Source organism: Rhincodon typus, chromosome 25 (genome assembly GCF_021869965.1).
Source record: "Rhincodon typus isolate 14 chromosome 25, sRhiTyp1.1, whole genome shotgun sequence".
Classification (NCBI taxonomy): domain Eukaryota; kingdom Metazoa; phylum Chordata; class Chondrichthyes; order Orectolobiformes; family Rhincodontidae; genus Rhincodon; species Rhincodon typus.
In genome coordinates, this window is record NC_063356.1 from 392,213 (window position 1) to 453,262 (window position 61,050).

Here is a 61,050-nt window from a genome sequence, read left to right on the forward strand (position 1 = left end):
GTGAGGCGGTGATGGTGAGGGGGTGACGGTGAGGCAGTGATGGTGAGGGGGGGACGGTGAGGCGGTGACGGTGAGGGGGGGACGGTGAGGGGAGGACAGTGAGGAAGTGATAGTAAGGGGGGGACAATGAGGCAGTGACAGTGAGAGGGGGGCGGTGAGGCAGTGACGGTGAGTGGGGGGAAGGTGAGGCAGTGACAGTGAGAGTGGGGACGGTGTGGCAGTGACGGTGAGAACGGGGACGGTGAGGCAGTGACGGTGAGAGGGGGGAGGTGAGACAGTGACAGTGAGAGGGGGGAGGTGAGACAGTGACGGTGAGACGGGGGAGGTGAGACAGTGACGGTGACAGCAGGGCCGATGAGGCAGCGATGATCTCCTGGATGTCCCAGCAATTGGAGCGGAGCCTGCACCTTTGTGGAGATGGGACTTGGGACTCTGGGAAATGCATCTTTCTTTTTTTCTTGCTTACCTTTTGGCTCTTAAAATCTTTTAATTCTGGTTTTGTAATCAAGTGGGCCCCAGTGAATGGTAACTTTGTGCACTTTTCACTATACTTATAAATTCCTCTCTTAGCACATGTGACAAATAAATAAATATACATCAGAGGTTTCTTGGCAAAATAGAAGCCATTGTAATTACAGGAACAGTGGCAACTTGTGTACAAATACAGTTAAGAGACAGAAAGCAAAGATTAGTGGTTTTCAGACTAAAGGGACGTACAGAGATGGATTTCTTAGGAGTCAGTAATTGGATCACTCTCTTTTAATGTCTATTAATGACCTAAACTCTGACACCAGGCCTGATTTCAAAGTTTGCAGATGTCACAAAACTTGGAATTGTCACAAACAATAAGATTTCAGAAGGACAGAGTGAAATGAGCAATCTCGTGACAGATAAAACTTATTCAGAGAAGTATGACATGACACATTTCGCTAGGACAAGTGAGGAAAAGTGCTACAAACTAAAAACTACAACTTTGAAAGGGATGCAGCAACAGAAAGACCTAGGGTCTCAATATAAAATCTCTGAAGGAAGGAGGAAAAGGTGGAGCGTGCTGCCTGAAAGGACAGTGGAAACAGATTCAATTGAACTTTCAAAGAAGAATTAGAAAAGAAAATTTGAAAAGGAGGATTGTTATTTAAACTCTGGGGTCTTTGGAGTCGGTTACCTCATTTCCAGTTTTACTTTGCAGTGGTGTGAATATAGCACACAAACCTACATCAATCCTATGCTAACTGCTAACAAGAACCAAAGACCCCTTACACACAATGGACAGAACCAATGTTATATACAAGATTCCATGCAAGGACTGCGACAAACATTACATTGGACAGACGGGAAGAAAGCTGGCTACAAGAATACATGAACACCAACTAACAACAAAAAGACATGACCAATACTCACTCATCTCCAAACACACAGACAGGGAGAACCACCAGAAACAAGCACAGGAATTTCTAGTGGCCTCGTTCTCCACCAAGAAGCCCATCAATAAACACATAGAATTAGACCCAATATTTACACCACTGTGAAGAAAATCCGGAAATGAGGTAATCAACTCCAACGGACACCAGAGTTTAAATAACAGGCAGGAAAATACAACAACGCTTCTTCGGAGGCTGCACTGATAATGTTACCCAGCATGGTAATGAAACATCTGTGAACTAATGAACCAACCAAAGCAGGTACAGACATCTTGCATCAAATGGTCTCTTTCTGAGCTGCATCATGCTTTGATTCTGAATGCTTGAAACAAGATCCATTTGAGACACAAAACATGAAACATTAAAGTTAACTGGAAAAGGAGTATTTCTTTATTTCCATCCAAGTATAACAGCACAGCTTCATGCTCAACAACACATAGACATGACATTAAGGTACAATGTCATTGGTTATTGCCAGAGACACAGAGCACAGAACATTACAACACATAGAAAGGGCACAGAAACGTGACCTATGAAACTTACCCACTTTACAGTCTCCACTGATGAAATATTAAAACATTAAGAACACTCTAGAAATACACAGCAGATCAATCAGCATCGAAAAGACAGGTTACTGTTTCAGCTTCAGGCTGTAGTTTTTAGTTATTCTCTATGTTCTGACAAACCGTCTATCTCCACCATTTTTCACATTTATCTCCGATTAACTGCATTTACAACTTTTCTCATTCTTACTGGAATCCTAGTTTCACTGCGAACAGGAGGTTGACTTATTTCATTGCTAAGAAACTTGGAACACACAAAATATTGTTTACTTCAAGAACTTTTGAAATGTTAGCTCTGTTGCTTAGTTACATCTCAAACTAAAATACAACAGTCTACATAATGACTTACTTATGGAAGTAAAATTCACACATCTTTCCTCAAATACAATATTAGACAGTAGTAGACAAATATAAAATGTGCAACAAGTAATGATAAAATAAAGATCATTTATCTATTGCTGGAATTTCAAAGATATTTGCACATTATGATCTATATGTTAATAAATTCAACAGTACATATCTAGAAACTTCTTTATATATATAATAAATATACTTACTTTTTTCCATAATACATATCTTACAGAACCACCATGCAGTCATGCTTTTACCGGATTATGTAGATATATTATAACCAGTTTAATAGTTATGAGTATTCAATGGTTCTCAGCTTCTGATCGTCACCCAGATTGGTGTGATCTGGAACTTGCTGTTTCACTTGAGGATAGTACTTTGGATAAAATAAGGAAGTTCGCCCTTTGCTCTCTGACCTCTGCTATTTACCATTAAGAAAGGGTGATCATTTCTGCTTGAGTGTAGTTAACTGTGTGGACATCTTTGCAGTTCTCTGTGTCAAAAATAAAACAGCACAAAATACAACAAAAATACAACAGAGAGAAATTCCCAGCTAATATTAGCATTGTGCATCGCTGAACATGACAAGGGATTATAATAAATTTGAAGTGAAACTGTGTGAGTGACTGTGCAATTGAAAGCAAGTGTTTGAAAATATTTGAGTCTGCATGAGAAATTGTGTGTGAGAAAGCAGATGTGAGTGAGAGTATTTGTTAGTGAGAGTCTGTGAGTCAGTGTGAGAGTGAGTGAATATGTGAAAATGTCTTGGAGTAACTGAATGTGTGCATCCAAGTGAGAGTGTGTGTGAGTCAATATGTACAAAAATAAATTTGAGTGTTAGAGTGCGTGTCAGACTGTGTGGGACTCTGTGTGTGTATGTGAGTGGATGAGTGAGTGTGCGTGAGAGTGTGTGTACAAGTGTATGTCGATATGAGTATGTGTGAGTATGATTGCTATCTGATGAGTGTTTGTGAGGGCCTGTGAGAGTATGTGAGTGAGTGTGACAGATTGAGGGTGAGTGTAAGATATTTAATGAAATCAATGGGAGTCTTAGCAGAGATAATGTTTCGATTCTAATAAGGGTCACTGGGCATAAAATGTTAAGAACAAAGAAAATTACAGCACAGGAACAGGCCCTTAGGCCCTCCCAGCCTGCGCCGATCCAGATCCTCTATCTAAACCTATCGCCTATTTTCCAAGGATCTGTATCCCTCTGCTCCCTGCGCACTCATGTATCTGTCTAGATACATCTTAAATTACGCTATCGTGCCCGCGTCTACCACCTCTGCTGGCAACGTGTTCCAGTCATCCACCACCCTCTGCGTAAAGAACTTTCCACGCAAATCTCCCTTAAACTTTTCCCCTCTCACCTTGAAATTGTGACCCCTAGTAATTGAGTCCCCCACTCTGGGAAAAAGCTTCTTGCTATCCACCCTGTCTATACCTCATATGATTTTGTAGACCTCAATCAGGTCCCCCCTCAACCTCTGTCTTTCAAACATAAATAATCCTAATCTACTCAACCTCTCTTCATAGCTAGCGCCCTCCATTCCAGGCAATATCCTGGTGAATCTCCTTAGCACCCTCTCCAAAGCATCCACATCCTTTTGGTAATGTGGTGACCAGAACTGTACGCAGTATTCCAAATGTGGTCGAACCAAAGTTCTATACAACTGTAACATGACCTGCCAACTCTTGTACTCAATACCCTGTCCGATGAATGAAAGCATGCCGTATGCCTTCTTGACCACTCTATCGACCTGCATTGCCACCTTCAGGGTACAATGGACCTGAACACCCAGGTGTCTCTGTGTATCAATTTTCCCCAGGGCTTTTCTATTTACCATATAGTTCGTTCTTGAATTGGATCTTCCAAAATGCATCACCTCGCATTTGCCTGGATTGAACTCCGTCTGCCATTTCTCCGCCCAACTCTCCAATCTATCTATATTCTGCTGCATTCTCCGACAGTCCCCTTCACTACCTGCTACTCCACCAATCTTAGTGTCATCTGCAAACTTGCTAATCAGACCATCCACACCTTCCTCCAGATCATTTATGTATATCACAAACAACAATGGTCCCAACACAGATCCCTGTGGAACACCAATGGTCACCGTTCTCCATTTTGAGAAACTTCCTTCCACTACAACTCTCTGTCTCCTGTTGCCTAGCCAGTTCTCTATCCATCGAGCTAGTACACCCTGGACCCCATGCGACTTCACTTTCTCCATCAGCCTACCATGGGGAACCTTATCAAACACCTTACTGAAGTCCATGTATATGACATCTACAGCCCTTCCCTCATCTATCAACTTTGTCACTTCCTCAAAGAATTCTACCAAGTTGGTAAGACATGACCTTCCCTGCACAAAACCATGTTCCCTATCACTAATAAGACCATTTTCTTCCAAATGTAAATAGATCCTATTCCTCAGTATCTTTCCCAGCAGCTTCCCCACCACTGACGTCAGGCTCACCGGTCTATAATTACCTGGATTATCCTTGCTACCCTTCTTAAACAAGGGGACAACATTAGCAATTCTCCAGTCCTCTGGGACCTCACCCGTGCTCAAGGATGCTGCAAAGATATCTGTTAAGGCCCCAGCTATTTCCTCTCTCGCTTCCCTCAGTAACCTGGGAGAGATCCCATCCGGACCTGGGGACTTGTCCATCCTAATGTCTTTTAGAATACCCAACACTTCCCCCCTCCTTATGCCGACTTGACCTAGAGCAATCAAACATCTATCCCTAATCTCAACATCCGTCATGTCCCTCTCCTCAGTGAATACCGACACAAAGTACTCGTTAAGAATCTCACTCATTTTCTCTGACTCCTCACACAACTTCCCTCTGCTTTCTCTCCACAGTTGTTGCCAGACTTGCTGAGTTTCTCCAGCAATTTCTGATTTTATTTTTGTCTCTGATTTCCAGGATCTGCAGTCCTCTTTTTTTGATGGAAGTGCTGCCCATTTGCTGGAGAGCTGCTGGAAGTCCCATGTTGCCTCTGTCGAAGGGGCTTATTCCATTAAATGCCAAGCCGGCACTCAGCTGGGTAGCAGCTGGTCTTCCAGGACATGTAATTCCCACTCCCCCACTCCACCAGGAAAATCCTGGCCAATCAAAATCCTGAGGCTGAGCATTGTTCAGCAGCACCAGTGGGTGTGGTGGCTGCTACTGGTAATGTACCTACCTGAAGCCCAGGGGCACTGAGGGCCCTGGATCACACATGAGTGATGGCAAGAGAGATTTGGGCCACCCCATGTCCCCATGCGGGGTCCTTTGATTGGGACTCAGTGCCTTTTATTTAGGCAACACCTCAGAATCCTAGAAGCAAGCTCAACAGGGTTTGTGTTTATGCACAGTGAGCTCCCTGACAACCAGCGGTGAATACTGGCTGCTTGTTGGAAACAAAAACAGAAATTACTGGAGATACTCGGCAGGTCTGGCAGCATCTGTGGAGAGAAAGAAGAGTTAACATTTCATGTCCAATGACCCTTCTTCAGAACAATTCCAAACAGAAATGTTATCTCTGCTAAGACTCCCATCAGTTTTGTTAAACACCTCACACTCACACAGACACTAAATCTGTCACTCACATGCCGTCAAAGACACACACACATACTAACACTCACACTCACACACAACCACATGCTCTCATTCATGCTTGTGGTCAATAATTGTCCATGTTAAGGCCTCAATTGGGAGTGGACTGCAAATGCTGCCCATAGGCCTCCCAACCATAAACTTAATCAGGCCAAAAGTGTGAAGGTACCTAACTAAGTACCCATTCCCCCACCATCTAACTAACCTCCAAGAAAGGCATTAAATTCCACTGAGAGTGGGACCCACATTTTACATGTGTAAGTTAAGAGGACAATGAACTGCCACCCTTTCCTCTGGCTGTTAACTCACCTGCTGTCAGTAAGAAACAGGCTGTCCCTTTCTTGTTTTTGTCCCTCATACTGGGGCCTCTGAGCACCTGGCTCTCATTGGCTGTCAACGGTTGGTTCAATGCAGCACTTTCCTCATCAGATAGGGCCATGTTTGCTTCACCATTTTGTTTTGAGTCTTGGAACAGAGAGAATTTCTGCTCAGTATCTCGTAAACGTCACTGCAACATCATTTTATCTTTGCCCCAGACAAAAAAAAACAAACAGTTTAGAGAAAAAAGGTAATGAAATGAGGAGACAAGAGACAGCCAGGACACACATGCACTGCCACATGTGTATCATGATACATGCGTTGTGAAGTCAGAACATGAACAAGGACCAATTCAGCAGTTTTCAGACAGCATTTCATTACAATGTCTTCAGCTTAGAATCCTAGTGGCATAGAATTCTCCAGCACACCAGGAGATTGCTGTGACCACTACCTTTGTTCCATTATTTGAAAGCATTCTCCAATTATTTCCACTCTTTCTTTCCCATTGTCCTGAAAATTTTTCCCTTCTCAATATTTATCCAACTTGCCTTGAAACGTTATTCTGGAATCTGCTTCTGCTGTCCTTTCAGGCAGCTGTTTGCAGAGCACAGCACTGCCCTAATAATATAAATGTTTTCCTCATGTTTGTTGCTCCTTTTGCTAATCACTTTAAAACTGTATCCCACTAGTTAATAACTCTACTGCCTGGGTAACAATTTCTTCTTGTTTATTCCCATACAACTCTTTGTAATCGTCACACCTCTTTCAAATCTCTCCATAACTTTGTTTGCTGTAATGAGAACAATCCAGCTTCTGTAAATTCCCTACATAAATTGAAATTCCTCATCCCGCAAACCATTCTGGCAACTTTTTTTCTGCTGGTTCCATTGAATTTATTTCTTATTTTCCTACTTTTACTGTTTCCAATCTTTCTGTTAATCCACTCTGTTTCTTCTCTTTATTGCTCTTTCTACCTTTAGTTCTCCTGATGTCCTGCTCTGGTGTTCTCTGTTTCCTTCTGCATGCTTTTCTTTTACTTCTCTCTCTATTTCATCAATTAAAGGCATCAGTTTCAGACATTGTCCTTGCTATGCTGTTATCAGTTTTCATTTCCAGCATTCTACAGCATCAAATCAATAGAGTGATGTCAAAGGACTCCAGCAATTTGTGGGCCAGCAAGAGGCTGTGCACACAGTATTGAACCCTCACAACACCTCAACTGGAGAGAGTAAAACTCCCAATGGAAGGACACAGTGATAAGACAGCAATGGTGCTCACACACAAGCTCTGAAATACAACAGGATTAAACTCCTACCTGAGTTCTTTCTCTCTTGTATCTCCTCAGCAGCAACTTGATTGCTGTCACTCTGTGTGCTGTTGCATGAGGAGTTCAGGTCTGAACTGTAAAGGCCTGTAGTCTTGGCATGCGTTCCACAGGGGAAATGCTTCCTGCGTTTCTTGGGGAGTTTTTGTTTGGCCATTGCCAGGGAGTAATACATTCCAAAGTTATTGACGATGACTGGCACTGGCATCGCAATGGTAAGCACACCAGCCAGGGCACATAATGCTCCCACCAGCATACCCGACCATGTCTGGGGGTACATGTCACCATAGCCAAGAGTAGTCATGGTGACTACTGCCCACCAGAAGCCAATGGGGATATTTTTGAAGTGAGTGGAATTCACAGTGTTAGGGTTTTCACCAAGTCTCTCTGCATAGTAGATCATTGTGGCGAAGATGAGGATTCCCAAGGCAAGGAAGATGATGAGCAAGAGGAACTCATTGGTGCTGGCTCTCAAGGTGTGTCCCAACACCCTCAATCCCACAAAATGCCGGGTAAGCTTGAAGATCCGTAGAATCCGTACAAACCTGACGACTCGGAGGAAGCCCAGAACATCCCTTGCTGCCTTGGAGGTCAACCCACGAAGTGCCAGCTCCAGGTAGAAGGGCAGGATGGCCACAAAGTCAATGAGGTTCAGCATATTCTTAACAAACAGCAGCTTATTGGGGCAGAAGGAAATGCGGACCATAAACTCCAAAGTGAACCACACGACACATACTCCTTCTACGTACATGAGGGCGGGCTCTGTCTCTATCTCATACACGTTCACTGTCTGAGTGCTGTTCCCCACAACTGTATGTTCTGTCAAGTTAATGATCTTGTTGAAAGCCTCATGTGTCTCGAGGCAAAAGGTGGTGATTGACAAGAGGATGAAAAAGAGGGACACAAAAGCGATAAACTGCAAGAGAAAAAGAATGTAGGTCATAGATCAGTGTTAGAATTAGAGCTTCACAACTACAATAATGAATAGAAAACAATAGAAATGCAGGAGGGAGTTACAGGCTGCCAACTAGGAGACTTCAATGTAAAGAACAGAACCTGTGATGGGGGAAGGTCTCTAAGGGCTCTGGGAGCATTGGAGCTTAATAATTTCAAGTCTTCCCTCAAACCCCTGTCTTGTAATTGTTTGATGCTGAACATATCAGTTACAAAAACAAATTGCATTAGAACCCATTGGAACATTGATCAGCCAATCAAGCTCTTTCAGGTTCATATCAGGGGTTTTGTCCCCTTCTGGGAGGTAAATGGGTAAATAGCAATGACTGAGCATCCACAATTAGTTCAGTCCAGTCACATCATTGCTTTTCTCAACTGCTCTTCTAATTTAGCAATTAGAAACCTTCTTGAGGACAAAGATTGTTAGCTGAGATTTTTCAATCTGCAGTTGTTTAAACTCCTCTGGGTATTGACTAGAAACTGAACTGGACTCACCATATAAATACAATGGTGACAAGAGCAGGTAAGAGGCTAAGAATACTGTGGTGAGTGACTCACTTCCTGACTCCCCAAAACCTATTCCATTATCTTCAAGGAGTGTGATGGAATACTCCCACTTGCCTGGATGAGTGCAGTTCCAATAACACTCAATAAGATTGACACCATCCAGGACAAAGCAGCCAACTCGATTGGCACCACATCCACAAGCACCCACTCCCTCCACCACTGATGTTCAGTAACAGCAGGGTGTACTATCTGCAAGATGCACTGCAGAAATTCACCAATGGTCCTTAGACAGCACCTTCCAAACCCACGACCACTTCAATCTGGAAGGACAAAGGCAACGGATACACGGGAACATCACTGTCTTAGAGTTCTTCTCTGAGACACCCACCATCCTGACTTGGAAATATTTCACTGTTCTTTCATATTTGCTGGGTCAAAATCCTGAAATTCCCTCCCTAAGGGTATTTTGGGTCCACCTGCAGCAAATGGGCTGCAATGGTTCAAGAAGGCAGCTCACTGCCATCTTCTCAAGGGCAGCTAGGGACGGGCAGTAAATGCTATTCCATTCAATGATACCCACATCCAACAACAAAATTTTAAAAAAAATTCTTCTGGTTACAGGAGAATAAGAACACCTCAAGAATCCAAGCATCATGCACTATTGACAAGCAGTGAATACCAAATGGGGCAGTGGTGTGGCAGTAATGCCACTGGACCAGTCATCCAGATGCTTTTACAGACATGGGTTCACGGAATTTAATAAATAGACAGTTGAGTTTCATTTCAAGCAATAAATCTGAATGAAATATTAGCCTAATGGTGACTGTATAACCACTATTATTTACCATAAAAATCCATTGATTCACTTGTGTTCTTCAGGGAAGGCAATCTCCCATCCTTACCCAGCCTGGCTTATATGATTAATTGTGAAATGATCAAGGAAGTCACTCAATTGTATCTAACTGCTACAAAATCTAAAAAAACAAATGAAACCAGATGGACCATTTGTTAACCATAGGTGGATGCTTGCTTTGCTGGGATTTTGTGCAATAATGGAATACAATTTTGTTGTAAATTAGATTAGGTTTTTTTATATTTAAGTCACTGCCTGTCTATCATCATACATTTTAATGTAGCTTGTCAATCTACAGGTAATTTTCTTCTCATATCTTCATGGGTTCCTTTGTTTCTGATTGATGACCCTAGTTTCTGACTGAACTACATCACTTTCAAACTTAACGTAAAATTCTATCATTTGGTCATTCTTTCCTAAATTATTAATTAACTCTTTCTCATTGCAGAAACTCAGTCTATAAGCATCTATTCCTTACTTGATTCCTCAATGTACTGATCCAGGAAACTATCACATACATTTGAGGAATTAGTGTTTCACAAAATCGGACAAATTGGGTTTACCCAGTTTCTATTGAAATCCCCTATGTTTACTGCATTATCCTCACTATGTACACCTCTAACTTCCTGATTTATATTGTCATTTACATTATCACTACTGTTTGGTGGCCTATAGTCAACTCCCATCAATGTTCCTACCCCTTTCTCTTTCTTACTTCCATCCATATATCTTGAACCTTAGAACTAAGGTGATCTCATACTACATGCATTTGCAAGGAATTTATTACTCAGTGATTTTCTGTTTTTCTGGCACTGAGTTAGTTGTGTGCTCTATTGTTCACAGGTCTAAAGCTTTTCTCTTTCTTTTGCAGCTTTCTTCTCCCTTACCCCTCACCAGCTGCCCCTCCCATTCCCACCCTGAACCACTCCCTCTCCCTGCCCACAACCTGCAGTTCTAATCCTGTCCTCTACAGCCTTCCTCTCTCCTGGCCTGTTCAGCTCTCCCGTCTTGATGATTCCTCTTCCCTACCAACCGTGCAGCCTCTCCTTCTCTATCCATAACTATTTCAGCGTTTTTGTTTTAAACCACCTTGCAGGCCTTCCAGATTTCCTGACGGAATTTAACAAAAGTCTTGTTGAAGGTGACTGTACTAAATAAGAGGCCATGCTGTAGGAGGCAGTATCTTATTATGGAAAGATGATTGGTTAGTTTACAGTAAACAGAGAGTTGGCTTAAATGTGTCTTTTTTAGGTTCTCAAGGTGCAACAAGTTGATTGTGTTATAACTACTGTGATATAAGGTGCATGCTTAATATATATTTTAAGTTATTTTACTTTAGAGTTTAGATTTTGAAATAGTGGCATGTGGGAACAAAAACAGAAGTTGCTGGAAAAGCTCAGCAGGTCTGGCAGCGTCTGTGATGAAAAAAATCAGAGTTAACGTTTCAGGTCCGGTGACCCTTCCTCAGAACTGATGGGAGCTAGGAAAATGTTGGTTTATATTTTTTCTTTGTTCTCCTTTTTCCTTCAGGAAAAACATCCATGTGACCAAGGAACCAGGAGCAAGCAGAGCCCCATGGGGGCAATGCCTATGTGAACAAAAAGGTGAAGGAGGAGGGTAGGGATCAAATCAAAATAGAATGGGGGGGGCAAATAAAACACTCCACACCTCGCAGTGCCCACCTCTCCCAAAAGATATCAAGAGTATTGGTGGACATGGCATGCTCCTTCTCCAGGGACACCCGGGCAGGAATGTAGCCATGGAAGAGGAGCAGGTAGTCAGCTATGAATGACTCCCTCTGTGGCCCACTGCCTGGACCTGTTAATGACCAGCTTGGCCAGGCCCAGGAGCAGACCCCCAGGAGATTCTCCAACCTGCTCGGCTCCCCACTCCGCACTGGGTGCCCAAAGATCAGGAGGGTGGGGCTGAAGTGTAGCCAAAAACCCAAAAGAAAGTTCTGAAGATAACTGAAAAGGGAGTGCAAACACCCACACCCAGTATCTACATGGTCCACAGACTCCACAGCGCCGCAAAACAGATAGTCGGGCTGGGAGTCGGTGAACTACTGCAATCTGTGGTTACACAGGACTGCTGTGTGCAACACCCTACCCTCCCATATCCCCAAGGGAAGGAGGGAGGAATCCTGCATAGAGGGCCCTCCACTGGAGTTCCCCACCACCAACTGGTAAATGGGCATGTCCAGGTGGTGAATGAAGGAGAAGAGGTGGATGGTGTGCAGCAGCAGTCTGTACAGGGACCGTCATTTCACATCTTTAAAAGACACAAAATTAAAATTCTGGAGGCAGCTCAGGTTGTGGGACACAGCTCCTGGGAGACGTATGGGATCCTAGGGCCGATGTGAAATTCCGTCCAGGCAGGGGTACGCACAGATGGGATCCCACCGCACGCCTGAGCATCCTCCAGCTGATGCACAATGTTGGGTCAGAGCACTGCCATTTTCAGGTGTTGGATGGCAGTGACCGTGAGCCAGATGTCTACTGCCACCCTGTGCGCCAATTCCTGTAGCAGCATCCAGCCCAGGCCCCCACCACCCAGCACGTCCCTGATCCTGGTCACCCCCATAGCCATGGCCTTCCCCTCCCTCCCCCAGCCACTCGAACCTGCGATTGTGGATGTGCAGATTCCTGAGCAATGGCTCTCTGATGATAACGTCAGTTTATATGCAGAAGCTAGAGAAGGGGGTGAGGTGGGGAGTAAACAATAGGATAAAGGATAGAGCCCAAAGAGAGAGTGGAACAGTTGGATAGACAAAGGAGTTGATAACGATCTGGCTAGGAGGGTGAATAGCTGTTAACAGTTAGTGACTAACAACAGGGGGTGTGTAATGGCAGGCTGTGTGGTAACAAGGCCTGGTGTGTAGGTTAGGGGGCTGGGACATGGGAGGGTTTAGGCCTTAAAATTATTGAACTCAATATTGATTCTGGAGGGCTGTAGGGTCCCCAAGCGGAAAATTAGGTGTTGTTCCTCCAGCTTGCGTTGGGCTTCACTGGAAAACTGCAGCAAGCCAGAGGCAGAGATGTTGGCTAGCGAGCAGGGTGGTGCATTAAAGTGGCAGGCAACAGGTAGTTCAGGGTCTTTTTGCGAGCAGAACGTAGATGTTCTGTAAAGTGGCCACCCAGTCTATGCTTCGTTTCCCAATGTAGAGGAGACCACATTGTGACCAGCAAATGCAGTAGACTAGATTGTGGGAAAGTGTTGCTTCACCTGGAAGGTATGTTTAGGCCCTTGGATACTGGCGAGACAGGAGGTAAATGGGCAGGTGTTATACCTTGGCCAGTTGCAGGGGAAGGTACTGTAGGGCTGTGCGGGTGTGTTGGGGATGAAGGAAGAATGGACCAGGCTCCAGCCGCCTTCTCTTTACCACAGACCTGCAATCCCTTTACACATCCATCTCACACCATTCCTGAATTACATCTGCATCTGCAGTTCTTTCGGTTTTATTTAGTATTTAACTCACAGCCACATCTGCTCTAGGCATGCCCACCTTGAAGAAGTTCTGCTCCTCTCTCCGAATGGATTTCCGTTCCTATCTTTCTTCTTGTTCACCATCATTAATTTCACTGTCACTCCTGGTGTTTGACCAGGTATTTGCTAGAACTCGTTTCCACAGCCATATCACATTCCTCAGTGACTGCCTTCGGCTCAGACTCACCCCACATGGATTCCAACTGAAGTTTCATCCCTCATGTTTTGAATCCTCCCAGGATCACAGACACCTCTGTGACATTCAACATTCCACAAACAGCTACTCTCACCACATCCTGAGATCCACACTCAGTGCCATGCGGTGTCACATGCACGTTCTCGACCTTTCTCTCCAACAGTATCACAACACACTGGCTCAGGGCTGCACCACTCCGCAGTTCCACTTCATCCTCTGGCTCATTCGTTGTGCTAACAAGAAACATTTTCTTTTCCTTTCAGGCATCAAGGCCCACAAGATGCAACAACTCAGAGATACTCATGGCCCTCTGGAACTTTCCTCTCCTCCCCTTTGCCCTGACTCCATCTCCTCCCCCAACCTCACATCCTGTCGGGTATTCACCATCCCCCCTAATCTTCTGCTGTCTGATGCTGAACGTTCTGTACTCAGCAAAGGTCTCAGTTTCATCCCTCTGCATCTCCATCTTAATTAATTTCGGGGACGATATGACGTCAAACTCTTCTTCCACCGTCTTCACCTCCATGCCCATTGCTTTACACAAGAGTCCTCTCCCTGTCCTACAGAGCCCATTGCCCAGTTCCAACACTCTCCCTCCACCTGGACCCCTCTCTCTGGCCTTTTACCTGCACTCCATCTGTTCATTGAGAAATGTCAATGTGATATTGGTCACCTCAATTTCTCTGCCTCCCCCCCAACCTCACCAAATCTAACCTATCTCCCTCCGAACTAACCACACTCTGGGCACTCAGATCTAACCCTGACTTTGTTATTAAGCCTGCCGATAATGGTGGTGCTGTTGTAGCCTGGCGTACTGACCTCTACATTGCAGAAGCTGAGCGCCAGCTCTCAGCCACCTCCTCCTATCTTCCCCTGGACCATGACCTTCCATGACACATCTGGCCATTGTATCTACTACGGTAATTGATCTCACTTCATCTGGTGATCTCATCCCCCCCGCAGCCCAATGCCTCCAAGCTGATTGTCCCCCACCCCCGTACAGCTCACTTCTACCTCCTTTTAAATTTCCACAAACAGGAACGTCCGGGCAGAGCCATTGTTTCAGCCTGTTCCTGTCCCATAGAACTCATCTCTTCCTACCTTGACTCAGTCTTCTCCCCCCGGTCCAATCCCTGTCCAAGTACATCCATGATTCCTCTGACACTTTACACCAGTTTCGGAATTTCCAGTTTACCGGCTCCAGCCACCTCCTTTTTACCATGGATGTACAAACCCTTTTCATATCCACCCCACTACCACCCTCCCACCCCCACAGGGGGGGTCTCAGGGCTCTCCCCTTCTTCCTGGAGTAAAGACCTGAACCATCCCCACCCGCCACCACCCTCCTCCATTTGGCCAAGCTCATCCTCACCCTCAACAACTTCTCTTTTAACTCCTCTCATTTTCTTCAAATCAGAAGGGTGGCCATGGGTACCTGCATGGGCCCCAGTTATGTCTGTCTCTTCTTGGGTATGTGGAACTCTCCCTGTTCCAGTCCTATTCCGGTCCCCACCCACAACTCTTTCTCCGATATATAAATGATACCATTGGTGCTGCTTCCTTCTCTCATCCGGAATTGGAAAACTTAACCAATTTTCTGTCAAATTTCCACCCTGCCCTCACTTTCAACTGGTCTATCTCTGACTCTTCCCTTCCCTTCCTCGACATCTCTGTTTCCATTTCTGCGGATAGACTGACCATCAATATCCATTACAAACCCACTGACTCCCACAGCTACATGGACTATACATCCTCAAACCCTGCTTCCTGAAAAGCCTCCATCCCATTCTCTCAGTTCCTCTGCCTGTGTCACATAGGTTCCAATCAGGCCAACTTTGACAAGGGAGCCTCTGAAATGTCCACCTTCGTTGTCAACCAAGGATTCCTCAGCTCCATTGTCGACAGGGCCCTCAACTGGGTTCAACCCATCTCCCACACTTCCGCCCTCACCCCTTCTGTTCCCTCCCGCAACAGCGATAGGGTTCCCCATGTCCTCACCTACCATCCCACCAGCATCCACATCCAGAAGATTATCAGATGTCATTTCTGCCACCTCCAGCGAGATGCAATCACCACATATTCCCTTCCTCTCCCTTTTCCACATTTTCCACAGGGACTGTTCCCCCGGGACATCCTGGTCCATTCTTCCTTCACCCCGTACACATCCCCACAGCACCTTCCCCTGCAACCGGCGAAGGTGCAACACCTGCCCATTTACCCCCTCCCTCCCCTGCATCCAAGGGCCTAAATATTCCTTCCAGATAAAGAAAATCTTCACCTGCACCTCCCAGAATCTAGTCTACTGCATTTGCTGCTCACAATGTGGTTCCTCTACATTGGGGAAGCAAAGCCTAGACTGGGTGACCACTTTGCAGAACATCTACGTTCTGCTCGCAAAAAATACTCTGAGCTTCCAGTTGCCTGCCATTTAAACCCACCACCCTGTTCCCCGGCCAACATCTCTGTCTCTGGCTTGCTGCAGTGTTACAGTAAAGCTCAATGCAAGCTGGAAGAACAACACCTCAATTTCCGCTTGGGGACCCTACAGCCATCTGGACTCAATATTGAGTTCAATAATTTTAGGGCCTAAACTCTCCCATGTCCTAGCCCCCTACCCCACACACCAGACGTTGTTATCACATAATGTGTATTGGCAGGCTATCCATTGTTAGTCACTAACAGTCCCCATTAGCAGCTATTCACCCTCCTAGCCAGATCGTTATCAATCTTCACTTAGACCAATCATCTTAGTACAAATCAGCAACTGACTTTCCAAATTGCTTAATACCACAGTATCAGATACAATGAGTTACACATCCCTTTAACTGTAGGGGCCAGGGGCTAACTGTCCCCAGAATTTCATGTTGATATTGTAAAGTGTCACAATTCTGAATGTTCTGCCTGAATAATTGTGAACAGTATTCTACAGGAACAGTCAGAGATTGAGTAGTTGAATATTTTACTGAAGTGACAATGAAGGTTGATGAAGGCAATATCAATAGATGCTGTTGAAATTGATTTTTGGAAAATATTTGATTAACTACAAGATAATAGGTTGATTAACAAAATTGAGGTTATTGGGAGAGCAGGTGTCTAAAATTATTTTATTTTTAAATCAATTTCCCATATTCGCCTTTCATTCTTTGAACAAGTAAAAAAAAAGGCACCCTCCCAAAATTGACTTTTTGTTTTCTCAATTATAATTTGTTTAGAGATGTGAGCTCCTGTTAAAGGAATACATTAATATCCAAATTATGACACCTAAAGAAACACAGCCTTAAAATCACTCAAATACATTATGACTGGAATATAAATGCTTAACTAAACAATAAGATCGAAAAGGTCACACAAAAAAGAAATAAAAAGCCTTTATGGGTGTTTACTGTCCTGGTCTATCCCACACAGTTCCCTTACTGCCCTGACCTGTCCTGGGCATCTGACTATCTCTTCTTTGAATTTTCATATAACTGAGCTTAGAATTTCCCATCTTCAAATAAGCCCTTCAAGGTTTTAACTGAACACTTCTGATCTACAACCTTCAAATTAACTCCTTAAACTGAGATGATTATTTCTTAACAGTTCTAAACTATCTCCCTTCTTTAGAAGCAACTATTTTATGCATATAATTTCAACCTGAAACCAAAGGGCTTTTTCCAAGCTATGGGTGTTTTTCCTCAGCCAGAAAAGTGCCTGTTCAGAACCTTCAAACTGACTCCTGATGTACAACTGCTCCCTTTGTTCATTGTAAGACTTACCCAAAGAAAACAAAACCCCAGTACTCACTAATAAGTTTCTGCCTCCTGCTGCATTTTAAAAGAAATTAGCATGGCTACAAAAATATTTAAAAGTTCATCATCAATCCCCTTCATAGACATGGGCCAAACCCACATGCCACAGGATATGGCACCTACTCATGTCTGCTTCACAGAGTGTTATCTTTGACACTGAGCCCCCTAATGAGATTCCAGCTCAAATATATAGCTTGGGGGTTGGGTATGATCTAGTTGAGTTAGGTTGGGACTAATTGGGTCGTATTCGGGTCAAAATGGGGCAGTCGGGTGGGGGGTGCGCTGGTGGTATGGTGGCTGGATTGTGTGGTGGGGAATGGATTCATAGAACATAGAATATAGAACAGTACAGCACAGTACAGGCCCTTCGGTCCATGATGTTGTGTTGACCTATTATCCTACTAAGATCAATCTACCCTGCATACCCTACATTTTACTATCCTCCATGTGCCTATCCAAGAGTCGCTTACAAGTCTCTAAAGTATCTGACTCCACTACCACTGCCGGCAGTGCATTCCACATGCCCACCACTCTCTGTGTGAAGAACCTACCTCTGACATCTCCCCATACCTTCCTCCAATCAACTTAAAATTATGCTCCCTCGTAATAGTTATTTCCACCCTGGGAAAAGGTCTCTGACTATCTTTCTATGCCTCTCATCATCTTGTAAACCTCTATCAAGTCACCTCTCATCCTTCTTCGCTCCAATGAAAAAAGCCCTCACTCCCTCAACCTTTCCTCATAAGACCCGCCCTCCAGTCCAGGCAGCATCCTGGTAAATCTCCTCTGCATCCTCTCTAAAGCTTCCACATCTTTCCTATAATGTGGTGACTAGAACTGAACACAATATTCCAAGTGTGGTCTAAACAGAGTTTTATAGAGCTGCAGCGTAACCTCACAGCTCTTAAACTCAATTCCCCTGTCAATGAAAGCCAACACACCATATGCCTTCTTTACAAACCTATCAACTTGGGTAGCAACTTTGAGGGATCTATGGACATGGACCTCAAGATCCCTCTGTTCCTCCACATTGCTGAAAATCCTGCATTAACCCTGTATTCTGCATTCAAATTCGATCTTCCAAAATGAATCACTTCACACTTTTCTGGGTTGAATTCCATCTGCCACTTCTTTGCCCAGCTCTGCATCCTGCCAATGTCCCGTTGCAACCTACAACAGCCCTCCATGCTGTCCACAACTCCACCAACCTTCATGTCATCAGCAAACTTACTAGCCCACCCTTCCACTTCTTCATCCAAGTCATTTATAAAGATCACAAAAAGCAGACGTCCCAGATTCAGTTGGGTTGAGCATGTTGCAGGAGAGACATTAGGTTGGACTGGGGTAGTTGGTTCTGTTGGATAAATGGATTTGGAATTCATTAGGTTGGAGGAGGAGAGGAGTGGCCAGGTCAGGTCAGCGATAGTGAGGTTGCGTTGGAGTCCATTGGTCAAGGGGTAACCTAGCCAGCTTGAGGCGGTAGATTGGTTTGGTAACTGTTAGGTCAAACTGGGGGCAGTGGGATTGAATGAGAGGTGTGGTCCAGTTGGGGAAGTTTGAGCTGGGATGGAGTGTTGACTGGTGGCTGTTTGTTGGCTGCTCAGTTCGGTGACCCTGATCCCTCAGTTAGACCAAGTATTGACCAGTGTATCGCTTCCAGAGTAAATATCTGAGTCAGTTCTGCGTATGTAACCCAAATCTCTGCCTTTGAGCTCAGTGTCAGGGACTTCATGGAGATTCAGGAATCACAAATTAGCCCAACAGAAGTTTAAACCTCCAATTACAGTGAACGTGTTTGTGTGAGGACTTGCAGAATTCCAATGTTCAACATGGACCCGAATCCAGGTGTTGACACTCTGGAATTCTGTATATTGGAAGATTTGAGCCAATAGGATATAAAGCACGGTGAAGAGGTAGGTTTTACGGTATCTAAAAGACAGGGAGCACTGTTATTTGAGAGCTCAGGGGATGGTCATTCGTGCTGCTTTGAGAATCTCCCCAGACTCAGGCAAGGAAACATGCTCAGGGCCAAAAGCAGGACCAGTTAAAAACAGGAACATTGCTTAGCCAGGAGTTGATATAGATCATTGATGATGGGTTTATAGGGCAACAGAATTAGTGCAGGTCAGGACACAAAGTCTTAGGTGACCTCAGGGTTATCAGCAGCAGATTACAGGTGAGAATGAATGAGAATTTCAGTCAGAGATTAACTGAATTGAGTTGAGTCTGGCAGTATTATAGTAGATGGAAAGAGAAGGCTTTTGATAGGGAGTCAAGATTCAGATTCTGCCCAAAGAATTAGTTAACACAATCCCCAAACTTCTCTAACTTCTGTCAGTTATTTCACAATACCATTTCAAAGCAAAATACTGCAGATGCTGTCAATCTGAAATAAAAACAGGAAGTAGTGGAGAAACTCAGCAGGTCTGGCAGCATCTATGGAGAGTCAAACAGAGTTAATGTTTTGAGTCTAGTATCACTCTTTTTCAGAACTGATGCATTTATAAAGAAAAGCTATTGGACTCTTAACATTAACACAGGTACAGCTTGACCTGCAGCGTTTCTACAGAACTTTGTTTTTATTTCATACGTCCATTTGATGACCATATGCCATGACATCCTTCTGATAAACTGCAAATAACTGATAATTGGAGTCCTCAGGGACCAATGTAATCTTCTCACACAGAGGAACATGCACTGGGGCCATGGTTTCCGACAATGCTTTATTATACGGGTATCTGTAAGAAAGGATAGGGGAACTGTCCTCAACAACCAACAGATACTGCCCTGCATTGCTTGCTGCTCCTCTCTGTATGTTACCAATGCTTCAAATCATTTTCTTTTGGAATTTTCACCTGCTTTTCCAACTCCTCTTAAAAGTCACAATCCTTCAAACCCAATCTTGCCATTACTCCAACAACTATTTTCTTATCTACCATAACTTTCTCACTGTGGCAGTGTACTACAGGGTGAATGTTGACATTTTTTAGAGAATCATAGAGTCCTACAGCACGGAGACAGGTCCTTCAGCCCAAATGGGTCTGTGCCAACCAAAATGTCCATCTGTGCGAACTCAATTTCTCTGCACTTGGCCCATACCCTTCTAAAACTTTCCTATCCATATATTCGTTCAAATGCCTTTTAAATGTTGTTAAGTACCCACCTCAACCACTTCCGCTGGCAGCCCATTTCATATGCATACCACCCTCTGTGTAAAAACATTGCCCCTCAGGTTCCCATTTATGCTTGCCCCTATTACCTTAAACTGATGCCCTCTTGTCCTCCATTTCCCAACCCTGGGAAAAAGACTGAGTTCATTCACTCTATCCATGCCTCTCATGATCTTATACACATCTATAAGATGCCCCCTCAGTCTTCTCTGCTCTAAAGAAAGAAGTCCTAGCTTGTCCAACCGCTCCCTGTAACTCAGTAATTTGAGTCCAGACTACATCCTTGTAAATATCCTCTGCACTCTCTCCAGTTTAATAACATCTTTCCTATAGCAAGGTGACCAAAACTGAACACAACACTCCAAGTGCGGCCTCACCAATGTCCTGTACAAGTGCAACATAACTTCCCAACTTCTATACTCAATGCCCTGACTGATGAAGGCCAGTGTGCCAAAGGCTTTCTTCACTGCCCTGTCTACCTGTGACTCCACTTTCAGAGAACGGTGCACCTGAACTCCAAGGTCCTTCTGTTCCACCACACTCCTTAAGGCCCTACCATTCACCATGAAACTCCTACCTTGATCTGACTTTCCAAAATGCATCACCTCACACTTATCTATATTAAACTCCATTTGCCATTTCTTGGCCCACTTCCCCAGCTATTCCCCAAGATCCTGCAGCAATTTCTGATAACCTTCCTCATTGTCCTCAGTATATAGCTGTCACACTTTTAAAGCCCTCCCACTTGCCAGAAGTCCCTTTACCTGCAAACAAACTATTCCAATCAACCCCTGAAAGCTCCTGTCTAATTCCATTAAAATTCGCCTTGCCCCAATTTAGAACTTGAACCTGTGGATCAGTTTTGTCCTTCTCCATAACTATTTTAAAATTAATAGAACTATGGTCACTGATCCCAAAGTACTCCCCCACTGTCACCTCAGTCACCTGTCCTGCCCTATTTCCCAAGAGTAGATCAGGTTTTGTCCCTTCCCGAGTAGCACCCTCTATATACTGCTTGAAGAGACTTTCCTGAACATATTTTACAAATTCCACCCCATGTAAGCCCTTAACACTATGGCAGCCCCAGTCTCTTTTAGGAAAATTTAAATCTTGAGTGTAAAAGCCATTAAACATAATTGGCTCAATAAGGTCTAGGTGGTTTTGCTCAGTGAGTAACATTCCTGTCTTTCTGTCTGAGCTTGCAGGTTCGAGGATGACAAGTACAGCTTGAGACAAGGAAACATGAGAGGAAGCTTGAGTGGAGCATAAACGCCAGCACAGACTTCATCCTGGATACTCCAAAGCGAATCCTACACCATACTCAACTCTCTATCAAAGGCCATCATCTGAATTCGTTCTGCATGATCAGAAATCTGATACTTACATTGCCTTGTTGAAAAAAGGACCTATTTGCCTTCTTGAGAGGACAATGAAGATCTGTAGAAATGTAGAAAATGGAAGCAGACGTAAGCCATTTGGCCCTGTGAGCCTGCTCTCCCATTCAATATGATCATGGCTGATCATCCATTCCTGATTTCTCCCCATATCCTTTGATCCTTTCACAACTATATCTAACTCCTTCTTGAGAATATTCAATATGTTGGATCTCAACTGCTTTCTGTGGCAGAGAATTCCACAGGCTCACTACTCTCTGGGTGAAAAGTTTTCTCCTCATTTCAGTTCTAAATGGCCTACTACATATCCTTAAACTGTGACCCCTGGTCTTGGACGCCCCCATCATGGGGAACATCCTTCCTGCATCTATCATGTTTAATCCTGTTAAAATTTTATAGGTTTCTATAAGATCCCTGCTCAGTCTTCTAAACTGCAGTGAATATTGTTTTAACCAATCCAATCTCTCATCATGCACCAGTCCTGCCATCCCAAGAATGATTCATTGCATTTTCTCCATAGTCAGAACATCCTTCTTCAGATAAGGAGATCAAAACTGTACACAATACTCAGACATGGTCTAACCCAGGCTCATACAATTGCAGTAAGACACCCCTGCTCCTGTATTGAAATCCTTTTGCTATGAAAGCCAATATCCCATTTGGTTCTTCATCTCCTGTTGCACCTGCCTGTTTACTTCCAGTGACAGGTACATGATGACTCGTGCACCTCCCCCTTTCCCAATCTATCACCATTCAGATAATAATATGCCTTCCTGTTTTTGTTACCAGATTGGATAAGCTCACATTTCTCTACATTATACTTCGTCTGCCACGTATTTACCCATTCACTCAACTTGTTCAAATCACACTGAAGCATCTCTGCATTCTCCTCACAGATCACCCTCCCACCCCACTTTGTGTCATCTACAAATTTGGAGAAATTACATTTTAGTCCCTCATCTAAATCATTAACATATATATTGTGAGTAGCTGGGCTGTAATTACTGATCCTTGTGGTACCCCACTAGTCACGTCCTGCCATTCAGTAAAAGACCCATTTATTCCTACTCTTTGTTTCCTGTCTGCCAACCAGTTTTCTCTCCATTTCAATACACTACCCCAATCCCATGTGCTTTAATTTTACATATTAATCTCTTATGTGGAGCCTCATTGAAGGCCTTCTGAAAGTCCGAGTAAACCACATTCACTGGTTCCCCCTCATCAACTCTACTAGTTACTCGACCCTCATAAAATTCCAGTAGATTCGTCAAGCATGATTTCTTCTTATAAGTCGATGCTGACTCTGCCTGATTCTGCCACAGTTTTCCAAGCGCTTTTCTATTTAATCTATTATAATGGAATTTAGCATTTCCCTATGACTGATCTCAGGCTAATTTGGTTCTATTTGAAGAACAGGCTTTCCTGACACCATTCATCCCACAACAAACAGCACTTGAGAACTGGCAATTAAGGTCAAATAATTTATCATCTGAATGGCCCTGGGCAGCAGACAGTACATGTTTTAATTTGATCATCAGCACCAGTCCTGGGTCTGAGTCAGGGCAGCTCCATATGTTTATATAAGACTGGTCCCTATCAATGCCATGAACAATGTGGTTCATACAGTAATCTATTTATTAAGTATTGCAATTCTGAGATCAATAATTGAATTAAGCCATTTTAACCGTTTGCTTGAGAATACAAACTTGGAAATGAACAAATCATTAAGTGCATTCAATGCTGAAGAGTTGAACAAAACGTTGGCTCTTTTGTGCAGCTGTGATAGGGTTATGGTTAGGATTAAGGTTAGGGTTCTCTGTGTGTTCAATGAATTGAGACAGGTGAGAGACAATGGAGCAGCTTCTTGCTTGGTCATGCTTTAGTTTACAGGAATTGGCAGATGTCTCCCAGGAGTTGCCACACTGGTTTAAAGATATTCCAGGAGATTTTGTCACTTCACATTCACTGCAATTTCAAATAGTCTTCAGAACATCCCAGAACAGTTTATAGACAATGAAATACTTTCAAATTGCTGTAATGTAGGAAACCTGACAGTTATATTGTGCACAGCAAGATCCCACAGCATGATATGACCAGTGATGTTTGTTAAGGAATAAATATAAGGGAGAACAGTGGGAAGACCTCTCTGTTCTCCTTTGAAAATGAATAGAGAATTGAAGGTAGGGTTTGAGAGAGGGGAAGCTCAAGGGATGGGGCGATAAGGAAAATGGTGGCAAGAAAGAGAAGAGAGAGAGTATGGGAATTCACAAATTAACAGGTGATGGGACATGGAAGAGGCATTGAACTCCATACAAACATTTCTGTTGAGAAGGTGTCACAGGCTGTTTGCCACTGATTGTTTTAGATGGTCTCATTTCCCCTCAGATCATCTCTCCAACATTGTACGGATCCTGATCTGTGGTACCATCATTTCCTCCAAAGTCTGACAATTGGACAAAGCTCCACAGTTATCCAAATAAAACTAATGACAAGAAGGTGCAGATCATCTTCCAGCTAAAACTTCACATGCTTTGAATCTGCTTGGAATGGCAGAAGTTTGTGCTCCCAGGCAATGCCAAAGACTGTCTCTAGTTTCTGCCCTTTGTCAAACCCTTTCACTTACAGGATTCTTTTAGAAGTGTAAACTGGTGTTTCCAGGACTATGCATTAGGCAGGTGACACTGACTGCTTAATTGCTTTTGCAATGTCTTTCATCACCAATTAACTACACATTTCCTTCCTTTTCTGTTCATAATGAACCAAGAGATACTGACTGACAATAAGATATAGTGGATGCTGGAAATCTCAAGCAAAAACAGAAACTGCTGGATCTGTGCAGCTCAGACAGCAATCAACAATCAGTCCTCAGAAGATCTGTGCACGTCACCTTCCCAGACACATTTTTATCTCCTGTTAATCTCACCTCCATCCTTCCACACTCATATTCTTTCAAAGGTTTTAGCAAATTTGGTGTTTCTGTAGAGAATTGGACAATGCAAAAGCACATAAACACTCTACAGGGCAGTAGTGTTTTCTGTCACTCTTCCAAATGCTAATATTCCCCATGAACTAATTATTCTCATTCTGTTCGAGGTCGTAAGGTCACAAGATCTAGGAACATAAGTAAGCCATTCAGCCCATCATCTCTGCTCTACTACTTATTGAGGTTATGGCTAATCTGACAATCCTCAACTCTACTATCCTGCCTTTTCTCCATAATCCTTGATTCCCTTCCTGATCAAAAATCTGTCTCTTTCAGTCTTGAGTACAGTTAACAACACAGTCTTAACAGGCCTCCTGGGTAAAGAATTCCACAGATTCACAAACAACAAATTCCTCTTCATCTCTGCCTTAAATAGGCAACTCCTTATGCCCCCTGGTATTAGGCTGCTCCACAAGGGGAAACAACCTCTCTGCATCTACCCTGGCAAGTCTCCCAAGACATTTTTCAGTAGTATGCATTTCATTCTATGTAGTCCAGTGAGTAAACAGACAAACCAAGGCAAGAATTCACAATGGGTTCACTAGTCAGATACACAGGTAAAAACGGTTATATTTATTGCTTTGTAATGTTTCTGGTCTGTTCGGTTCCTGTTTATATTGCCTCAATGTGCCCACTTGGCCTTGTTTTGACCCTCCACCTTGTGCTCCTTAATCCATCATCTCTGAGACAGACTAAAAGTCTTGACTTTCTTGGAGTAACTGTGTTTTGTAATTCTGTGCTCCAAACGCAAAGCCTCAGCAGCTAGCCCCCCTCCCCACAACCAATAATTAGCAAGTGGTCAAATCAGAGGATCTTGCTAAAGACTATTCACAATGCATCAGGTTTCTACCCACAAATTTCAGTTCATAAAACAAACCATAGGAAATTAAAAATCCATTTACTGCGATACAAACTATCCTTCTAAAATGAACCGTTGTGCTTTATTTTATCCATATTCAGATATTCCTAGGAAGTAAAATATGAGGGCAAACGAAGACAAAAATAAGAGCTGGTGTAGGCCATTCAGCCCAACATGTCTGCTCCACTATTTAATAAGATCACATCTGATCTACAGCTTTAGTCCTGCTTTTGTGTATGATTCCACAATTCCTGACTCCCCCCAGAGGTCATGTGTCTCATTTGGAATCTGTCCAACCGTTTAGGATGTTGCATTGGGAGAGCATCAATAGATGGAAGTCATAGAATGATAGGATACCATAAGGAGTATGTCATCAGTGATGCCCTGATGATGTCAGCACGTTAAGGTCTCAGAGAAGCTGCAGAAGGTTCAGCCCCATTTGTGACCCCTCAAGTATTGAAGCAGTCCATGTCTAAATGTAACAAGACCTGGACAATCAGAGAGAGCAAGAACCGCAGATGCTGAAACCATAGACAATACAGTATGGAGCTGGGGGAACACAGCAGGCCAGGCAGCATCAGAGGAGCAGGAAAGTTGACGTTTCAGGTTGGGACCCTTGTTCAGAGGGGGGGAAGGGGAAGGGAGCTCAGAAATAAATAGAGAGGGGGGGTTGGGGCTGGGGAACGTGGGGCTGGGGAGGCAACGGCCTAGTGGTATTATCACTGGACTATTAATCCAGAGACCCAGATAGTGTTCCGGGGACCTGGGATTGAATCCCGCTACGGCAGATGGTGGAATTTGAATTCAATAAAATATCTGGAATTAAGAATCTAATGAAGACCATGAATCCATTGTTGATTTTTGGAAAAACCCATCTGGTTCACTAATGTCCTTTAGGGAAGGAAACTGCCATCCTTACCTGGTCTAGCCTACATGTGACTCCAGACCCACAGCAATGTGGTTGATTCTCAACTGCCCTCTGGGCAATTAGGGATGGGCAATAAATACTGCCTAGCCAGTGATGCTCTCATCCCGCGAATGAATAAAGAAAAAAAATGGTAGATGGGATGGTGACAGGTGAGTGCAGGCAAGCAGTGGTGGGGATTGGTCAGTGGCATGGATGGGGCAGAAAGGTGGGAGAGAAGATGGACAGGTTGTGTCAGGTCAAGGAGGCGGGGTGAGAGGGAGGGTTGGACATGGGATGAGGCCGGGGGTGGGGAGATTTTAAAACTGGTGAATTCCATGTTTAGGCCATCGGGCTGTAGGCTCCCAAGGCGGAATATGAGGTGCTGCTCCTCCCGTTTCTGTGTGGTGTCATTGTGACAGTGGAAGAGGCCCAGGATGGATATGTTGTCCAGGGAGTGGGAGGGGGAGTTAAAATAGTTTGAAACAGCAAGGTGTTGTCGTTTCTACCGCATACAGAGCACAGATACTCTACGAGATCTCTTGCATTTCCTGCACTTCTGCCCTCACACCCCCTCCCCCAAACAAAAATAAAGACAGAATCCCCTTATCCTCACATATCATTCCACCAACCTCCACATCCAACGTATTATTCTCCACCACTTCTGCCACCTACAATCCAACCCCATGACCAAAGAGACATTTCCCTCCCCACCCCTATCTGCCTTTTGTATGGACCGCTCTGTCCGCGACTCCCTTGTCCACTCCACACTCCCCACTAACCCCACCACCCCCGGTACCTTTCCCTGCAACCGTAGGAATTGCTACACCTGTCCCTACACCTCCCCTCTCACCTCCATTCAAGGCACAAAACAAACCTTCCATATCAGACAGGGGTTCACCTGCACATCCATCAACGTGGTCTACTGTATCCACTGCTCCCGATGTGGCCTCCTCTATATCGATGAGACCAAGCGGAGGCTCGGAGACCATTTTGTAGAGCATCTGCACTCTGCTCGTGACAAACTACAACACCTTCCAGTCACATACCATTTCAACTCCCCCTCCCACTCCCTGGGTGACATGTCCATCCTGGGCTTCCTCCAGTGTCACAATGACACCACCCGCAAACTGGAGGACCAACACCTCATATTCCACCTCAGGACTCTACAGCCCAATGGCCTAAACATGAAATTCACCAGTTTTAAAATCTCCCAACCCCTGGCATCATCCCATGACCAACCCTCTCTCTCATCCCCACCTCCTTGACCTGACACAACCTGTCCATCTTCTCTCCCACCTATCTGCTCCTCCCATCTCACTGACCAAGTCCCACCACTCCCTACCCGCACTCACCTATCACCATCCCACCTACCTTCCCCAGCCCCACCCCTCCTCTCTATTTATTTCTGAGCTCCCTTCCCCCTCCCCATTTCCGAAGAAGGGTCACAACCTGAAACGTCGACTTTCCTGCTCCCCTGATGTTGCCTGGCCTGCTGAGTTCTTCCAGCTCCACACTTTGTTAAAGATGTGGATAATATCCAGGTTTGGGCTGCCAAGTGGAAATAACCATCTCCAATAAGAGACAATCTAACCAGCTCCTTCAGACAGTCACCATTACTATTGCCAATTCCCCCATTATCAACATCTTGGGGTTACTGTTGCAGCAGGGAATAGCCAAACCCCTCTGACAATTAAACTAAAACACAAGCCCCAGTCTGTTACAACAGGAGTAGGGGTTCCCCTCTAATAATTACCCCCTAAACACCCAGAGAAGCTCATCTTTCCCTTCATAATCTATTTAAAAAGTGGTTAAAAGAAAGGAAATCCCTGATCTTGACTTCAGAAGTTACAAGAAACAATTTAATTTATTTAACCCAACAATGAACACATTAACAAAATTACTAACAAACCAACAATTCCCCCCTGGACTACTAACTGCTCCCTAACTGGTCTAAATTATTATGGAATGCTGTTTAAATTAAAAAAAAACAAGTCCCACTAATACAAGCCCAATTAATAAGAAGCAATAAATTCTAACTTAATCTCTCTAATTTCGCATAGACCGTCTTCTGTTATCTCCAGTCTCTTCACAAACACCTTTCTTCTATTAATTCTGGTGTCAGGGAGGTTTTATCCCTGTAATTTCTTCAATGAGGGCTTTGAGCTAAAATACCGTGGTACCTATAATTAATTAGATGGGCTTTCTCTGAGAGCTGAATGGTGCCAACTTATTCAGGTGGCAGAGATAGTAGGAACTGCAGATGCTGGAGAATCCGAGACAACAAGGTGCAGGGCTGGATGAACACAGCAGGCCAAGCAGCATCATAGGAGCAGAGAGGCTGACGTTTCGGGCCTCGACCCTTCATCAGAAAAGGGGGAGGGGAAGGGGGTTTTGAAATAAATAGGGAGAGAGTGGGAGGCGGATAGAAGAGGGATAGAGGAGAGGATAGGTGGAGAGGAAACAAACAGGTCGAAGAGGCGGGGATGGGGCCAGGAAAGGTGAGTGTAGGTAGGGAGTTAGGAAGGGGATAGGTCAGTCCAGGGAGGACGGACAGGTCAAGGGGGCGGGATGAGGTTGGTCGGTAGGAGATGGAGGTGCGGCTTGAGGTGGGAGGAGGGGATAGGTGGGAGGAAGAACAGGTTAGGGAGGCAGGGACGAGCTGGACTGGTTTTGGGATGCGGTAGGGGGAGGGGAGATTTTGAAACTTGTGAAATCCACATTGATACCATTGGGCTGCAGGGTTCCCAAGCGGAATATGAGTTGCTGTTCCTGCAACCTTCGGGTGGCATCGTTGTGGCACTGCAGGAGGCCCAGGATGGACATGTCGTCTGAGGAATGGGAGGGGGAGTTGAAATGGTTCGCGACTGGGAGGTGCAGTTGTTTGTTGCGAACCGAGCGTAAGTGTTCTGCAAAGCGGTCCCCGAGTCTCCGCTTGGTTTCCCCGATGTAGAGGAAGCCACACCGGGTACAGCGGATGCAGTATACCACATTGGCAGATGTGCAGGTGAACATCTGCTTGATGTGGAAAGTCTTCTTGGGGCCTGGGATGGGGGTGAGGGAGGAGGTATGGGGGCAGGTGTCGCACTTCCTGCGGTTGCAGGGAAAAGTGCCGGGTGTGGTGGAGCTGGAGGGGAGTGTGGAGCGGACAAGGGAGTCACGGAGAGAGTTGTCCCTCCGGAAAGCAGATAAAGGTGGGGAGGGAAAGATGTCTTTGGTGGTGGGGTCGGATTGCAGATGGCGGAAGTGTCGGAGGATGATGCGTTGGATCCGGAGGTTGGTGGGGTGGTACGTGAGGACGAGGGGGATTCTTTTTTGGTTTTTATTGCGTGGACGGGGTGTGAGGGATGAGGTGCGGGAGATGTGGGAGACACGGTTGAGGGCGTTCTCGACCACCGAGGAGGGGAAGTTACGGTCCTTGAAAAACGAGGACAACTGAGATGTACGGGAGTGGAATGCCTCATCCTGGGAGCAGATGCGGCGGAGGCGAAGGAATTGGGAATAGGGGATAGCATTTTTGCAGGAAGGTGGGTGGGAGGAGGAGTATTCTAGGTAGCTGTGGGAGTCGGTGGGCTTGAAATGAATATCGGTTTCTAGGTGGTTGCCCGATATGGAGACAGAGAGGTCCAGGAAGGGGAGAGAGGTGTTAGAGATGGTCCAGGTAAACTTAAGGTTGGGGTGGAAGGTGTTAGTGAAGTGTATGAACTGTTCGAGCTCCTCGTGGGAGCACGAGGCGGCGCCGATACAGTCATCAATGTAACGGAGGAAGAGGTGGGGTTTAGGGCCGGTGTAGGTACGGAAGAGGGATTGTTCCACGTAACCTACAAAGAGGCAGGCGTAGCTTGGGCCCATGCGGGTACCCATGGCTACCCCCTTTGTCTGTAGGAAGTGGGAGGAATTGAAAGAGAAGTTGTTGAGTGTGAGGACGAGTTCGGCGAAGCGGATGAGGGTGTCAGTGGAGGGGGACTGGTCGGGCCTGCGGGACAGGAAGAAGCGGAGGGCCTTAAGGCCATCTGCATGGGGAATGCAGGTGTAGAGGGACTGGACGTCCATGGTAAAGATGAGGTGTTGGGGACCGGGGAATTGGAAGTTCTGGAGGAGGTGGAGGGCGTGGGTGGTGTCACGGACATAGGTAGGGAGTTCCTGGATCAAGGGGGAGAAAATGGAGTCGAGATAGTTGGAGATCACAACCTCTCCCCCGCAGAACGTGCAGCCCTCCGCTCCCTCCGCTCCAATCCCAACCTCACCATAAAACCCGCGGACAAGGGAGGTGCAGTTGTAGTATGGCGCACTGACCTCTACATCGCCGAGGCCGGACGCCAACTCTCCGACACCTCCTCCTACCGCCCCCTTGATCAAGACCCCACCCCTGAGCACCAAACCATCATCTCGCAAACCATCCACGACCTCATCACCTCAGGTGACCTCCCACCCACGGCCTCCAACCTCATCGTTCCCCAACCTCGCACTGCCCGCTTCTATCTCCTTCCTAAAATCCACAAACCTGAATGCCCTGGTCGACCCATTGTCTCCGCCTGCTCCTGCCCCACCGAACTGATCTCCAACTATCTCGACTCCATTTTCTCCCCCTTGGTCCAGGAACTCCCTACCTATGTCCGTGACACCACCCACGCCCTCCACCTCCTCCAGAACTTCCAATTCCCCGGTCCCCAACACCTCATCTTTACCATGGACGTCCAGTCCCTCTACACCTGCATTCCCCATGCAGATGGCCTTAAGGCCCTCCGCTTCTTCCTGTCCCGCAGGCCCGACCAGTCCCCCTCCACTGACACCCTCATCCGCTTCGCCGAACTCGTCCTCACACTCAACAACTTCTCTTTCAATTCCTCCCACTTCCTACAGACAAAGGGGGTAGCCATGGGTACCCGCATGGGCCCAAGCTACGCCTGCCTCTTTGTAGGTTACGTGGAACAATCCCTCTTCCGTACCTACACCGGCCCTAAACCCCACCTCTTCCTCCGTTACATTGATGACTGTATCGGCGCCGCCTCGTGCTCCCACGAGGAGCTCGAACAGTTCATACACTTCACTAACACCTTCCACCCCAACCTTAAGTTTACCTGGACCATCTCTAACACCTCTCTCCCCTTCCTGGACCTCTCTGTCTCCATATCGGGCAACCACCTAGAAACCGATATTCATTTCAAGCCCACCGACTCCCACAGCTACCTAGAATACTCCTCCTCCCACCCACCTTCCTGCAAAAATGCTATCCCCTATTCCCAATTCCTTCGCCTCCGCCGCATCTGCTCCCAGGATGAGGCATTCCACTCCCGTACATCTCAGTTGTCCTCGTTTTTCAAGGACCGTAACTTCCCCTCCTCGGTGGTCGAGAACGCCCTCAACCGTGTCTCCCACATCTCCCGCACCTCATCCCTCACACCCCGTCCACGCAATAAAAACCAAAAAAGAATCCCCCTCGTCCTCACGTACCACCCCACCAACCTCCGGATCCAACGCATCATCCTCCGACACTTCCGCCATCTGCAATCCGACCCCACCACCAAAGACATCTTTCCCTCCCCACCTTTATCTGCTTTCCGGAGGGACAACTCTCTCCGTGACTCCCTTGTCCGCTCCACACTCCCCTCCAGCTCCACCACACCCGGCACTTTTCCCTGCAACCGCAGGAAGTGCGACACCTGCCCCCATACCTCCTCCCTCACCCCCATCCCAGGCCCCAAGAAGACTTTCCACATCAAGCAGATGTTCACCTGCACATCTGCCAATGTGGTATACTGCATCCGCTGTACCCGGTGTGGCTTCCTCTACATCGGGGAAACCAAGCGGAGACTCGGGGACCGCTTTGCAGAACACCTACGCTCGGTTCGCAATAAACAACTGCACCTCCCAGTCGCGAACCATTTCAACTCCCCCTCCCATTCCTCAGACGACATGTCCATCCTGGGCCTCCTGCAGTGCCACAACGATGCCACCCGAAGGTTGCAGGAACAGCAACTCATATTCCGCTTGGGAACCCTGCAGCCCAATGGTATCAATGTGGATTTCACAAGTTTCAAAATCTCCCCTCCCCCTACCGCATCCCAAAACCAGTCCAGCTCGTCCCTGCCTCCCTAACCTGTTCTTCCTCCCACCTATCCCCTCCTCCCACCTCAAGCCGCACCTCCATCTCCTACCGACCAACCTCATCCCGCCCCCTTGACCTGTCCGTCCTCCCTGGACTGACCTATCCCCTTCCTAACTCCCTACCTACACTCACCTTTCCTGGCCCCATCCCCGCCTCTTCGACCTGTTTGTTTCCTCTCCACCTATCCTCTCCTCTATCCCTCTTCTATCCGCCTCCCACTCTCTCCCTATTTATTTCAAAACCCCCTTCCCCTCCCCCTTTTCTGATGAAGGGTCGAGGCCCGAAACGTCAGCCTCTCTGCTCCTATGATGCTGCTTGGCCTGCTGTGTTCATCCAGCCCTGCACTTTATTCAGGTGGCAGTTGGCTCTCTCCAATTTTCCAAATGCCCTCATCTTATATACCTGCAATGACATAATCAAATTCTTGTAATGTGATTAGGCTCAGGTTGTCAACACCATCAGATTTAAATTCAATTGGTTTTCTGTCTATCTGATCTTATTACAGGAGTGAGGAAATCACACAAAAGGTTAATAGACTAGATAAGGGTTCATGGAATTTGGGTGATAAAAAGCATGGATGGAGGATTGGTCAACAGACAGTATGAAAGCAAATAGTAGGCAATAATTGCAGATTTTCAGGTTGGAGACTCTTGACTAGTGCAAAAGGATCAGTGTTGGAGTCTTAGCTGTTTACAATCTTTATGAATGACTCAAGGCAAGGCCCAGAGCCGTAAAGCTATGTTCACTGATGATGTAAAAACTGGGTGGAAAGGTAATCTGTGGAGAGGATACAGAGAGGCTGGAAAGAGACATAAACAATTGTATGGGCAATAAGGTGTCTCAGGAAATTTATTTACAAGAGTCAATACATTGTATTGTTTGTTTACTTTTCTCTGAGTTCACACAGAGACTTATCCAATCAAACACAGCATATGGATCAGTTATCAGATGTACACAATGAAACACAGAACTGTTGATGACTACAGGAAGGTTATTTACTTTGGTTAAAAGAGAAGCAGAATGTTTCTTTAAAAGCATGAAACTTGTAAATGTGGATGTTTGAAGGTACTGGATATGTCTGTAGAAGGAGCAGAAACAGTTATCATGCAGGTACAGCAGTTGGGAAGGTAAATGTCATGTTGGCCTTGATGACAAGGAGATTAGATACAGGAAAGAAGAAGTCTTGCTACAGTGTACAGGATTTTGGAGAGAGCACATTTGTAATTCCCTCCCTAATGACATTGTGGGTCAACCTACAGCACATGGGCTGCAGCAGTGCAAGAAGGCAGCTCACCACCACCTTCCCAGAGGCAACTAGGGACAGGAAATAAATGTTGAACAGCCAGTGACACCCATGATCCACAAATGAGTATAAAGACAAAGTGTGATGTTTTGGTTTCCGTGTTTAAGGAAGGACGTATTGGCATTGGAAGTGTAAAGCAAAGGTTCACTAGATTGATCTCTGGGATGAGGGTATTGTCCGATGGTGTGAGGCTGAGTAAAACGTGCATCTACTGTCTGGAATTTAGAAGAATATGCAGAGATGTCATTTAGACAAAAAAAAAATCTCTAAAGGAGCTTGAGAAGGTAGATACTGAAACGTTGTTCTTCCTGGGCAGTGGAAGCTAAAACATAGTGCTACAGTCTCAGGATAAGGGACTGATCATTTCAGGCTGAAATGAGGAGAAATTTCCTGACTAAAGAGCTGTGACTGTTTGAAATTCTCTACTCCCGAGGATTGTGGACATGCCATCATTGGATATATTTAAGACTGGAAGAGGCAGATTTTTAGTCTCTCAGGGAATCAAGGAAAATGTGGAATGAGTGGGAAAGTGGTGTTGAAGCCGGAAAGCATCCCTGATAGTTCTGAATAGTGGAGCAGGTTCAATGGGCTAAATGGTCCAGTCCTGCTCCTGTTTCTGATATATGTATGTCACTATCAAGTCTGTCTGCTCAGGTGTGCAGCATTTTAGCTGACTGCTCTATTTGACTGCTGGAGATTACAGCAGGTACAGTAGGATCAATAACACATAAACATCCCTGTTTCTCTCTCCAAGAAGCTCACAAGCCCCAAGCTGCCGTCTTCATTTTCTGCATCAGTTCCAGATATTTTTGATCAAACTGTTCAGAAATGTTATGACACATCTCTGGAGTAGGTGGAACTTGAACCCAAGACTTCTGGCTGAGACATAGGGACACTACCACTCTGCAAAAAGAGGGCCCATACATCACTTGTAGTTACAGTGAATGACGACATCACCTGAAGCCAGCACTTAATGTCCCTACTGTCTTTCTGTAAATGGTGAGTGTTAGGTTAGACTGTGTTGGACATTAATGTTAAAAACTATAGAGACAGTCAGCCACCCCTGAGAGTCGCCTGAACTCCTATCCTTTGCCTCTGATCCACCAGGAATCAGTAATTTCACCCTGAGCAGTGAGAGAAAGGTCTTCATTCCAATTATTGACCCAATTCTAAAATGAAAAGGGTAACAAGGAAATGTACACCAACCTCAATTTATTTTAAGACTAAATTTTGAACAAATTAGTTGTTCATTTACATTAGAATAGTCGGTGCACTTGATAACTAAATGACCAAGAATTACTAATGTGGTTAAGAAACGTTGAATTTTTGAGAAGAGTCTTATGTAATCTGACTTCATTTTTGAACCTGCTGAGTAGAACCTGTTACTAACTGAAGGAGAAAGGTGGATGCAGTCATTGTGGATGCAATGACTGATGGGATTATGATTTCCACTGCAGTATTTCTATGCTGGGAGTTGTTGCTATGCTTGTTTACAGATGAGGTGCAGCAACAGGCCATTGAAACCACAGCATGGGCTCATCTGGTATGACCTGTTTATTCAGCGATTGCTGGTTAATTACTGCAGACATCTAACAGAAAACTTCTTGTCACCCCAGGCTGGGGTTCAAGGTGACATTGCCTCTAAAATGCATGTTTGTGTTGCTATCCAGGGATGAACAAACCACACACACAGAAGGAAACTTAAAAGGGGGTTAGAAAAAGATAGAAAGGTGGAGTAAAGTGGAAGAGACAGACAGACGAAGAGTGAGGCAGTGAGATAAAGAAAATCTCTTTGATCCCTCTTTCCTAGTAAAAATAAATCATTTAAAGCTAATGTTCACTCCTGAATAGCAGCAGAAAGTAGGTTAAATCTCTCCTGAAAATTATAAAGTACTTTCTAGAATAGGCTGGACATCATTTTTAACAACCTGTTCACAGTTTGCAGCATCTTATAGACATGGAAAGACTTACATTTATATAGCACTTGTGCTAATATCTATTTAGCAACAAAGGAATTGTCAATGGAAATGAAAGAAGAGCAGTAAAAGCAGGGTAAAAGTGAAATGCAATACATGATGAAGATTATAAATAAGCCAAAAGTGCTGGAGTAACTGAGTAGGTTTGGCAGCTTCTGTGGAGGGAGAAACAGAGTTAACATTTCAGGTTAAATATGGCTCTTCTTAGGAATGCTTCCTTTAATCTGTTTACTCACCAGCTGTAACTCTATGTGGAATGACTGAAGTATCATCATTTTACACCTGATTGTTTTCAGTTGTTATCATTTCTTCCTTTCTAGTTTGCCAGTATTGTTCAAATCTTTCATCTGTTACATCCACCACCATTTTTGTGTTTTCTTTCACCTCTTCTGTTTTCTGCTATCACTCCTTCAATATCATCTCTTCCATGTCCCATCCTCAATAATGTTGACATCAGCAGTAACGTAATGGTTTAAAAAAGTGCTAGGTCAGGGCTTGGTGTTTGCTCTCAGTTTTCAGTTGGTGACGTTTCACACCGAGCCAACTCCATTCTCAGGTCTTTACTGATGTGACTATTAATTTAAGAATGACATCGGCCCATTGGTCAGATTCTCCATGCTTTATTGTGAAATTCTCACTTACCCCTGATGATTGAGAGCACTCATTAAAAATGTTGTTATAATTCCAGCTCATGGTAATACTGGGCAGATCAAATCTGAATGAAACCTGTTTTGATAGGTTATAACACAGTGTGGAGCTGGAGGAACACAGCAGACCAGGCAGATCGGAAGGGTCCCGACCCGAAACGTCAGCTTTCCTGCTCCTCTGATGCTGCCTGGCCTGCTGTGTTCCTCCAGCTCCACACTGTGTTATCTCTGACTCCAGCGTCGGCAGTTCTTACTATCTCCTGATAAGTTATGAGTTAATTTTTGTAGTGTGGATACAATAGTTATTAGTCGTTGAGCATGTTCACATGAGGTTGCCACTATCCTTTTACAAATAACACAATTTTGAAACAAAGCCATAATACAATTTAGAAAGATCTTTACATGAACAGAAAAGAAATTGACCCTTTTCTCAGCAGTATTATTTATAGTCACTCAATCTCAGTGAAGTATCACTTCAATCTTAACTCTTTAATCTCATAACTAAATTACTCTTTCCAGTCCTTCTTGGATTGCCGAAGCAGCTAGGACTTTTCTCTGATTTCCTGACACTTCTTTCCAATTCTGACAGCCTGACATTTTCCAACAATTTTCGCGTTCTGAAGAATTCTACAAACTTAAAAAAAAATCCCTTCTACTAGAATGGCTTCTCTTCTGAACTCTTCATGCCCCTAACTATCTGTTTCTGTATCAACAAAATCTCAACATTGTAAACATTCAACAAATAACTTCCAGGTAGTTGATTAAGCCATTTAACTGAAGTCACATGCTTTCTTGGAAAATTTGTCTTTAGTTGACTGCTCAAAATGGCTTTTCAACTTTTGTTAAAACGTCACCTTCACAGAACTGAAAACAAAATCTATTTTTTCTCAACTTTCAAATCAAAGTTTCCCAAATAATAACATTATACTACAAATCTGCACCCCAATGCCAAACCAAAACACTAAATGTAGGAGAATGATTAAAACAAATTACGTCAATGAAAGGATATATCTTCAGTCACACTTGCTGATACATATTTGTAACTAAGTCTGAGTCTATATGGTTCCAGGTATCTGCCTGTCTTCCACATTCCGTACAGCGTGTACAGAGCATCCTTATTTACTGAAGTGAAGACTAACTCACTTCTCTCAATATGGCCTCACAACACAAATCCAACTAAATAGTTTGTGGCAATAATTCACACCAGCCATAGTTCCCCTGAGACTTCATTAGTGATGGTAGACAGCAGTGATTGTTTGGGGAAAAGGAGAGGCTGGCATGATCACCAGCAGAATTGATTGCAATGGGCATGGAGCTTGAAGATTGCACTGGTATTGAATGATGTAGTGGAGGGATCCTGTCACTGCTGGGATTGGCTTTTATATCCTTCTTGAGGATCAGCGTTGGTAATTCCAGGAATCCAATGACAGTTTGGTGGTTAGTAATTGTGGAGAGATAACAGATTAACTCAAAGAGATCAGGCAAGGGGATGGCAAAACAGGGGAAGGGAAACCTGGTCAACCAGAAACAACCAGAGCAATTAAATCATGGACATACTGGATCTCAGAAGTACATTGGCCAACCAATCTTCAGCTTTCCAAAGCCACAACCACTTCCATCTAGAAGGACAAGGGCAGCCAATATATGGGAACATCACACCCTGCAAGCCCCCCTCCAAGCCGCTCACCATCCTGACTTGAAGATATATTGCTGTTCCTTCAGCATCGCTGATTCAAAATCCTGGAATTCCCTCCTTACGGGCATTGTGGGTTTAGCTACAGCACATGGACTGCAGCGGCTCAAGAAGGCAGCTCACCACCACCTTCTCAAAGGGCAACTAAGGAAGGGTAATAAATGCTGACCCAGCCGGTGATACCCACTTAGGGTCATAGAGTCATACAGCATGAAGCAGACCCTTTGGTCCAACTTGTCCACACCGACCAGGCATCCCAATCTGACCTAGGCCCATTTGCCAGCATTTGGCCCATTCTCATGGTTAAAAAAAGTCACACTCTGATGAAACTAGAAGTGGGCTCATTTGAAGTGGACCACACTTAGATTGAAATTGTTCACTGTTTAACATCTCATCCAATCCCAATGCACCCATTTTTGGTATTGAAGTTAACCCAATAGCTCCTGTTCAATCAGAATCAGGTCCATTATGATTGTGGCCAGTTATCATGGTTCTCCCAGTGAGTGGCCAAAGCATTATCTTTGTCCTTTGTCTGAAATGTTTGAGGAAATATGAAACATTAAAATATGAATAACACCAAGGTCAAAGATCAGGAGGGACTCAAGACCACTGGTATCAACAAAATAATTCTAAATTTCAAATTACATTTTTCAATCATAAACTAGTATGATTATTAGCGTGCACGTTCTTTACTGTTCACACACACTTTGTTGTTTGATCATTACCACACATGCACAGATATACAAACATGCACACACATCAGCTGGACAGGCAGTTGGAGTCACTGAGGGGCATACAGGAAATGTAGAGTGTGATGGTTAGTACAGTTAGAGAGGTGGTCATACCACAGGTTCAGTCAGATAGATGAGTGACTGTCAGGAGAGATAGGAAGGTAGTTCAGGAGTTTCTCGTGGCTGTTCCTCTCTCAAACAGATATACTGTTTTGGGTATTGTTGGGGGAGATTGTCTCTCGGAGGAAAATATAAGTGGCACCCAGATCTTCAGCACCAAAAATGAATCTTCTGTTAAGTGGGGTTTGTCAAAATTCAAATGAGTAATTGTTATTGGGGACTCTCCTGTCAGGGGCACAGACAGGAGGTTCTGCAGCCGTGAGTGTGAATTCAGGATGATATGTTGCCTTCCCGGTACCAGGGTCAAGGATGTCTCAAAGCAGTTGCAGCATATTGTCAAAGGGAGGAGTGAGAAGCCAGAGGTTGTGACACACATTGGTAAGAATGACATAGTTAGAGAAAGGGTTGAGGCTTTGCAAAGTGAAAATAGGGAGGAGGTTAAAAAGCAGAACCTCAAACATAGTAATCTCTGGATTACTCCCAGTGCCATGTGCTAGTGACAGTTGGAATAAGAAGATAAGTCAGATAAATCAGTGGCTGAGGAGATGGTGCTGGGGGCAAGAATTCAAATTTTTGTATCATTGGGATCTTTACTGGGGCAGAAGGGACCTGTTCAAAAGGGAAGCAAAGAAACTGCTGATGCTGGAATCCCAAGGTAGACAAACAGGAGGCTGGAAGAACACAGCAAGCCAGGCAGCATCTGGAGGATCCTGAAGAAGGGTAATACCCGAAACATTGACCTCTCCTTTCTTCCAAATGCTGCCTGGCTTGCTGTGTTCTTCCAGCCTCCTGTTTATCTACCTCTGTTCAAAAATGACATGTTTCACCTGAACTGGAAGTCGACCAATATCCTGAAGGAGAGATTTGGTGAGTGGGGAGATCCTAAGTAATAGTGAGAAGAGAAAGACAGATGAGGATGGTTCTGAAGAGAGATAAAGAGAGAGAGTTAATTAGAAAAGGAAGGCAAGACCAAGTCAGGGAACGAAATAACTCTGAAGAATTAAACTGCATTTATTTTAATGCAAGGAGTCTTACAGGTAAGGCAAATGAACTCAGTAACTGGGTCATCATAGTTATTACAGAAACATGGCTGAGGGGAGGGGACAGGACTGGCAGCTTAATGTTTCAGGGTTTAGATGCTATAGGAGGGATAGAAAGGGGGGCAAGAAAGGTGGGAGAGTGATGTTTCTGATTAAGGCAAACATTACAGCTGTACTCAGAGAGAATATTTCTGAGGAATCGCTCAGTGAAACTGTACGGACGGAACTCAGAAATAAGAATGGGTTGATTATCTTGATGGAATTGTACTGTAAGGCCCCTAGTAGTCAAAGGCAAATTGAGGAACAAATATGTCAAGATATCTCAGATATCTGTAAGAATAATAGGGTTGTAATAGTAGGGGATTTTAACTTTTCAAACATAGACTGGGACTGCCATAATGTTAAGGGCTTGGATGGTGAGGAATTTGTTAAGTGTTCAAGAAAATTTTCTTTATCAATATGTAGATGTACCTATCATAGAAGGAGCAAAATTTGACTTTTTCTTGGAAAATAAAGCAGGGCAAGAGACTAGATTGTTAGTGGGGGAGCACTTTGGGATCAGTGATCATAATTCTAATAGTTTTAGAATAGTGATGGAAAAGGATAGATCTTATATAAAAGTTAAAGTTCTCAATTGAAGTAAGGCCGATTTTGACAATATGAGACAGGAACTTTCAAAAGGTGATTGGAGTAGATTGTTCTCAGGTAAAGGGATGTCTGGCAAGCGGAAGGCTTTAAAAAGTGAGATAATGGGAGTTCAGAGGCAGTATGTTCCTGTTAGAGTGAAGGATAAGGCTGGTAGGAGTAAGGAACAATGGATGAATAAAAATATTGAGGATCTGATCAAGAATAAGAAGGAGGCATATGTTAGGTTAGACAACTGGGATCAAGTGAATCTCTTGAAGAATATAAAGGGTGTAGGAACATTCTTAAGAGGGAAATCGGGAGGGCCAGAAGGGAATAGGGGATAGCCTTCGCAGGTAAGGTTAAAGGTAATCCAAAGGGATTCTACAAGTACATTAAGAGCAAAGGAGCAACGAGAGAGAGCATAGGACCCTTAAAGATCAACAAGGTTGTCTATACATGGAGCCACAGGAGATGGGAGAGATACTGTACAAATACTTTATGTCAGTATTAACTGCGGCGAAAGACATGGAAGCTAGGAAATATGGGGAAATAAATATTGATGTCTTGATAACAGTCCACATTACAAAAGAGGAGGTGCTGGAGGTCTTTACAAAACATAAAGGTGGATAAATCTCCAGGACCTAAACAAGTGTATCCCAGGTCATTGTGGGAAATCAAGAAAGAAATTACAGGACTGCTAGCTGAGATATTTGTTTTATGTACAGTCACAGGTGAGGCACTGGAAGACTGAAGGGTGGTTAATGTGGTGCCTTTATTTAAAAAAGACTGTAAGGAGAAACCTGGGAACTATAGACATGTGAGTCTGACATCAGGGGTGGGTAAGTTGTCGGAGGGGATTCTGAGGGATGCAATTTACATGCATCTGGAAAGGCAAGGACTGATTAGGGATAGACAGCATGGCTTTGTGCATGGGAAATCGTGTCTCACAAACTTGATTGAGTTTTTTGAGGATGTGATCAAAAAGGTAGATGAGGGCATAACAGTTGATGTTGGCTACATTGACTTTAGTAAAGCTTTTGACAACGCTCCGCATGATAAATTGGTTTGCAAAGTTAGATTAAGTGGGATTCAGGGAGAGCTAGCCAACTGAATACAAAGTTGGCTTAATGGTAGGCGGTAGAAAGTTTTCAGACTGGAGGCCTGTGTTCTGCAGGGTCAAGGTCCACTGTTGTTTGTCATTTATACAAATAACATGGATGAGAATTTAGGAGGCATGGTTAGTAAGTTTGCGGATGACACCCAAATTGATGGCGTAGTGGACAGTGAGGAAGGTTATCTAAGATTACAAAGAGATCTTGATCAATTGGGCCAATTGGCTGAGGAATGGAGGTGGATATTAATTTGGATAAAAGTGAGGTATAGCATTTTGTAAAATGAACAAGGATGGGACTTATCCAATTGATGATAGGGCCCTGGGTTGTGTTGTACAAGAGAGACCTAGGGTTCAAGTAGATAATTCTTCGAAAGTTGCGTCACAGATAAACAGTGTGGTTAAAAAGGCATTTAGCATGCTTGCCATCACTTGACTTGAAAAGTTAACTCTGGTTTCTCTTCACAGAGGCTGCCTAAGCTTTTCCAGCAATTTCTGTTTTTGTTTCTGATTTACAGCATGCACAATTCTTTCAGTTTTCAATCAGTATAGGATTTGGGCCGTCATGTTGAGGTTGTACTGGATGTGGGTGAGGCTACTTTTGGGATACTCAGTGAAATTCTAGTCGCCTTGTTACAGGAAGGATATTATTAAACTGGAGAGGGCTCAGAAAAGATATACCAGGATGTTGCCGGGACTGGAGGGTTTGAGTTATTGGGAGAGGCTGGATAGGCGGGGACTTTTCCACTGCAGCGTAGGAGGTTGAGAGGTGACATTATAGAGGTTTATAAAATCTTGAGGAGCATAGAGAAGGTGAATAGCAAAGGTCTTTTCCCTAGGGTGGGGGAGTTCAAAGCTAGAGGGTATATTTTGAAGGTGAGAAGAAGATTTTAAAAGGGACCTGAGGGGCAAATTTTTTCACACGGAGGGTCATTTGTATGTGGAATGAACTGCCAGAGGAAGTGGTAGATGCAGATACAGTTGCAACATTTAAAAGACATTTGGAAAAGCATATGAATAGGAAAGGTTTAGAGGAATATGGGCCAAATGCAGGCAAGTGGGACTAGTTTAGTTTCGGAAACTGGTCGGTATGGACGAGTTGGACTGAAGGGTCTGTTTCCATGCTGAATGGCTGTAAACACACGCACATGTACACATGCAATGAGGCGAAAGTGACTGCCCTTGACATCAGGGCTGCATTTGAACTGAGTGTGGTATCAAGGAGTCCTAACAAAACTGGAATCAATGGGAATCAGGGGGCAAACTCTCCACAGGTTGGAATCTTACCTGGCAAAAAGGAAGATGGTTGTGGTTGTTGGACACATCTCAGCTCCAGAACATCTCTGCAGGAGTTCCTCAGGGCCCAAACATCTTCAGCTGCTTCAACAATGACCTTCCCTCCATCATAAAGTTAGCAGTGGGGATGTTTGCCAAAGATTTCACAATATTCAGCATCATTCATAACACCTCAGATACCCAAACAGTCTGTGTCCAAATGCAATGAGACATGGACAACATTCAGGCTTGGTCTGACAAGTAGCAAGTTACATTCATGCCTTACAAATGCCAGGCAGTGACCATCTCTAACAAGAAGCCCTCTAAACATCACCCTTAGACAATTAATAGCATTATCATCACTGAATCCCCCACTATCAACTTCCTAGGGGTTACCATTGACCATGGACTTTAACAAGGCTCTTGATAGGTCCTCAATGGCACACTGGTCAAGAAAGTAAGAGCCCATAGGATCCAAGGCTAAGTGGTACGTTGGATCCAAAACTGGATGAGAGGCAGGAAGTAGAGGCTGATTGTAGAGGGCTGTTTCTACAAGTCTGTGTCTAGTGGAATTCCTAGAGCTCCATACTGGGGCTCTTGCAATACAAGGCGTACAATAAAGTTTAGGACTTAAATGTAGGGGGTGTGATTGAGAAGTTTGTGGATAACAGAAATTGGTCGGATGGTAAGTAATGGAGGTAGGCCATAAACTGCAGCAGGATAACAAAAGACTGATCAGGTGGCCAAAGCAGTGGCAAATGGAATTAAAATCAGAAAACTGTGTGGCATTGCTCTCAGAAAGGGCTGACAAGGCAAGGGATTATGCTATGAATGGAAGGGCAGTGAAAGTTACTGAAGATTAGAGGGACCTTTGTGTGCATATCCACACATCCCTGAAGGTAGTTCTGAGGAAGGGTCACCGGACCCGAAACATTAACTGTGATTTTTTTCTTCACAGATGCTGCCAGACCTGCTGACCTTTTCCAGCAACTTCTGTTTTTGTTCCTGAAGGTAGCAGGGCAGGTGGACCATGTGGCTAAGAAGGCATGTGGAATACTTGCCTTTATTAGCTGAGGCATAGACTTTAAGAACAAGGAAATATGCTGGAACTGACATTATGCTGTAGTTATACAAAACCCTAGTTAGATCCCGCTTGGAGCATTGCGAGCAGATCTGGGCACCACACCTTAGGAAAGATGTTTTGGCTCTTGGGGGATGATACCTGGACTTCAGAGGTTAAGTGATGATGGGAGGTTAGACAAATTCGGCCGTTATTCTCTAGAATTCAGAAGGTTAAAAGGTCTTCGGGATATTATCAGGGAAAGGCAAGATAGATAAACGTAACTATTTCCACTGGCTGATGTTTCTAGAACAGGGCATATAGTCTATGAATTAGGGCTAGATTGTTCAGAAGAGATGTTAGAAAGCACTTTTACAGCAAAGAGTAGTGGAAGTTTAGAACTCCCTTCCTCAAATAATGGTTGATGCTAATTTGATTGTTCAGTTTAAATCTCATCTCGACAATTTTATTTATTAATCCAGGGTATCAAGGGATATGAGCAGGCGTATGGAGTCAGGCCACAGATCAACCATGATCTCATTGAATAATGGAGCAGGTTTGAGGGCTGAATGGCCTACTCCTGCTACACTGGCTAGGCCACAACTGGAGTACAGTATGCAATTATGGTCATCACATCATAGGAAGGATGTGATTCCACGAGAGAGGATGCAGTGGAGATTTACATAAAGCATCGGAAGAATTGCAGATGTAAGTGGGAAGGCACTGGACAATGGGAAAAAGAGATTGAGTTGAAGTCGGATCTGAGCAGCTGGGATCAATGGAGCTGGAATCAGTGAATGCAGGGTCATTGGAGCTGGGATCACTGGATTTGGGATCAGTGGCGCTGGCGTCACTGGAGCTGGAATCACTAGAGCTAGGATCAGAGCTGGCCTTTTGTTATTTCTCTGTTGAAGCTTCAGTCTCAGCTGTGCTGCCTGTTTAATGTTAAATCCAGAATAATTCACCTGTCTCCTGTAAATCAGACTGTTGAGCCTTTGTCTACACCTTCTCTGTCCAGTCGCTTTAAATTGTTACTTGCTCATTTTTCTGTTTCTAAACTAAAGTGTTCTGTCCATTAGTCATGTGAACAGTCATTTCTATTTATTTATGTCACAAAGCTCATTAATTAAACATGCTCACACTGTTTCCCATTTCCACTGCCAACCTAACTAACCTGGACAGAAAAGAAACCTCAAGCTGCCTCTTTAATCTGACACAAGGACATTGCTGCTCAGACCTGGATCTCTTCCCCCCTGGTCACAACATGGACAATCATTTAGGAATCAGATGCTGAGAATTTGCTGCTGTCCCTCCTTGGTCTTTTGTGGAGCCCTGAGCTGAGCTGGGGTGCAGGCTGACCTTGCATGGAGCAGTGAGGCTCACACTGGGCACAAGGGGACTGGCATGGAGTAGGCTGGTGGGTTATGTGTACTGACACTGAGTACATGGAAGGGCTGGCACTCAGTGGGGAGGAGTTGGCACTGGGCCAGAACCCTGAATGTTTCTTAATTGCTGTGCTATTTGCTGTCAGTTCTAAATGTGCACAGAATCAGTTTCACTGGGCACCAGGTGATTCTTAGTTTGCTTCTGGGCAAAGCGTTCATTAAATAAGCAATTGAGACCATACAAAAAGTCAAAAAGCTTTTAATAGTTGCTAGTGAGCTCAGGAAAGCCAAAGAAATCCTCCTTTCATCAGAATATGTACTTGGAAAATCTTTAAAGTCTGCTCATTATTGTGTATCAGTATTGTCTAGAATAAATTCAAAAGTGAAATCTGCACATTACATTACAAAATCAAAATCTGATGATGTTGTAGTGATTGTAACAATGTCAACTAGGTTGACCTCATAGAACATGAGTTCCCTGATTGGGGCTATTAACCGTGGCTAACAGATATAAACAGAGTGTCAGAGATTCTGTTCACTCTGAGAGCTGGCTCTGAGGGAGCTGGATCTGTTTCATGGACTCTTCAGGTGTAAATAAAGGGTCATTTGGTGATGGGATACCTGCGTCTGTGGAGTTATTTCAGTGACGATGAGAGAAAAGGACACTCCTGAAGAAATTCACTCGTAAAAGTCATCTTTGAATTGATTAAGCATTTCTAGCATCATGCAGTTAAGACCATAAGACATAGGAGCAGAAATTAGGTCATTCGGCCCATCAAGTCTGCTCCACCATTCAATCATGGCTGAAAAGTTCCTCAACCCCATTCTCCTGCTTTCTCCCCATAACCTTTGATCCCCTTGATAATCAAGAACCTATCTATCTCAATCTTAAATGTACTCAATGACCTGGCCTCCACAGCCTTCTGTGGCAGTAAATTCCATAGATTCACCACTCTCTGGCTGAAGAAGTTTCTCCTTATCTGCGTTCTAAAAGGTCTTCCCTTTACTCTAAGGCTGTGCCTTTGGGTCCTAGACTCTCCTACCAATGGAAGCATCTTCCCAACATCTACTATCCATTATTTGGGAAGTTTGACTTTTTGATCCTGCCATTGAAGACTGGGCCCAGTGTGTGGAAAGAATGTGTTATTTTCCAGGCAAATGACAGTGAAGCAGATGAAAAGCAGAAAGCAATTCTCCTGACAGCATGTGGACTCACAGCATTTTCGGTTATTAAGAGCTACACTTTCCCTGAGGCACCAGATACTAAAATCTTTCAAGAGTTGATGGAATTAGTTAAGGAATATTATGATCCCAAGTCACCTCTAATTCTGAGATGCTATTAGTTTTACTCAGACATTCAAGACCCTATACCCAGGAGCCCCTACAGATTAAGGGTACAAATTTGGTTCTGGTTTCTTATGAGAAGCAGCTGGTTCAGTTAGCACCGATTGTAGTAAAGGGCTGGAGCCCAAGCTTGATGGGGCAGAATTGATTGAGAAAGATTCACCTTGATTGGTTCAACATTTTTTGATTAGGAAATGGTTACCTGAGTGAAGCCCTAATTAAGTACCCAAAGGTTTTCAGGATGGTCTAGGGACTATCAAAGGAAACAAGGTCACCTTGCAGATTGACCAGGAAGCAATTCCATGATTCTACAAGGTCCAACCAGTGCCATTTTCCTCACGGGCAAAACTAGAGACAGAAATCAGAAGGCTGGAAAGTGAAAGAATCATCAAACCAGTCTGCGTTATGGGCAGCACGCATCATATTGATTGTGAAGCTTGATGGGTCAGTTTGTTTTTATGGTGACTTTTTTAAAAAAAAAATGGTAAACCGCTTGTCGCAGCTGGATAAATAACCAATCCCTCACATAGGGGTTTAATACGCAAAGCTGGCGGGGGGGGGCTTGTCCTTCACAAAGCTAGACATGAGCCTTGCGTACTTGCAATTGCGGTTAGATGAGGATTCCCAGAAGTATGCTACAATTAATACTGATATGGGTATTTACGGATATGCAAGACTGCCATTTGGGTATCACCAGCCTGCGCAATTTTTCAACAGACATTGGAGAACATTTTACAAGATCTACCCCTGGTCACCATTATTGGGATGCTCGCGCTAATAACAAGGAAGACCAATAAAGAGCACTTAGAGAACTTGGACATAGTCCTTAGATTTTTTATCTAGGCAGGCATATGGCTTAAAAGGGAAAAATATGTGTTCCATGCGCTTCAGGTGACCTACTTGGGTTACAGAGTTGACAAAACTGGGTTACGCTCATCGGAAGATAAAGTAAAGGTGATCAAAGGTGTCCCCGCTCCCCTGTCTGTACCACAGCTTAGGTCTTTCCTTGGGCTGGTGAACTATTACAGAAAGTTACAACCTGTCCTCCATCCTGACACCTTTGTATCAACTCTCAAAGAGGGTCAGCCTTGGAAATAGTCACATAGCCAAGCATAGCTTTCAGGGAAGTGAAGAAACAGCTGTCATCCTCTAAAGTGGTGGCACACAATGATCCCAAGTGAGATCCGGTATTGTCATGCGATGCCTCTCTGTATGGCATCAGGGTAGTATTAGCTCATAGGTGGCCCAATGGAGAGGAACGCCCAATAGCGTATGCTTCCAGGACTTTGGCTAATGCAGAGCATAAATATGCTGAGATGGAGATGGAAGATTTGGTGATCATATTTGGAGTCAGGAAGTTCCACCAATATCTTTATGTAAGTTTATGATAATTATGAACTATAAATCCCTGCCAAGTTTACTTAGAGAGGACACAACAGTGCCACCCACAGCTTCAGGCCGAATTCAGTTGTGGGCTCTCACACTAAGTGCATATAATTACAAATTGGAACATCATCCGGGAGGCCAAGTAACAAACGCAGATGCATTGAGCTGCTTCCTGCTGGCAGATACACCACCAGTGGTACCGCCACTGGAAGAGTCTGTAACGGTTTTACCTTTTCTGTACACACTCCCAGTCACAGCTGATAGTATCAGACTCTGGACACAGAAAGGTCCGGTCCTGACAAACTGAAACAGCTGGTGGTGATGGGGGAAACCAAAGGGTCGTCACAACCAACACTGAAACCTTTTTGGACCCAGAGAGACCAGGTCACAGTAAAGGACAGAGTATTATTATGGGGAGCAAGAGTAATTGTCCCGAGCAAAGGTCGCTGCCAGATACTGGTTAAACTCCACCAGGGTCATCCAGGGGTTTCCAAAATAAAGATATTGGTGAGATGTTATGTCTGGTGGCCAGGATTGGATGCTGACATAGCCACATTGGTGGGGCAATGCCCAGAGTGCCAACAAGGATAAAAATTACCACCATCAGGTCCCACATTTTGGGAATGGCCAGGTAACCCTTGAGTTTGGTTACACTTTGACTATGCAGGTCAGTTCAGGGGCTCAATGTATTCGGTCATTGTCGACAGCCACTCAAGATGGCTGGATGTGCACAGAGATCATTCACCAAACACGGAGACAATGATGTCAGCAGGGAATTTTAGTATTTTCATATAGGGACACTCCCTACCATCCATCATCCAATAGGCTGGCAGAAAGAACAGTCCAAACTTTGAAGGCAGGCTTAAATAAAACAACCTCAGCTTCACTAGATAGCAAACTGTCCAGGTTCCTATTTGATTATCAGACCACCCCTCATTGCAATTACAGGGATAGCTCCAGCAGAGTTGCCGATGGGGAGAAGTCTCCACACCTGGTTAAGTCAGATCTTCCTGGACCTGAAGGGGGAGGATGAAATGGCATCAGGAATGTCGGTGCTGGACACAAGATTCCTCTAAGTGAGAGAGACAGTTTCCTTCAGGGGAGGAAGTTTGGTGTAGGAACCACAGGAATGATCCCGTATGGGTAAGAGGCATGGTAAATGTGAGGTCAGGCCCAGTCACGTATAAAGTTTGTGTAGGTGTGACGGCCCTGAACAAGCACATGGACCATATGAAAGCTGAAAACTCGCAAGCGGTGTGGGAGCAACATGTGCCCATCTCCTTGACAGCCTTTCCAACTGTTCTAGAACCCATGGGTTCTCCGTCTCCATCAAGCTTTGAAGATACTTCAGGATCTGTGATGGATTCGATGGATGTTGCCTCATCGAAAGCTTTACTGCCTGAAGAGGAGAATGAGACGCTCTTGGCAGAAAAGGTGACATACTGTGCGTTACATGCCACCGTGTCAGGGGCAGAGTCAGAGGAATCTGACACGGGATGCGAAAGTATCCCAGGAGGAGCTACAAAAAAGAGAGCCAGCCTATGTCCTCAGACTCAGAGGGGGAGGTATGTAGTAATTATAATGTGGTCAGCCAGATGAACCTCATAGAATATGAGTTCCTTAATTGGGGCTATTAAACTGGTCCAGTCAAAGAGCCCTGGATGACAGATATAAACAGGAGTGTCAAAGGTTCTGCTCACTCTGAGAGCTGGCTCTGAGGGAGCTGGATCAGTGTCAAGGACTCTCCACGTGTAAATAAAGGATGACTTGATGATGTGATACCGGCTCCAGTGGAGTTACTTCAGATATGATGAGATATTTGAGCAATTGTGAAATGTCCCTGCAGCCCTTGCTTATATAGACAGTTTATGAGACACATTTTATTGAATAGAACATCATGTACATTTTTCAATACAATCCACAGACTGTTCGGCAAAACACACAGCCTCCAGAATCACTGTTATTTATAGACATCCTACAGAAAGAGAGGCTGCACTGGAATTTTATCATCCCTATCTCAATTACAAATCTTTCACAGACATATCCACCCAGACATCAACACACTCTGATAGAGATAGAAGATACAAACATATAAATGAGGAGCAGGAATAGGCCACTCAGTCCCTCAAGAAAGCTCCACCATTCAATAAGGTGATGGCTGATCTGATTACACTACATTCTTCCCCCGCCCACCCCCCGATACCATGTACTCCCTTGCTACTAAAAATCTAACTCACTCTACGTTAAAAACATTCAAAGACTCTGATTCCTCCTCATTTTCAGAAAGTGAGCTCCAAAGAGGCAGGACCCTCTGACAGGGAAAAAAAAATCCCATTATCTCATTATTTTAAAACAATGATCCCTTGAATGCTTTCCAAGTATTAGTCTAGTGCACAGAACTCAAGAGCAAGAAAGAAGTTCACTACCACCCTCTCAAGGGCAATTAGGGATGGACAATAAATGCAGTCCCAGTCAGCGATGCCCATATCCCGTAGGGAATTTAAATGACCTCCAGATGTAATCTCACTAATAACCTGTAAAACTGAACCATAATCTCCTTACCTTTGAATTCAATTCTCTTCACAATAAATGATATCATTCTATCAGTTTTACTAATTACTTGCTGTACCAGCACACTAACCCTGTATAATTCACACGGGGGGTGGGGACACACCGATCCCTTTGCTTCTCAGATCTCTGTAATCTCTCACAGTTAGAACATATGCTTTTTTTCTATTCTTCCTGCCAAAAAGGATGATTTGATATTTTCATACTTTATAGTCCATTTTCCACATCTTTGCTCACTCACTTAACGCTTTATGGTGTCCTCTTCACAAATTACTTTCCTAACTATAGTCATCAGCAAATTTTACAATGATGCCTTCAATCTCTTTATCCAAATCATTTCTATAAATAATAAAATTTGTGGCCCCAACGCCAATCCCTGTGGCATGCCATGCTTTACATAGAGTCGTAGAGTCATACAACATGGATATAGACTCTTCGTCCAACCAGTCCATGCTGAACATAATCCCAAACCAAGTGCAAAAATTAACCGTTTGTACTCTGTTAGTCAGCCAATTTTGTATTCATGTCAATGCATTACCTCTTATATTGTTATGCCTCATTAGCGTAGCTCACTAGAAATCAAGGCCTACTATTTGCTGAATTAAAGGTTTTTTTAAAGTATACAGAATTCCCTAAATTTTCTGTCTTTCAAACCCAGGTTAATGGAAAGCCTAGACCAGGTTTCTGTACTTAACATGAATTATTATTTATTACAAATAAGTAGATTCTAAATACAGGAAAACAATTATGAACAATTGGCATACACTTCTGCTAATAGGGTGCTTGTAGCACCGTGGTGGTGTCCCTACCTCTGAACCAGGGAGCCTGGGTTCAAGTCCGACCCACTCCAGAGGTGTGTAATAGTATTTCTGAACAGATTGATTAGACACAAAAAGAAATCTTTAATTCAACTAGTTAAAAATCTAAACCACTTATAAACTCCACTCTACACCCATACTGAGACAGGCACAGAAACATAGTGCTATGACTGGAGGCAAAGACTGGGAAGGCAGCTCAGTGATCCCTGTCAAGAGGATTTGCTAAGATGATTCTTGAGCTGCCCAGAACACCGCTTCATGATCTTCCTTCTTCAAAATTCAGGGGAGGCCCTGACATATTGATAATGTCACTGGGCTAGTAATTCAGAGCCCCAGATTAACATCCTAGTGACAGAAGTTCCAATTCTAGCAAGATAGATAGTGAAATTTTAATTCTATAAAAATTTAGAATTAAAAAGTTAGTCTAATAGCAACGAAGTAACCACTGTTGATTGCATTAAAAAAATTCTGGTTCAGTGATGTGAATCAAGGAAGGAAATTTCCCATCCTAACCTAGTCTGGCCTACATGTGACTCCAGGCCCAAAGCAATGAGGTTGACTCTTAACCTCCCTCTGGTAAACTAGTATTTGACAATAAATGCTGACCTAGCCATCAATGTCCATATCCCATGAACTTTTTTTTAAGAAAAGATACTTTCACCTGTTTGCAGTAGCACAACTTGACTGGTTCCCACATATAAAAGTCTGACTTATTCATTAAAAGTCACAGCATACAAATTTGGAAAGGGGAAATAAACTGCTCGCTCAGACTTACAATTTTTTTTCCTGCAGAGCAAAAACAACTCTTTCCCTTCCAGAGGTGCAATAGTTTCTGCCAAAACATTCACAGCTCCAAGCTGTTCAGCGACCTGGGAGCCAGCCATATAGCTGTTGGCAGGCAAAAAGCCTTTGACATCAATAACTGGTCACTAGTCCACAGACCAATCAGCTAGTTGTTGCCTTGCCAGCTGAATCTTGACTTGCACACAACATTTGGTTCCTGTTCACCTGGTGGGGAGTCGATGGCCTAGTGGTATTATCGTTGGACTATTAATCCAGAGACCCAGATAAAGTTCTGGAGACCCAGGTTCGAGTCATGGCAGATGGTGGAATTTGAATTCAATAAATAACTGGAATTAGGAATCTAATGATGACCATGAATCCATTGTCGATTGTTGGAAAAACCCATCTGGTTCACTAATGTCCTTTAGGGAAGGAAACTGCCATCCTTACCTGGTCTGACCTACACGTCTAGACCCACAGCAATGTGGTTGACTCTTAACTGCCCTCTGGGAAATTAGGGATGGGCAATAAATGCTTCCTAGTCAATAATACCCTTATCCCGTGAATAAATAAAGAAACCTGCAAACTAGGCTTCCACTGCTGCTTAAACAAGCAGCTACGTAAACAGCATTTACACTGCATAGTCAGGTTACTGCCTTTTAAAAAAAAGCAATCCTTCAACAATCCCTGCTTTACACAAGAACATAAGAACTAGGAGCAGGAGTAGGCCATTCAGCCCTTCGAACCTGCTCCGCCAATTGATATGATCATGGCTGATCTCATTTTGGCCTCAACTCCAATTTCCTGCCCACTCTTCAACTTGTTACTAAGTAAAAATCTGTCTAGCTCCTCCAAAAATGTACTCAATGTCCTGGCATCCACTACACTCTGGGGCAGTGAATTCCATTGATTTCATGCCTTTGAAAGAAGTAATATCTTGTCAGCTCTGCTTTAAACCTGCTGCCCCTCGACCTAAAACTGTGACCCCTCATTCTAGATTGTCCCATATGAGGAAATATCTGCTCTTTGCCTACTGTTTCAATCCCCTTTAGCATTTTATATGCCTCAATTAGATCTCCTCTCATTCTTTTAAACTTCAGAAAGTATAGACTTAAACTGCTGAATATCTCTTCATAAGACAAATCCCTCATCTCTGAAATCAATTTAGTGAGCCTCCTCTGAACTGCCTCTAATACAGCTACATCCCTTCTCAATTACCAGACCAAAACTATACCAAATACTCCAGGTTTGGTCTCACTAAAGCCTTGTACAGTTGTAACAGCCCTTTCCTATCTTATACTCTATTCCTTTAGCAATAAATTCCAAAATTCCACTTGTCTTCCTTAGTACAGCATAGGTTTACAAGAGGGGGTTGTCATAAGAAAGATTATACAATTCAGGCCTGTTTTCTCCAGAATTAAGAAGGTTAAGGGGTGATATGATCAAAGTCCGCAAGATATTAACAGAAAAGGACAGGGTGGGCAAAGATTTCGACTGGTTGGGGATTTAGAACTAGGGGGCATTGTCTATGGGGCTTTAGGGCCAGACTGTTCAGGAGAGATGTTAGGAAGCACTTCTACACACAAAAAGTGATAGAGGTTTGGAACTCTCTTCCACAAATGACAGTGGATGCTGGATCAGTTGTTAACTTTAAATCTGAGAGTGAGAATGTTTTGTTAAGCAGAGGTATTGAGGGACATGGGCCATAGTCAGGTATGTAGAATTAGGCCACAGAACAGCCATGATCTCATGGAATCACAGAGCAGACTTGAGGGGCTGAATGGCATCCTCCTGATCATATTACCTACTGCACTTCCATACTATTTCTCTGTGATTCATGCACCAAAGCACTCTGAAGTTTCTTTTCCCAATTTAAATAATAAATTGTTTTCTTTTATTTCTGCACTTCTGACCAAACAGTTCTTTACCCATTTCAGTCTACAACCAAAAATACAAAAAAAATTGTCTTTATAACATCATGTGGTTCCTTATCAAATGATCTAACTCTCAGCTCCTCAGTGTTTGCCATGTCCCAGACTGTACATTTCTCACCTCCCCCTGCCCTGACAAAGCCTTCCATTACTGATTCTGATATTGGGTTTAATCCATTCTCCATTTATTACCACTCCAGCTTTTTGACAGTCCCTGCTCCAAACCCCACTCCCATCCATACACATTACGTTTCTCGGTCACTCTTTTAGGGGGCTTGCCTTATTTTTTCTCCATGAGGGGACACTATTGGTTACTGCAGTGTACCTCACACACAACAAAGTTTATCATTTTATTTACAAACTCAGAACCTTTATCCATAAAATACCAGAGATAACAGGGTGTAGAGCTGGATGAACAGAGCAGGCCAAGCAGCAGATTTTCTTAAGAAGGGTCTAGGCCCGAAACGTCAGCCTTCCTGCTCCTCTGATGCTGCTTGGCCAGCTGTTATCTCAGATTCTCCAGCATCTGCAGTTCCTACTATCGCCTTAAAATTCCAGCTGACCTTCCCTTACCCTAATGCCAAGCATTGAACATAGCAAGCTGTCAGTGAGCCGTACGCGTCTGATACCATCCAAATAAAAACCCAAACAACTACAGATATTGGAAATCAGAAACAAAAACAGAAATTTAGTGGAAAAGCTCAGCAGGTCTGGCAGCATGTGTGCAGAGAAATCAGAGTTAACGTTTCAGGTCCAGTGACCCTTCCTCAGAACTGATTTGTTTTTGTTTCAGATATCATCCATCCTGGTCCCAGTGATATCAATTACTGCTAATCACAAGCGACAAAAACACATTCGAAATACGAGCCAGATTATAGCAAAAATCAACCCGGAGTTTTCTTCCCGGAAACCTTCAGATGTATGTTGAACTGAATAGATTCAAATTAAATCTTACTAGAAGCAGACACTTGGGTGCTCCGTTCCTGAATTATTGTGGGCAGATTTCCATTCTTGCACCTGCTGTTTCCCCTAGGTTACTAACATTTCGCTGAGTTCGGTGCCATTTTATTCTCTAACGGATTCAATGATATACAACTGTGGTCACCAGGTGAGAGGGGGAGAGCCTGTGTCTGGCTTCGAGGACCCAGCGACTCTATTCCTTATAAGAATCTGCACAGAAACCAGCCATTCCCCTGTCACCATCCACAGCCTGATCTTTGTCTTGCCTGTTAATGTCGGGGTGTTTACGTGTGTGCCCTTGTCCATGTCTTTTTATGTCTGGATGTGTCTGAGTGTATGTGTGTATATGTCTGGGTGTGTGTCTGGCTCAGTGTGTGTCTGTCTGGGTGTGTGTCTGGGTGTGTGAGGATCCTACTCCATCTCTCCCTGAAGCAGTAGATGCCTCACTGATGGATAGATCCTTCACAAAGTGCGATTGTAGTTTAAGAAGTGAATGTTTATTGTGAACTAATGGTCAGAACTGCGTGCCGCTGACTGGGAGATTATTTGTTTGGGGTTGGTGCTGAATACTGAAGTCACTAATTGCCCCTCCCAGACCCCAACTAACGGCTGCGACTTTGCAGCATTTTATTAAAAAGCTACAATATGTTTGAAAATGTTCTTTGATTTGATTCTAACAGGTTTCCTGGTCGCGATGTTTTTGAATCGGCAGCGGTTGATTGACCGGCTTTTGTTCAGTTCTGTTAATAGGGAAAATGAAGCTTTGTACTTTTAGGATAAAAATCCCGTTTAACCGAAACCGCGGGATGGGGGAGGGGGTAGTGTAACCCGTTCCTTACCCGTGCTGCTCGGGACGAGTAGGGGTCTTCGAATAAAGCCCAGAGCCGGGGTCGCCACCGCCTCCAGCAGGTGAGAGGGGCCGAGCGGCTGCAGCTGGATTCCCCGGGCCCCCGGGCCCGGCTCGGTCCCGGTTCAGGCTCCCCCCCGGGTTCGGGCTCCTCCTCTCCGGGGCCGGTTCCAAGCGGCTGGAAGATGTCGAGCGCTTCCTCCGCCTCCCGGTGCTGGCGGTACGCCATCCAGCAACAGGGCTCCACATCGGTCTCATCCAGCCCCCAGAAAGCTAACTCTTCCTCAAAGAGCGGACCGCACACATCGGCCGGGCAGTGCAGTTTACCGGTCCGGTAATAGTTCAGCACCGACGCGAAGATGCCGGGATGCCGGTCAAAGAAGAACTGGCCACCGCTGGCTCCGGGCTGGGTGAGCCGTGCCAGCCGGGTCCCGGGCAGGGTCTGCAGGGTGCTCCTGTAGGTCTCATGCCGTGTCCCCCCCACATTGATGGTGATCCTTTCACTGCCCTCCCCCGTGCCCATCTCCTCCTCCTCCTCCTCCTCCTCCGGGCATACTTTCGGAGGGGCTTTCTTGGCGGACTTGCGCCCTCGGTAAGATGACACACACACCGAGCTGATCATACGGACCCTGTGTGCCAGGTCCGTGCCCCCCAGGGGACAGTCTGCTCCTCCCCCACCACCCCCCCCACCCCCCACCCTCAGCTCCCGCTAACTCCTTCACCGAGCGCTACCCGTCTCACGGGGAGGGTGGGTTGGAGGGTGGGGAGGGTGGTGGTTACCAGCTGGTACCCAGCGACACAACAGGCGCCTGTGCCAGCTCCGAGCGACTCAGGGCGAACCTGCTGCCAAACTCGGCCCCTCCCCTCCTCTCCCTTCCCCTTCACCCCGCACCACCTCCCCCTTCCTCACCCTCTACTCTCTGTCCCCTCCACCTGTCCCCGCCCTCAGCACCAACTCCTTCCCGGGCACTGAGCAGCCGGGGGTACCTGGCGGTGGTGAAGCCGCACGGTGCAGGCAGACAGACAGAGAGAGAGAGGCCCCCCACCCCACCCCTCCCTGCTGGGGCACCGTGCTGCCAATATTCACCCGCCTCAGCCTCAGGCTGTCTCCCACAGGATCCATCCTGTCCCACCCTCTCTGCTGGGCATCGCTCTCTGCTGGGAATCTCTCTTTGCTGGGAATCGGCCTCTGCTCGGGGTCACTCTCTGCTAGGTCTCGCTTTCTGCTGTGGCCTCTGCTGGGATCTTTCTGCTGGGATTCTCGCTTTCTGCTGGGATCTCTATCTGCCTAGAGTGCGGAATCTCTCTCCCTCTGTCACTCTCCCACAAGCTCCCCACTAGAATCACATTTTAAACTGAAAAGCAAAATCGCAGATTCCGGAAAATCTGAAACAAAAGCAAACGGAATGTTTCGTGTGTGAGGCAGTTTCTGTGGCGGGAGTTAACGTTTCAGGTCAATCCCTGCTCATTGTAAACACTGTCTCAGCACAAGCCTCGTTCCGCTAAGGGTCTGAAACATTCCAATAAACTCACCGTCACCGGAGAGAGTGAAAGAAATATTTCATCCCAAACAGTTCCGGCCAATCGTTTCTCCTCATTTTTTTTGCACAATGTTTAACAACATAAATGCGGTTTCTCAAAGAAATTCTTTTTTTTAGAGAATCGACATGAAGAAATGGTTCCGTTCTTCCTCCAGTGAACACATTCTCCGTGAATGGAAAATGCAGAAAGGTGCAAATGTCTATCTCCACCCCCCCACCGCCCTCCTCCACCCCGGCTAATAACGTTTCACACTCAATTATCGCCCGTCACATGGTGACTTCAAATAACATTCCTCCTGTTGCTTTGGAAACTGACGCCTGAGAGAGCATTCTGGCTGGGAGGAGACACCCAGAGTGTGAGTGAGCTCCGCGCTGTGTGAGAGAGTGACCCCTGGGCGGAAAGTGAGAGTGAGACAGAGAGTGATCTCCGCGCAGAGAGTGAGAGTGAGTGTGATCTCCGGTCGGAGAGTAAGTGAGTGTGATCTCTGGGCAGAGAGTGAGAGTGCGTTCCGGAAAGATTGCGAGAAGGAGAGTGAGCTCCGGATACCGAGAGTGAATTCCTGGCACTAACCCCTACCCTATCGCCGTCGGGAACTTCAGCAGCTTCCCGTTAAAATAGAATGTCACATTCCTCCCACACAATTGGTTTCTATTACTGAGGCAGAATATGTCAATTGCAATTTAGAAACCTAACTGCGAGATAAATTCACCCTTCAAATACCCAGTAATGGTTTGTCTGATAAAGTCAGCCTGTCAGTCTCTGTTATCATGGTGCAAGACATTGATCCTCTAAGTTGGTAATTTTGTCAGTTTCAGCTCTGCACGTGTGTGGATGCTGGAAGTGAATAACTGAACCAGAAGACAGGCCTGAATCAGAGACCACTGCCTGTCCTTCCTCTAAGACCATGAACAACAAGCCTTGAGAAGTCATATTGGACACCAATCGATAACTGTTTCTCCCTCCAGGCACTGTAAAACCCACTGAGTTTCTCCAAAAAGTTTCTGTTTATCTTCCTCATTGGGAAAATCAACTCCTCTTATTAAATCTGAGAGAAAGCTCAGGGTAAATGTTGGCAACAGAGTAAACAGTTTAGGTCAATAACCCTTCATCAGAGCAAAAACACTTCTCTCTCTGCAAATGCTGCCTAACTTATCTTGTTTATATTTCATACTCCCAGCAACTGTAGAATTATGTGTTTGTATCAGTACAGATGTTCCTTCATTTTCAAAAATCAAAAAAGTAGCCCAATCTTCACAATCATACTGTTCTAACTGTCCAGTGCAGCTGTCTTTCTCCACCCTTAATTTTAACAACTGGTTCACTGATCAGATATAAATTCATTTCATGATAACAGCAAGTGATAGACAAAGCTCAGTGATCCTACAACCAATGGATCAGATCTAAGCTCTGCAGTCCTGCCACATCCAGTTGTGAATGGTGGTGGACAATTAAGCCATGGGGTACAGGTCTCTGGCACAGAGTCTGTCCCTGTTGCTCAGAAGGGAAGGGGGGAGAGGAGGAGAGCATTAGTCATTGGGGACTCCATAGTTAGGGGGACAGATAGGAGATTCTGTGGGAACGAGAGAGACTCGCGGTTGGTGTGTTGCCTCCCAGGTGCCAGGGTCCGTGATGTCTCGGATCGTGTTTTCGGGATCCTTAAGGGGGAGGGGGAGCAGCCCCAAGTCGTGGTCCACATAGGCACCAACGACATAGGTAGGAAAAGGGATGGGGATGTAAGGCAGAAATTAAAGGAGATAGGGTGGAAGCTTAGAGCTAGAACAAACAGAGTTGTTATCTCTGGTTTGTTACCCGTGCCACGTGCTAGCGAGGCGAGGAATAGGGAGAGAGAGCAGTTGAACACGTGGCTACAGGGATGGTGCAGGAGGGAGGGATTCAGATACCTGGATAATTGGGGCTCATTCTGGGGTAGATGGGACCTCTACAAACGGGATGGTCTACACCTGAACCAGAGGGGTACCAATATCCTGGGGGGGAAATTTACTAATGCTCTTCGGGAGGGTTTAAACTAATTCAACAGGGGGGTGGGAACCTGAATTGTAGCTCCAGTGTACAGGAGGTTGAGAGTAGTGAGGTCATAAATAAGGTTTCAAGGTTGCAGGAGTGTACCGGCAGGCAGGAAGGTGGTTTGAAGTGTGTCTACTTCAATGCCAGGAGCATCCGGAATAAGGTGGGTGAACTTGCAGCATGGGTTGGTACCTGGGACTTCGATGTTGTGGCCATTTCGGAGACATGGATAGAGCAGGGACAGAAATGGTTGTTGCAGGTTCCGGGGTTTAGATGTTTCAGTAAGATCAGGGAAGGTGGTAAAAGAGGGGGAGGTGTGGCATTGTTAGTCAAGGACAGTATTACGGTGGCAGAAAGGACGTTTGGTGACAACTCGTCTACTGAGGTAGTATGGGCTGAGGTTAGAACCAAGAAAGGAGAGGTCACCCTGTTGGGAGTTTTCTATAGGCCTCCGAAAAGTTCCAGAGATGTAGAGGAAAAGATTGCAAAGATGATTCTGGATAGGAGCGAAAGTAACAGGGTAGTTGTTATGGGGGACTTTAACTTTCCAAATATTGACTGGAAACGCTATAGTTCAAGTACTTCAGATGGATCAGTTTTTGTCCAATGTGTGCAGGAGGGTTTCCTGACACAGTATGTAGATAGGCCAACAAGAGGCGAGGCCACATTGGATTTGGTACTGGGTAATGAACCAGGCCAGGTGTTAGATTTGGAGGTAGGAGAGCACTTTGGTGATAGTGACCACAATTCGGTTACGTTTACTTTAGCGATGGAAAGGGATCGGTATATAAAGCAGGGCAAGAGTTATAGCTGGGGGAAAGGCAACTATGAGGCGATGAGGCAAGATTTAGGATGCATAGGATGGAGAAGGAAACTGCAGGGGCTGGGCACAATTGAAATGTGGAGCTTGTTCAAGGAACAGCTACTGCGTGTCCTTGAGAAGTATGTACCTGTCAGGCAGGGAGGAAGTGGTCGAGCGAGGAAACCGTGGTTTACTAAAGAAGTTGAATCTCTTGTCAAGAGGAAGAAGGAGGCTTATGTAGAGATGAGGCGTGAAGGCTCAGTGAGGGCGCTTGAGAGTTACAAGTTAGC

The 61,050-nt window shown here is 44.8% G+C and overlaps 1 protein-coding gene across 1 annotated transcript; it reads right to left on the minus strand.

Annotated features, from left to right (window-relative positions):
• Positions 1-2,621: 2,621 nt before the first annotated feature.
• Positions 2,622-57,013, minus strand: LOC109927749 (potassium voltage-gated channel subfamily C member 1-like). The gene is made up of 4 exons (XM_048612095.1): positions 56,384-57,013; positions 7,575-8,499; positions 6,251-6,406; positions 2,622-2,828 (listed from the first exon to the last, which is right to left on the minus strand). The coding sequence occupies exons 1-4, from the start codon at positions 57,011-57,013 to the stop codon at positions 2,767-2,769; spliced, it is 1,773 nt and encodes a 590-aa protein (XP_048468052.1). The 3' UTR covers positions 2,622-2,766.
• Positions 57,014-61,050: the final 4,037 nt, after the last annotated feature.

What these genes read in the sequence shown, in the direction of transcription:
- LOC109927749 (XM_048612095.1), bottom strand. Translation starts at nt 57,013, where the DNA reads ATGATCAGCTCGGTGTGTGTGTCATCTTACCGAGGGCGCAAGTCCGCC. An exon ending in ACAAGAGAGAAAGAACTCAG is followed by an intron (nt 6,407 to 7,574) that starts GTAGGAGTTTAA and finishes CTCTGTTCCAAG; the next exon opens with ACTCAAAACAAAATGGTGAA. An exon ending in CTGTTTCTTACTGACAGCAG is followed by an intron (nt 2,829 to 6,250) that starts GTGAGTTAACAG and finishes TTTTTGACACAG; the next exon opens with AGAACTGCAAAGATGTCCAC.